This window comes from Hippichthys cyanospilos, chromosome 21, assembly GCF_059441005.1.
Source record: "Hippichthys cyanospilos isolate Australia breed blue-spotted pipefish chromosome 21, RoL_Hcya_1.0, whole genome shotgun sequence".
Classification (NCBI taxonomy): Eukaryota; Metazoa; Chordata; class Actinopteri; order Syngnathiformes; family Syngnathidae; genus Hippichthys; species Hippichthys cyanospilos.
Genome location: NC_142389.1, coordinates 5,309,320 through 5,379,482, shown reverse-complemented (window position 1 = coordinate 5,379,482; position 70,163 = coordinate 5,309,320). Strand labels below are relative to the sequence as shown.

Here is a 70,163-nt window from a genome sequence, read left to right as displayed (position 1 = left end):
TCAGGACATACGAAAAATTCTCAATACTTGGGTTTAAAATCCAACAGGAAGTCGGCCATTTTGGTTCAAAGCAGATGTGGCTTAGTCATGAAAAAGACACCGGTTTCACCGATCAACATGAAATTGGGTGAATGTGTCAATCATAACAGGACATACGAAAAAGTCTCAATACTTGGGTTTAATATTAAACAGGAAGTCGGCCATTTTGGTTCAAAGCAGACATGGCTTAGTCATGAAAGACACCGGTTTCACCGATTGACATGAAATTGGGCGGAAGAGCCAATCATAACAGTACATATGAAAAAGTCTCAAAGACTTAGGTTCAAAATTAAACAGGAAGTCGTCCATTTTGGTTGGAAGCGGCCATTTTAGGTACTGTAGACTGCTGTTATATACATATATAGAGTCAATTTGTTCCAGTTTTTTAAGGAATCCTTATCTCGAACTCATTATTTAATTGTTACTATCAACTTTGCCCCATTAAAACAGGACCCCCCCTGCCCCATAACTCCTAAAGACTTCTCGTGTTGTCCTCTCTATTTAGCGTCCACTCTGACCTTCATTCCTCTTCTGGTGGCATTGCTTAGCGTTTAATAAGGTCAGCTCACAGCAGCGGAATCATTAAGCGTCACCTCCCTCCGTCTTCAAGCCTTTCGCCCCAACTGCTCATGGTTTTCTCTTATTTTTTTTCCCATTTTAGTCCCACCTCTTCGTCTCTCTCTCTCTCTCTCTCTCTCGCTCGCTCCTCCGGCATCTGCTTCTTGGCTGCCTGGCTGGCTTTCCTGCAGCTTCCTCCTCCTCATTTGAGCCCCGCTGTCTGTCTGCTGCCACTTCTTCCTCCTCCTCCTCCTCCTCCTCCTCGACCAGGATGTGGCGCTCGGCGGCTCTGCTCCTCTCGGGAATCTCGGCGCTCATCCACGGTAAGGTTTTAATGATATTTCGGATACGAGCCGGAGGGAAAAGTGCATGATGCCGCGGCTCACCTGTTTGCTTTATCTACTCTTGGCCAGAGTGGGAAAGGACGCATGGAGGCATGTCATTTTCTTGTGTGACTCATGAGCAAACTGAGAAGAGGGGAAAGGGGGGGGGGGGGGGGGGGGGGGGGGCACACGGATCAATGGAATCACACGTACCGATCGACACGCTTTCATCGTGCTGCATTCCTCGTGTTTGTGCGTGTGGACGACGTGTTGCTGCGGACGGGAAACTTGACAGCTTCATGCTTGTGTGATTGTTGTCAAGCCAAAGTAGCACTCAACATCAGCATATATATATATATATGTATATATATATATATATATATATATATATATATATATATATATATATATATTAGGATTTAAGTTCACTGTGAAACTAAAAAACAGGTTGCGTATTTAAATATAGCACAATCTTTTGATCTTCAAAGAGATTAAACAAAGAGAACACATTGAAAGAGTCTAGGGAGCTGAAATTTCACCCAGATGGTGATAAAAAGGTCAAAGTTCAACATGACGTGATTTCTTAGTGATGAGACTACCAGGGTGTGCCATCCTTTTGGTAAAATGCTGCAAGAATGATGTGGAAGAAAGTGTCCCAAAAATTGTCAAAATATTGCACAAGGGGTAAATAAAAATTCATGATTTTTAAAGAGCCTCTTTTCTCCAATGTGACTTTCAGGAAGCTCACGCTTGCAAATTTTGTTGCGTTTAAATATTTTCACATCAGGTAGTTGTGAAAGCCCCCCCCACTTTATGCTTATTTTTGCATTGGCAGATTGGGGGTGAGCCTTTTATTTGCAAGTGAAAGCAAGTTCATGGTTTTTCATGAATCAAATATTTTAACCATTATGCAGTATTCATTTTTCTAGGGTGGGGGGGGTTCCTTTACATCATTCTCACAGTATTTTAGCCAAGGCAAGGCACACTCCTGGAATTGTGATAACTAAGTTGGTTGTGCCATTTCAAACTAACAATACCACAATCTGGGTGAAATTTCAGCTCCCTGGTGTCTACTTTCAATTGTTTCCCCTAAGATGTAAAAATATTTTACTGTAAAGATCAAAGGATTGGATAAAATAGCGCACAAGGTTTAATGCTAACACCCAACGCAAATAGCCATAGACGAGAGTGCAACTAGCATTGCTAGTCGCGGTTAAGCTAGCATTTCAGTACTTCTGGTGCAGCAACATATGTAGACAGACGATATAGCAACATTCAAGCATGTATTTTTTATCTTCTGTGGATTACTGAGTCACTGAGAAATTCTTCCTTGGTCTTCATGCATATTTTTTATGCGCAGACTTGAACTATTATCCTAAGTTAAAAGCAACAAACAAAATGTAATCATTTTCTGGTGGAGGTTAGAGCGACCGTCTGGCGTTTTTATTCATTTTAATGGTGGGAAATGATTTGAGTGTGTCACAAATTCTGCAGTCTATTATTGAATTTACACAGTTTCTTATTTTGACCTTTTATCTGCTACCATAGCAACAAAAAAGAGCAGAGATGCAAGAAGCAAAATAAAGTTGATAAATACGCACTGACTCAAATAAAGCTCGATATTTCCTTGACTAGATACTATATGAGACAATAGAGCCTAATTCTACTATGATTATAATTATTTTGAGTTAATGTCACAACAACTGCTGCTGATTGGTCACAGGAATAGCAAAACCATTTATCACTTCATTTATTTAATGGATTCCAACCTTGAACCTTGCGAGTTGTGACATTGATGTAATAACCACTAGGGCACCGCGCGACCTCCCATAAAAAAAAAAAGAAAAAAAAATGTCAGCTATTTGAAAGTAAAGCTCATTTGAGAGTAAGTTCATTACAGGTTCATTTGCGTCAATAAGCCTGATGAAGTTTCCTGGCGCCGCTAATTAGACTGTTTACCGAGCTAGCGTGCTCCCCGCGAGTCTCGCGTCCTCGCTAACGCAAAGTCGGAGTTTTATCGAGCGCCGTCAGCCCGGCGGGAGGATGTGACAACAGGTGACAAACGAGCACAGAAATAAATCCCTAGACTTCCTTTTTTTATAATTTGTATTGGAAATATGTTTGTACCATATGAGTTTAAATTTCCTACACAGGTTGTTTTTTAGCGTACTGTTTTCTCCGTGCCATAAGGCCCAAATAAAAGTCTAAAAATGGACTATGCGTCCTACAAGCCAATGTGCCTTGAGTGTGCACCCAATCCCCACATCCGTAAAAATCTTACTGGGCGACTGATAATCCGTACAGAGAAAACATTATGTATTAATTACACAAACTGTTGTTTTTGACCCAAATTTGGATGCTAGATTTTGGTCTAAAAATTTCAGCTATCATATTGTATCATCAAATTTGGAAGCTAGACTTTAGTCTAAAAAATTTCAGCTGTATCATACCATATCATATCATATCAAAAAATCTGTAAAAATACGTCTTTGGGATTGAATGAGTTAATACGATGCACCCTATGTATGGGTTGAGTTTGAAAATAGATCCCATAAATCGAGGGTGCGCCGAATAATACCGTGCGTCATATGATGCGGAAAATACGGTAATGGGTTTTTTCCGCCAGTGTGTTCAGCGGGTCCTCATCAGAGGAACCTGCTGAAGAGCCTGCTGAAGGACTACAACCGCATGGAGCGTCCGGTGGGCAACGACTCGCACCCGCTCACCGTCACCTTCTCGCTGAGTTTGATTCAGATCATGGACGTGGTGAGTGTGGCCTCCCCGGTGGAAGAATTTTACAAAGGATATGCTAAAATTTTGATTATGGCTGGCAGGATGAGAAGAACCAGGTGCTGACCTCCAACATGTGGCTGCGGATGGTAAGGACGCCCCCAGAGGTTTGTGGCGCTAATCAACCTGAGCACTCGACTCACCGACGCAACATTAGAGACGCGGTTTTGCTCCGGGAAGATGACATTTTTTGTACAATTATTGCATCTCATTTATTGCTCGCTAATGTTGTGACTAGCGGGTGTACTATGCATGTATTGGCCTACAGTATTCTTCTTATTAAAGGGATTTTTTTTTAACAATAATATGTGCTATGCAGCCCCAATAGACTGATAGAGATATGGAAGAAAAGGACCAAAAATGGTCAAAAAACAGCAAAAGCGTAAAAATAAATAAATAAATAAATACAAAATATCACCCACAGTCGGAAAGATATGACGTGGCGTGCATGTGTGTGTGTGTCAAGAGTTGGTTCGACCACTACCTCCAGTGGAACCAGAGCGAACACCCCGGGGTGAAAAACCTTCGTTTCACCACCGACCAAATCTGGACGCCAGATATTCTGCTGTACAACAGGTAAGCATGTAAGACTCGTGCGATAGGAGCACTAGCGCGTTCTAAGCGGCCTGTGACGCTTCCTCAGTGCAGACGACGACTTTGACTCCACGTTTAAGACCAACGTTCTGGTCAACTCCAGCGGCTACGCCGAATATTTACCTCCAGGTGAGTCAACTCGCTCCAAATATGGACTGCTACGAATAAAGTAATAGTGATTTTTCATCAATAAAAAAATATGAAAGAAACCAAAACATCAGCCGCACCAACAAAAAATGAAGAGAAAACTGATTTTTGGAATATATGCAGCAGGTTGTAACAGATATTTACGTAAAAACATGGTACATGCTTAAAATTTTTGTTTTTATTTAATACTTTTTTCCCCCAAAACTGTCTGGTTGCACCAGTGTTAGAATACTGCACCAACACAACAGTAACACGCCTGTTTGTGTTTGCTATTGGAGAGTGCCTCCTGCTGGCGAGTAAAATATCAGTTCAATCTCAAAGTAAATACTTCGATAACGTCTTCTCCTTCTCCCTTTGTTTACCACGAGATTGCTCTCTGGTGGCTGGTAAAAAAAACTGCAGAGAAGCCACACTGGACTCAAAACGTGAGAAAAAAAGTAGCGGATTATGCTCCAAAATTGACAGTGTATCATTAACAAATGGAAAAAAAAAACTTTCAACATACATCCCCTTTGCATGAGGCCGTCTGCGTTGACATATTGCCAGCGCCGCGTCGACTTCCTGTTGAAGCCCCGAGTGCATTACGGCAGGCTGGCGTTCCCGACTGAAACTTGTGCATTGCGGGTGAACGCCATGTTTATTAATAGCACGCTGCAACGTGTAAATAACTCACAGCAGAGATTAGGATCAGGGACAATTAGGGTCAATGGGGGGGGGGGGGGGGGGGTGCTTTCATTTTGCAGCCAGCATCAACCGAATAAATGTGAAATTTATAGCAAAGGGCAACATTCACCTTATTGGATTATGCAAAACAAATCTGGGTGAAGACGTTTTTTGAGAAGAAAAATAGAAAAGAATATTTTGTATTTACATAGTAAGTTTGATTTTCAATTCAATGATAATAGTCTTGATTTAACAAAATGTTTCTGCTGAATGTTTTGAATTTATTTCATGTGTTTAATTCCATTTTCACAGTGAATATTTCATAATGACTCGTGTTTTCACGTATTTAGATGTGAAGTACGTTTTCATGTTTAATTGTGTTTGATTAAATTCTTATGAAAATATTTTATAATTACACGTGAAGCTCGAGTTTCATAACATTTATAAATGTAATCATTTTACAAACAAACTATTTCAAACAAACACAATTTGTGTCTTTTATTAGATAATTACAAGACTATTTGATATTCACAAATCAAGCACATTTTCATGCTTAATGATTATTTATTTATGTTTGATTCATTTGTTGTATTTCATAATTTAACGTGAAGTTTGAATTTCATAAGTTTTAAAGTCATAATTTCACAAAAAGCTAAGTTTTTTGCATCATTATAAACAAACAATTTTAATTTTTTTTTAAAGAGATTACAAGACTATACATATTTACACGTAAAGTACATTTTCATGACATAATTACAAAAATCAGTATTTTAAAAATGAAACCTTAAATATTTATTTTACGAGACATAATGCTAGTTAATTATTAGGATATGGCATCATTTTATCATATCAAAGAATATCATTAAACTATTAAATGTAATAACATTTGAATTAGATTTCTACAAGTATATGAAATAAATAAGATACTTTAAGACACATTTTGTGGATTATATATATATATATATATATATATATATATATATATATATGTACATGAAAAAAATCGTATTTTTATAACAGAAAATCTGAAGTGTTTTTTTTTTTTTTTGGAACTAGTTGTCATGATGACTGCATGTGAAAATATGCAAATGTGTCGACATTTGCGAGCGCGGGCCTCCAAATGCCACGCCGGTGAAAGAGACGCTCTTTAAAATGACGGACTTTTATTTTTTGGGACGGTGTGGTGGGAGGGAGCGAGAGTCTTGTTTGCGAGTGTCGCCTCAAGGTTACAAGATGGATATCAGCGAGAGGCACGCTGCCAACAAGGAAGAAAAGGCGCTGGCGCACACAATATGATTCCCTCGCTGGACGTAACATTAAGAACAGCGTCAAACTACTTCTGCAAAGACGTTTTGGAACCTAGCCGATGTCGTTCAATGAAACTCACCTATTCGCTTACTTCCTTCTTCTTAACATCATACTTTAGTTCTTAAAAATATCACAATTTGCAACATTTTTCTCCTAATATTATAAGTTTCGGTCCATCTTAACACATTCATCACCAGCTCAATAAAAAAAGGATCTTTGACGTCTATAGCCGTCAATGGGAGTCAATGAGTTAAAGTTATGATTTTTTTTTTTTTTATTGCTCATGCCAACTTTTCTTCTATTACAACTTTAGTCTCTTTCAATTTATTTTCCAGTAAATATTAGGACTTTTTTCTTATGTTTCAGTGCAAATTTCTTCAGGAAAATTTAAATAAAAATCTAAATATTATCATGAAAAAAAAATAGTGGTAGAACTAATGATAAATAATAAATTAAATTTGACATTTACAATAAATAGCAGTATCGGTATCTGGTATCCGATCGATTCCTCTGGGAAATCATCCTCAGCTTATTTTCAAGTAAATATTAGGACTTTTGTGGCATGTTACCAGTGCAAATTTCTTCAGAAATATCAAAATAAAAATCTAAATATTAAAAAAACAAAAACAAAAACAAGGTGGTAGAACTAATAATAAATGATCATGTACGTCTTTGGAAAAATTGGACATTTACAATAAATATCAGCAGTATTGGTATCTGGTATCCGACGATTTCTCTGGGAAATCATCCTCAGCTTATTTTCCAGTAAATATTAAGACTTTTTTGTTATGTCACCAGTGCAAATTTCTTCAGAAATATTTAAGTATCTAAATGTTTTCATTAAAAAAAAACAGGGGGGTAGAACTAATAATAAATAATAAATGATCACATACGTGTTTGGAAAAATTTGACAATGACAATAAATATCAGCAGTATCGGTACCTGGTATCCGACGATTCCTCTGGGAAACCATCATCAACTTATTTTCCAGTAAATATTAGGAGTTTTGTGTTATGTCACCAGTGCAAATTTCTTCAGAAAAATTCAAACAAAAATCTAAACATTATCATTAAAAAACGAAAAGAAAAAACAAGGTGGTAGAACTAATAATGAGTAATAAATAAACACGTCCGTCTTTTGACGCACATTTCCGATGCACATTTCCAACAAATATCAGCGATATCGGTACCTGGTATCCGCCGATCCCTCCGCAGGCATCTTCATGAGCACGTGCAACGTGGACGTGCGCTGGTTCCCTTTCGACATCCAGAAGTGCGTGCTGAAGTTCGGCTCGTGGACGTACGACGGCTGGCTGCTGGACCTCCAGATGAACGAGGCCGACGTCTCGGGCTACATGCCCAACGGCGAGTGGGACCTCATAGGTCAGCCTTCGGCCCGTCGCTTCTCGGGCACGGTCGGCGGCGGCTAAAGCCGCGGCTTGTGACGATCTAGGGGTGCCCGGCGCCCGCAACGAAGTTTTCTACGATTGCTGCAAGGAGCCGTACCCGGACGTGACCTTCATGGTGACCATCCGGCGAAGGACGCTCTACTACGCGCTCAACCTGCTCATCCCGTGCATGCTGCTGTCCTCCATGACGCTCCTCATCTTCGTGCTGCCCGCAGACTCCGGGGAGAAGATCTCGCTAGGTCAGCAAAATATCGTTGAAATGAGAAAAAATATAAATCATGAAAAAAACATTGGGAAAAATACATTAAACGAGAGTTAGGAATTCCTTTTAAAAAAGTAAAGCTTGAAGTAAGTTTTTTCCCCAAATTTTTCAATATTAGAACTTTCGGAACCACTACTACTACACCTACAAATAATAACAATAAAAATGGTATTAATAATAAAATAACTACAGCATTTATGAGATACAAAAATGTAATTTAGCCGTTGCTTTGCATTTCCCAAAAAATACAGTGAAATTAAACTAAAAATGAAGATTTTTTTTTTTTACAAGTTCAATACTTGTACTATCACTATTATTACTACTACAATAATAATAATAATAAAATTATTGTAGCATTTAAAATATACAAAAAAGAAATTCTACAATTATTTGCATTTCCCAAAAAATGAAAAGAGATAAAGTAATGAAAAAAATGGAATAAAAAATAGTATTAGATTTAAAATTTTGATTTTTTTTTAAACAGGTTTCATACGAGTACTATTACTACTATTATTATAAATATAAAAATATAATCAAATAAAATTATTATAGCATTTGTAATAAAATAAAATGCAATGCATACATTGCTTTGCAGTTCCAAGAAAATGAAGATTAAAGTAATGAAAAATTACATTGAAACCAAACTAAAAATTTTGAGGTTTAATACTAATATTATCACGACTAATACTATTACTACAAATATGATGATAATAATCAGAAGAAGAAGAACTATTACAATATACAAAAATGTAATTTAGACATATCAATACCAGCTAATTTTACAAACACTTGAGGAATTTTGAAAAAATAAAACAAAACAAAAAACAATGGGATTGAATGTCTGGACTCAAAACAAAACAAAACAAAACATAAAAATATGTCCTTGGGATTGAATGAGTTCATTACTTAATTGGTTAGCTCCAGCCTTTTTTTTTTTTTTTACAACACCTGAAAGAAAAAAAAATAGTAAAATAAATACAGTAAATAAGTAGCTGCAATTGAACGAATGCTTGAAAAACGTAAAAATTTATCTGTAACTTCATAACAGTTATTCTCATGATTTTTGCCATTAACAAAATAGTAAACATTTGAACATTTAACAAAAATTCTTGCGAGATGATGTAGCTCCCGGCAACCGCAAACGCGCGCGCGCGCACACACGCACACAAAATGCAGATAACTTATAAAGTCAGCACGATACTTTTTTAGGGAAAAAAAAAATCTTTTTGATGTGCGGCATAAAAATCTCCAAGTGGGACACTCCCGCCCCCTCTTTGCTGCAAATATGCGGGAAATATGATCCTAAAATGCTCCTGTTGGAGACTCAAATGAAAGAAGGGGGTGATGAAAGCCAGGGGAGGGCGGCTGAGCGCAGATTACAGGATGAAGAAGAGCAAAGCGAGCGCAAAAAAAGGGAAAGTGAGAAAGAAGGTGGAGGAGGAAGAAAACCAAGAAAAATCGCCGCGCTCTTACAGACCGAAAAAATATTTACATGGAGCACTTGGGTGTTTCTTTCAAGTACGCTAAGTAAATTATCAGGTTTTTTTTTCCCAGAGTACAACTACTTCCAACAAATCCTCGTGATCAGTGAGGATGTGATGAGAAAAAAAGTCTACACACCCTTGTTACTTTCCTTTTTTTATTTTAATTCCTCAGTATAATTTGGCTTAATGTTCTTGACCAAATAGTGACGGGTAATATCTCCTCAGACCCCGCCTACTCATTTGTGTCCACATTTGTGTCCATTTTGTCTCAGCAAGACAGCAAAATGAATCGATTACCACTCAATCACATGAAACATGATTAGAAAGGCACGGATGTCCTCTATTGAGCACACTAGGACTTAGTTGGGTAGCTCTAATGAGTCAAAACATATAGACCACAAACACACACGCACATATATACATACATACATATACATATATATGTGCGTATGTTGAATATATATGTGTTGTGTATATGTAATATACGGGTCAATTTGACCCATATTTTAGGGTCATTTTGACCCGGGTTTTGTTTATGTATCAAAACAGTTGCAAAAATGATAAAAAGCGATTAAAAAGTGATTAAAATAAAACAACTAAAAATCGCATACAAATGCCCTTGTGAATGGATGTTATTTGACATAAGCAAAATCTTAAAAACCATATTCCGCAAATTGGGACAGTTTGACCCACAACATAACAGGAAGGATAACGAAAGAAAGTTTTGTTTTTTTTCGACAGTGACTGCACTGATTTGAATAATGCTGACGCCGTTTTACATGCTACCTCATGCGTGCGCCATTAACATGCACCGCCAATTAAGCGATTGATGTAATTAAGGCTAGTGAATTGATTGGCCCCGCCCTGTCCTCCATGAACACGCTCCGGACACGAGGTCACCCTTCCCTTTCGACTGGGGCACCTCGAACGCCGGGATATTTCTGCCAGAGAGGCATTTTTGGTAATTGTTTGTGTTTGGAGTTGTGAATTACGACAGCGCTGTTGTTGGATGCAGATGCCGTTTGGAGCCGTGTAAAATAAATGGCTGGCGAGCATTACACTATGTCAAAAAGCAATTTAGTGGATGAGCCCTGGCGGCCGTTCATCAAAAAAAAAAAATTGGCTGGATGCTCGCCCAGCCGGGAACTCATGTTGACTTTCTGCATGAGATGGATTTATTAGTTAATTTTGATTCGTTTTATTAAAGGCATCACCGTTTTGCTGTCGCTGACTGTCTTCATGCTGCTGGTGGCGGAAATCATGCCGGCTACGTCCGACTCCGTGCCGCTTATAGGTATGAATTTAGTTTCATTTTTCTTTTATTCCAGAAACGAAAAGTCCCAGAATGGGGGCAATTTTAAACCCAACATAAAATACGTCATAAAAGAAATAGAAATAGCAAGAAAAACAAAGGTAATCGAAAAAGTTACGGTCATGAATGAAAATCTGCGCTAGATTTAAGTCGCGCTACCCGAGCTGCGATGTTACTTTTGAGGCATATATCTTTTTCTAAATAGCCGCTAGTCAGCTAACAACATCGCTAACTAGCAGCTAGCGCTCACGTCTGGCGTTCCCCCATAAACATGCGCTGGATTTCGACCTTTCTTTGAATTTATTAAAAGCCATTTAGCCAACGGCGGCATAGCTTAGCGCTTAGCGGCTAACGTTAGCATGTGAGCCGCCCTGTCGGGGTTGCTTCTTCTACTGAAGTACATGTGTCGCTGAAAACCAAAGAAAAACATAAAACGTGCGCAGTTAACCGCCGGACTGCAGATTCAGCACTTAATTTAGATTTATTTTCTTTTTTACATTCCCGCTCATCGCTCTGCTTTTACGGCTCCTGTTAGCTCCCCGTTTGCCGCCTTCCGCGCGTCCTGCTTGTCAGCTGATTACCGAGGAATTGAACGTGTTAAACTGCCGGCCCCGAGTGTCATATATCCATATTTTATAGCGCCGTTGGCACTGTTTTACATTTAATCAGACTTTTACGGGGACTGAAACACGACGACATTGCGTGAATGCGAGGCTTCATTAAAGAACTTTTACAACCTGGGAAGAAGCATGGAGTGCATATAAAAGTACTACAAAGACATCACGCCGGCCACTAAATATGGAGGCGTCGATTTCGGGGAGCTATTTGTTTATTTTTTTTTTTTAGGTGACTTCAGGGGATCTTTTGGGTCTCTCTACTTTCCATTTAAGGAGCAAAGTACAACGGAGAGTTCCCTGTACCTTAGATGGAAATGAAGCTACGTTTGAGGAAGTAGCTTTAGGTTCTGGGTTTAATTATTTTTGATCATTCCAATTAACTAGGAAAATTGTGCAAAGTATACCTAAAATTATATCTTTTCAAGAAAAAAAGGCTTTTAAATCAACTTTTAGCGGTTTACTTTTGACGGGATTTATACAGGTTACAGCTTATTATGAATCAGAAAAAAATATCTTCAAGTGCATCAAAGTGCTTGAAATAAAAAAATATCACTCGTTATTGAAACTAGAACGATTTTTGGCCAACTGAACCAAAAAAATTAATAAAATTAAAAGTAAATTGATCGGTAACATGAATACAAATTTCTTTAACATTTTAAACAGAAGAAAATTAATCTTAATCATTAATGTGATTTAGAAAAAAAATGACAGTAATTTAAAAGTTTCTGACCCCTTTATTAATTTAATTTAAAAAAGTCTTCTTGTGGCCAAAATGGCAAATTTGATCAACCATTAGCATCGTAAAAGAGAGCACACCATTTTAAACACTTTAGATGAATGGTTCTTATCCTTTTTTCTGTGATTTACTTATTATTATTATTATTATTATTATTATTATTATATTAGCCACATACCCCCTTGCTAGATAGCCTCACTAATGAAAATGTACATTTGTATAACACCTAACAAAATAAAGCTCGTACAACTTTTTGCCAAGGAGTCGTTACAACACAATTTAAGAATACGTTTCTTCACGATCCAATTTGCTTTTCATTTGAAAAATGTACATTTTCTGCCCGGTCATCGCGTTAAAAAGCTTTTGGACCAAGTTACAATAAACAAAATGGAGTCTGCATGTTGTTTCATGTTCCACTTGATTTGCCCTTAATTTGAAAAGAAAACATGACTGTTCCTTTCACTAACTAACCAGCCAACATGTGTAAACGCATCCAACGATACTTTTATTCTTGCATTCTTTATACTTGCATTCCCTTCCTTTCCCAGGTCAGTATTTTGCCAGCATCATGATCATCGTGGGCATGTCGGTCATCGCCACCGTGGTGGTGCTCCAGTACCACCACCACGATCCAAATGGAGGGAACATGCCCAAATGGGTGAGACTCACACACTCTCACCCTGTCTTGAGCCATATTTAGCTTCTACCTTTTTTTTTCCTCCTTCCCTGCTGACTTTCAGTGCAGCGACTGAGTCATCTTATGCGCTGTCAGTTTGCCTGCTTTTACGCTTGAATTTTAGAACTGCAATACACATTTTAGTTAGCGCTTGACTTTGTTATCATCTGATTGCAAAATGGCCCCATATATATATATATATATATATATATATATATATATATATATATATATGGGGGGAATTTGGCCGTTTTTGGTTCAAAATGTTACTATTGTAAAAAATAGGATCTGTTACCTGAGCTGTGTGAATCAGTGTAGCAACGTTGCCCTTGCGGAGGATTCCAGCCTTGCGTCGTCTTGGTGTTGTTGCTGAGGAAACTCTAGCACGCAGTAGTAGTCGGAATGGTGTCAATTTTTCAGCAGATGAAATAAATAAATCACATATTCCTGACTTACCCGCGCTTTCCGAAGTAAGCGGCGTCTCGGCTTCCGCTGAAGCCCACCGCAGGTGGCCATAAAACATCAGATGTAGGGTTTTCAAATTTGCAGATTCAAAAGAGCGCTTGTCATTTTATCCTGTGGTCTTGCGAAATTCAATTCAAAACAAAAGTTTAATACCCTCCAGGTGGACATTCCTTTGAAGTTTTATGACTATTAACATTTCTAGTTTTTAATGTTTTAACAAGAGCTGAAAGTGTCCACAGACATTCATTTCATTTCTTTTATGTTTACGATGGTCATAAATCAGCCTAGCTTTTGTTCCTATTAAAAATGATGCACCTTCTAAGTCTTGTTTTATGAGCGTAATTATTTCATCTATCTTTGATCTTTGACAGCTCTACTGCCTTTTTGGGGGGCGGAGACGCTATAAATCAAGAATAAAAAATGATTCTCTTCTGCATAATCCCCCAGAATGTACATTTGCTGCTTTCATGATGCATTCTTAAAAGTTAATCGTTTCCAAAGGCGTATTTAGGCGTCTTTTCAGAGTCCAGGCAGGTACTCATATATATTTTATCACGTGTTAAGGTAAAAGAGATTCTGAAAACGGTATTGAACGAGCACATTAATAAATGAAATAAAACTAGCAAAAAAGTATTACTAGTTGATCTTTTTAGATATCGGTAGCCGTACATCAAACGGGGTCATACATTCTTTTTTTTGTCGAATCATCCAACTCAAGTATGAGCATTTGATTTCAAGCTTTATGACCGTCATAAATCACCCAAGCTTTTTGTTTTAAAAAACTTCTAAGAATTGTTTTAGTAAAATAATTAATCAGTCTACTTTTGATCCTTGACAGTTTTATTGCCTTTTAGGATGATGGGATGCCATAAATCACAATCAAGAGTAATAAGTATGAATTCACTTGAGCATAATCCTCTAATTAGAATCACGCTGCTTCCAGAGTGCATTTCCATTAATTAATAAGTTAACTGACTTTGCAGTGACGGGGTCATAGATTCATTATTTTGGGGATTTCACGCCGACAGTCACCGATCAACTATTTGATCTTACGTTGATGGACGGTCATAAATCATTCCACTTCAAGTGGAATCGTTTACCTCAAAGACCGATTCATTCCTTTGTAGAATTGTGAATAATAGAAAGTAAAATTGATGATGCCGTGGTTAGATATTATAGGGCCTGGTTGCACCACATAAGGTTCATAAATCGAAAATGTTTTGACATCTACCTTTCGCATTCCGATGAGCGGTCCCGCTGTGTCCAGGTGAAGCTGGTCCTCCTCCAATGGGTGGCGTGGTTCCTGCGGATGAAGCGTCCCGGCGAGGCGGAGAAACCCCGGAGGCCCCCGTGCGCTCCCCACCTACGCCGCTGCTCCTCGGGCTCCCACAGCGGCAGCATCCCCAACCACGGCGACCCGGCCCTGCACTCGTTGCACCCGCAGAACCTGGCCCCTCTCCACCAGCCTCACCTCCACGTCCAGTCCGGCTCCACCAACAACGGGAATCTGCTTTACTTCCAGGGGATGGAGGAGCCCGCGTTGATCTCCGAGGCCACCCAGAGGTGCAGCAATAACCCCGCGGGGCCCCTCAGCCCGCCCCACATTTGCGGACCCCCGCAGCCTCCCGCGCCCAACTCGGACGGCGTCGGCTGCCCCAGCACCGTGTCCAGCGCTGTTGGCTTTGGGCTCGGCGCGGCGTGCCAGGCCCCGGGTCACGGGGACCCGCTGCTCCAGGCCATCCTGGAGGAGGTGCGCTACATGGCGGACCGCTTCCGCGAGCAGGACGAAGCCGAGTGCGTGGCCGACCAGTGGAAGTTTGCGGGCGCCGTCATCGACCGCCTGTGCCTGGTGGCGTTCAGCGTCTTCAACATCATCTGCACCATCTCCATCCTCATGTCGGCGCCCAACTTTGCCGACGCGGTTTCCAAGGACTTTGTCTGAAAAGCCGCCAGCGGGAACAAAGCGGACGAAGGGGAGTTAAGGTATCAAACGGGCTCAGATCCAGCGGGACGCCGCATTCTTTTGCGGACTGAAGACTGGAAGACAGAGGAAAATATGTGGATTTCTTTGCGCTACGCCGACTGAACTCAACGATGAAAACAGACAAGGGTTTGAAAGTTTCTGGAGGTAGATCAGAGCTGTGACAGAGCCCGTGTGAAATGAAATAGCGTGAAGCCCAAATGTCAAGATTAACATTCAAATCAGCAAGCCCGGCTGTGTAAAGGGCAAAGACGAGTAAACCGCGGCAGTTAAGGATCCCGTGCGCTTTTTTCCGTTTTTTATCCTTTGGTCCAATTTTGGAAACGAATGGCTCAGACACAGGATGCGGGGACGAAAACAGACTTGGCCAGGCTGTCCTGCTACGGCTCTGATGCATCTATTTCGAAAGACAAGAAAGAATCCCCATTATAAAAGTCAGCATTTTTTTTTATCCCTTTGAATGAGGGAGCGAAAGAGACCCAGTTTGAAATGACTGTGTTCTGTCGAAAAGGCATTTTGCGGCTTTTTTAATGGATCTTCGTGGAAGCATCTTCATTCTCATCTGTGATCGGACTGATTTGTACTTTTTTTTCCCCCACTTTGCTGGGCTCTGTGTGAAAGGTGCAAGTGGACAAATTCCAAATCTGCATACGCAGTCGTATTGCGTGGAAACTTTGTGTGAGAGGCTTAAAGGTCAGGAAGCAACGGTTTCAAAATTAATATTTTGATACACAGGTGTAGTTTCGCCATCCGCCGCTAGGTCAACTGGAATTATAATTTGGGTAAAGAATTGATTTAAGAAACAAACAAACAGAACACATTTAAATTTAGCAAAACAGCTAGTCCGAAAAGATAATAACTAGACAGCAAACACCACCATAGAGATAGATTTCCCAAAATCGAGTTTTTGATTCGGTAATCTGAGTGTTTACAATTTAGCTAAGGTTGAGGCATAGCAGGTGTAGCGAATCTATCCACCGCTAGGGCTACCGGAAGTGAAGTTATAATAGCTATGAGGCAGGCTACACAATACATGTAGATGCTGCACAATTTCACCAAAATTGGTTATCAATTCATTCATTTTTGAACAGAGTAAAAATTCTGCTCAGAAACACTCAACATACCTAATAGCATCCAGAAGTAATGTTGTAATAATTAAAAAGCAGGCGACGCCACAGAAATGTCACACAATTTCCCGTGCGCCACACTGAATACTCAAGAACAGCGAGTAATCTTTTTTTAATTTATGGCGGTAAGCTTTTGAGACAGAAATCTGGAAGCTTCACAAAAAGAGGGTGCTAGCAATCCCTATTCACCTCCCGAAATACATGAAGACGTGAGAGCGGGCGATTCAAACCACAAAGGACAGATTCAAAATTGTATTTAGCGATTAAACATCTGTATACCTATCTGATCACTTTTGAAATGACGATATTCTTTGTAAAGCCTTTCCAGAGGTGTTAAAAAACCCCAAAACGTTTCAATCTTTGCACCCTGACCTTTACCGCTCAAGAGCGTTAAGCCTGGCAGACCGCATATATTCCAATTTGCTGGGTCGTGTGTAAAAAGTAAAGGCAGGTAAACTTTAGTCCTTTATGGCTCTGACGCGACTATTTTACAAGATCTCGGTGCGAAAGAAGATCCGGTGTTGAGGAAGGACTCCCCGGAGTACAAAGACAAGGACGTGCGTTTTTTGAAAGAATAGCGGCGCAGCAAACCGTCGGAGAACGCGGCGCTCATCCATTATTCAAACCTCGACGTCTAATGGCCGTCAAATTAAAAAGTCCTCCCGTCGTCTTTAAGCGCGACTAATCAGCTTTGAAAAGACGACCTGAGCACTTTACATTTCCAAGGGCCTTATTATCCCCGCAGCTAACACGCCTCCCTAAAATGAATTAAAGCTGCGGTGGAAGCGGCGCAGATCACAGATCAGCTGTAAAGACTCCAGAATCAATAGAGACCGGCGACATCGTTTCAATGGGAGCAAACTTTGTCATTCAGTAAGTACGGGGCCACAAAAAAGGATGAGGCCGCTGTTATTTGGTCGCCCTTGTCCATGTAGAGAAAGCAGAGCAAAATCAATAGGAAAGATTTCCTGCCCTATGGCACATTTGCTAATTTGTGTCTAATGGAGATCTCCAGTCAGACAAGAGGCGAAGACGCAATAGAAGCTCCACCAACGCAACATAATGAGATCCTATCGTACAGAGTTGTAACAAACCAAAAATGCTGGCTTAATCACAACAAAAATGCCAAATATTGATTTCGAATCTATTTTTTTTTTTTTGTGGGGTATTCATTTGAGCAGAGTGAAAACCACGTCACCCAATTGTCTGGCTATTCGTTATATAAAAAAAACAAATCACGAAATTAATGTTTTGTCGAAAAATACGATTGTTTTTATATACAGTATATATTTTTAAATAACTTTTGGGCTGAAGTAAATAACCCAAAAAGGTGGCTTTTTTTTTTTTTTTTAAGGTACACTCTAAAAAAATACCCAATATTAGATCAGACTTACTCAGTTTTTTGCGTATTTTTTCTTAAGGTATTTAACTCAGTGTTGGGTCAAATGAATAATCCTAAAATGAGTTAATTTCAGTACAAAACAATTGACTTTTTTGCTACCTTTTCGAGATTCAAATTTTAAAGGGATAGTGTATAAAATTTAGGGCATTTTTCCCATTACGGACAGCAGGAGGTGCTGCATTTCCCATTGTCCGTAGCTATAACAAACATGGCCGCCTACGGAGAAGTGCCACCCCCCATGTAATCTCATTTAATGATAACTAGACTTATGATTATATTAAAAACATACTGTTGGTCATCCAGAACACATTCATTTGCAAGTCTTTGAAATTTACAATCATTTATTCTTCCTTTTTAATGAAAAATTGCATAATCTTAAACACTGTCCCTTTAAGAATTAATTGAAAAAGTTGGGTGGATCTTATTTTGACCAAACTTGTGTTGTTTTTACTGAGTGCAGATTTGTAGTCCCATTAAAAAAAAAAAAAAAATGTACCTTCCATGAACCAAAAAGTGCAGCTACCAAAAACAAAACAAATGCTAGCTAAAAAAGAAACAAACACATGCAAGGTGACACTGTGAATTCTTTACTTTTCTTCAAAGAATTTATGATCTCGCCTGCACTTTTCGTCGTCAAAAAATGAAAAATGAAACTTTCTGCCACCCCAGGAAAAAAAAAAATCCTCTATCCTCTGTGTACTTATCAGAAACTAGCTTGCTAGCTAACAAAAAAAAGTTTTTTTTTATGTGTTTCATGTGTTTCGTGTTCCATCGATGGATTGTGGAAACCATGATTTTTCCCAGTGATTTTGTACTTTTAAATATGGGGCCAATTGATGTCATATTCAAAAAAAAAAAAAAAGCCAGCAATTCCTCAGCATGTCTTCAACGGCATTTTACCTGTGGTTCCTTTTTAGTGTTCCAAAAACCAGCAACTTCCAGTGTTTTTACCCTCATGGAAATAAATGATGACTGTACCTTTGTTTCTGGTTGCCAAAAAAAAAAAAAGGGGGAGAATGAGGAGAGGAAAATGCTGACGTGGCCTTGATTGATCTGAGGTAGGATAGGATGAGCCGGCAGGTAATAAGGGGTCATTCCTTAGATTTATTACAGGAGAAAACTGTAGGTCAAATTATTCCATCAATACAGGAGGCACAGAAACGAGAATTTCACGCCGTTGCATGGCCTTCAGTGTGTGCTACTATGTCAGCGTGTCACATATTGCAGTTATAAAGGGTGTGTGTGTGTGTGTGTGTGTGTGTGTGGGGGGGGGGGGCTGCTGCATCAGCAATTTCGATACATGTGTAAAAATCAGGCACTTTTAGGTCCAGGAGCGGCAGAAAAGCCCTAGCGCCCATTGAGTTTGTATTAAAAAATGGCGGCGTCCGATCAATAAATCCGCGGTATTGATTTGTGGATTTAATTCAATCGCAGATTGAATCAAATGGGACGCGGCATGAGCCAGATTCACCTAATATTACCGCGAGTCAATTGCGTGTGCATTGCATCCTGCGTGGCCGAGCCAATCAATGAGTTTTAATTAGCACGGGCTCACCGGGGCTGGTCGATGGGAGCTGACAAGGAGCGGCGGAGGAGGAGGAGGAGGAGGAGGAGGAGGAGGCAGACGTCTGCGAGGAGAGATGAGCCCATCCAGACGCTTGATGGATGCTAGCTGGCTCCGCCCGGTCATGCCTGCCTACAGTGATGTGTTGTTAGGCTTGATTAAACTTCATACGTTCATTTCGGTTCTCCCGTTATATCGTTTTTCCAGTTTAATAGTTGCTTATCTCGAGTCGAAAGCGGAGCAACCGATTGGCTTTTTTCAGGGACCATACCAATTATCGTTAGGCAAGGAGGCCGATAAGTGATATTTAAAGCAGATGTTCATTTCAAGGAATATTTACTGGGTTAGGGGATTTTTTTTAAGAAATACAAACCCCAAAATGCAGATATGTTTTGGAGAACACTTTTCTCGCAACATCCCTTCAACCTGCTTCCCTACAAACCATTAACTTAATTTTACTCAATCTCTGTCAAGAGTGATCAATCGGTGTTGTTTTTTTTTTTTTTTTAAGTGAAAATACAGGCGATGATGTCACAAATTCAAAGCAAGCTAGGATCAAGGCTGGGTTCAAGGCAAGAGTTCAAGACTCTAAGTTACCTAACTTTACCACTGCCATATATGGCTTTCACTACTGATTGGTTCTGACTCTTGCATGGCTAACCAATCAGATGCTGGTATGGGCAAGACAGTGCTGGAGCGAGGCTCCATTTCTGACAGTCAGAAAAGTAAATGATCAGAGGCATGATGACCGAGTTTATCAGCCGCAAAATCAATAAAAATGGTTCATATTTACCAATATGGTGAATAATCGCCCCAATAATCTGCAGATAAAACCAAAGGCTTCTGAGAACGAACGATGAATCCGGCAGCCAATGTGACCTGCTAAAAAGTTCAAATCCTGTGAGACAGTATAGGTAAGCATTCAATAGTGATGAAATACTGAAAGTCACATGACCAACAGGTAAGCCACGATTGGTCATTACCCGAACTTTGAACAAATGGCAAAATATGTAAATAAAAATAGGTAACATTTGATCACGGCATGTGTAAAAACACCCAATCATCAGCACATTCCCCAATATATAACTTTATTGAAAATGTTAACCATTTTTTTCTCTACAATTATCCATCTTGACACTCCTTTAATCAAATACGCCAAGCATTTGTTGACTTTTTTTATTTTTCAAGATAAAAACAAACTCTTATATAGTCTACGCCTTATGAACTGAGGTCCTTTGTCGTCAACGTGTGCTTCTAAGAGCATCATTCATAACAACAATCGTCAATAAATAAAAAGCTCGGTCAAATGTGAGTGCTTTACAATTTTCTCTGCCGCCTCCAAAAGCACTATTTACAGGTTGACTGCACACAAACAAACAAAGATGACAAATGGGCGCTTACGATGGCGGATGACGTCACTCTGAATAAACGCTTTTCTTTTTCTTTCAGTCATGGCCTGATTGCAGCGTGCGCGCATTGAAAAACTGCTGAGTTTGCGCGGGGGGAATTAAAACAAACAACGGTGAAATGGATATGAGTCATAGCACAAACAAAGCCTCAACTCGAAATAACGTCTCTGGGGCTGATGAAGGGAAAGCATTTTGTACATGATTTATGATATTTGATATGGCAAGTCAAGTTCCGAACTAGGTACGCGTGATGCCACTTTTTTTTCTTTTGCGTAGTGACCGATAACAAGTACCGATACCACAAGTAGTTCTGATACGCAACCCCAGAGCCCGAAAGAAACCATGATCATTTTAACAAAATTTTCTTTGCAATTTCATTAAATTACAGCATGTTTGATAGATTTTTCCTTTTCAATAAATTAGTAGTGATTTTCTATTCCTCCTATTTGTAATTTCTGGTTTACGATCACAAAACTGCTTCTATCATAATAAAAAACAAAACTGTAACCCAATAAGCCGGAACAACTAAGTTGTCATTTTTAATACTGTGCATCGGCGAATTTGTTTACAACTTGCGCTAAACCTCCTCGCGATTTCATCAAAGGGCATCGTTTGGTGCTGCTGTTTTGGTTAGCAAAAGCCCAGCAGTTCATTTTAGTTCATGTCGACGTATTCCTTCACCTATTTCGATCTGGAAAAAAACTTTAGATTTGAACCTAAAAACAGTGAGACTGTTGCGCTAACCACTAGTACACCATGCTGCCACATAAAATGTTTTCCTGTTGGTAACATGAATTTTAGGCTGTGGCTTGGCATCGGTTTCCTAGAACAGCCTTTTTTTTTTCTTTTTACAAGAAATACAATATATTTGCACGCTCTTTGTAGCCATTATCAAATGTGCGCTTTAAAAAGAGGTTTTGCTTTGAAAAGAGGTTTTGCTACAACAGGTGCTGCTGTTTTGGTTAGCAAAAGTCAAAACGAGTCCAGAATTTTAGTTTATGTACATGTGCTATCAATCCATCTAGTTTCATTTTAGGTCGTGGTTTGGCCTCCGTTTCTTAGAATACCTTTTGTTTTAAAATAAAAAATGCATTTTTATTTTTATTTGAAAGAAATACAGTATATTTATCCGCTCTTGGCAGCCACGATCGAACGTGCTCTTTAACATTCCGGTCGTCTCCCCGCGCTTCCAAGCAACCGAACACGGTGACATTCACTGATGGCGGGGAATGACAGCGTGCGCGCGCACGTGCGTGCGCACACCAATACAAAGCCAAGGGCTCGACTCCAATACGCGGAGCGGAATTAGCCGATTTACCGTTACTGGGGGAGGCAAAAAAAAAAAAAAAGAACAACGATTGTGTGGAGCCGGTGATGGTGCTACCGTGGCAACCACATTGCAGCGTAATGATGGCAGAGCGACCTGAAAGAGGAAGAGGAGGAGAGTGCAGACAAGCGAGCAAGCTCTGCCTCACTCTCGGGAAAAAAAAAAAAAAGGGTTCATCCATCTTCTAAATGATCGTATTTGCGCTTGCGCTCAAACAAATGCCTCCCATTTGCCTTTCTGGAAATAAACCAAGATGATAATCTTATCTGATAGCAGCGTGGCTAACAGAGAAACTCAAGTGTACAAATAACCAGATTTCCTCAACTCACTTTGAAAAAATGCTTCATGTTCGACCTTTACAAGTGAAGATGGCCTCTGTGAAGCTGACACTCACAAGACAACCCAAACCCAGCACCATTCAGTAAACCAACGGAAAGTCGAAAGGTCATTTTCCCAAATACAGGGACACCGTAGCAGTAAATAATCGGGCAAAACATGTCAATAAAAGTCTGCTTAGTCACAGGCTGCAAAACCGCCGACAAAAAAAATCAACAGGTCACAAAACCTTCACTTACTCAATCCCAAATACATCTTTTTACGTTATTTTTTTGTCTAGATGTTCAACCCCAGTTATTTAAATGCATAATTTGTTTTCAATAGTGTTTGGCTCAAGGAGAGTCTAAAAATGGCACTAAACGAATAGACAACACTCACCAGAGTTATTAATTACTTTAGTAATTTATGTAATCCTAATTTAGTACTTAATTCCCTAATATTGTGGCAGTTCATTCCCTTAAGTAATTGGCTATTAAAATATTAACCACCTGAAGCAGTCAATTATTGTCGCACTTTATTACCTAAAGTAATCGATCGAGTACTTATTTCATCAAGTACCTGCCAATTTTAGAGCCTCGTTTGGCCAAAACACTTGGATAAAATTGATAGAAATATAAAGAAGTAAATGGGACTGAATGTCCGGTCTCGAAAAAAAAATGTCTTTGGGATTGAACGATTTAATTTATCTTCATCTGTGCAAATCGGGTGAAAATCGCCATCCAGCCCTTTTTGGGTGGAATAACCACAACTATTCCGGTTCAATAATTAAAAAAACGGTTAATACTGCGGCGTATGATTGAGACAGCTGGCTGCAGTGCTCAGTCACTTAGACACAGACATACACACCTCCTGACACATGGTTAATGGAGCCATCTGCAGGGGGGGGGGGGGGGGGGGGGGGGGGCACTTAGCTGGGTGAACTACACAGCCCACAGCATCACATTCAAACAGGACTTAACACTGGGCCTCTGTTGCCCCCTATTGCCCATTTGGAAAACTGCAGGCCATGACATGGAACGCCATACACTGATTTCTGTTGCCCCAATTGAAATGTTATGGAAAGCTTTTCCTCAAAATCCTTGATATCCATCTTAAGGTCCATGTACTAGGATATACTCTTTGTCCGCGATAGTAACAGTGCACTCCGACTAACTTGAGTAACTTTTCGATTAAACAAAAAAAAAGTGCAAAGCCATTTGTCTCTGATTAATCTCTAGAATTACATCTCTAGATATATTTTATTCAGCAACGCCTGAAGGCAGATGACGTAACATCATCTGTTTAATTTCTGGCTCCTCTGCTGGAACACTTAGTCACTGACAAAGCACACCCATATAAAAGCTAACGTATAGTACATCATATTGCAAAAGAGTCGCAACATCAGAATTTAGCATAAAGTTGCTTCGTATTCCAATTTATTTACTCTTAATTCGAAAAAGCAGTGTTCTTGTTAGGGCATAAAAACATTTCAATTAGATTCGCTGCCTCATGCAGAAACTCTTTTCAAATCTCATGGGCCCCAACTTGCAAACCAAAGTACTAGAATACCAAGTGTTGTTCTGTAAGTGCAGCAATGTCATTAAAAAAAAAAAAAAAAGTTACCCTGCTTAATGTACTGGTACTCTTTGCCCCCTAGAGGAAAACTATCAGTCAGCACCAGGTGAAAAACTCTTAAAAGTCACTAGGGATGTTCGATACTTGTTCGATATTTGTTTTTTTTTCAGACTGATAACTAGTCATGTTTTTGAATAGTCATCAATACCACTAGTACTTTTGATAAACACAATACTGATACTGATATTGTATTTTCCTTCAAATTTCATGAAATTAATGACAATTTCCTATTCTTCTAATATCTATTTTCCGCTTCGTGATGAAGAACTGTTCCAAAAAAGCAGCCGATACTAGTACCAGCATACATTCGAATAGGGCCGTGTAGCAGCCTGATACTAAATACTACTAGTACTTTTTTTTAACCCACTACTGTGAGACGTTAGTGCCCACTCGTAGGGCATTTTGGTGCTATTAGTAGATTCTGGAATCTACTAGTTTTTACATATCGATTGGATGCAGTGCAGCAAAGTAGTTTATGAGTAAGTTTAAGTGCCTATTGGTGGTACTAGTCAAAAAAAAAAATCACTATGTCGTCGTTCTACGAGAGCGTTAAAATTGTCAGGCTGAAGCGGGCTAGTACACGAATTGGAAGGTGGATGATCAAGGATAAATAAATGCTCAAAAGGCTTTCCATACAATTCATGTTCGATCAATAACGCAATAATTATAGCTTATATTAATCTATATTTGATCAGGAAAAAAAGACTTGTTAAACATACACACAATTAGAACAGTTACATTTTGTGTTACCTGTGTTTTTGGACAAAATGACAAAAACCAGAACAAAAAAAAAAAAAAAAGACTTCACTAATAGAAAACTTCTTTGTTCGTGTCCAGCATCAAACTTTGCATCCTTCAGGTAGCGTTTTTTTTGTTTTTTTTCCTTCTCACCCGGTCTGATTCCCTTCCTTTCCGTCTCAGCCGTGCGGGCTCGCTCGAAGCCGAGCGAATTCTCCCACGGCTCGCGTAACCGTTTTGGGTACGCGCTTTTGTGTGCGGCGCGGCGAACCAACGTGTCGGCGCCTCCTACGGGAGGGGGAGTGTCTCACAGACGCACAGTATGAAGATCCGGTAATGAAATGAAAGCCGACTTCCCCGCATCGCTCGTCTAGGTACGAATCCCTGGCTGCACGTGTATCCCTATTCCCCCCTTTGCAAAAAAAAAAAGTCGATCGTATTCCCATTCCCCCATTTGCAAAGAAAAAAAAAAGTCTATCCCGGTTTGACCTTTTTCAAGGGGGGTGTGCGGCCCGCCTCTCCCCGTCCCTTTAGTCCTGGTGTGGTCGATGGGCGCGCTCTCGGGGTGAGTGTGACGATGCGAGTGGAACAGTTCGGTGTGGGATGGATTTGCGGTTTGGCTTTTGTTTAGGATGTGGCGATTTCGCCCCCTAGGTGGCGCCATCCCTTCTGCTGCGTCTCCAGAGGCGGCAGAAACTCTGCAACACAGAGCCACGGAGAAAGAACATGATATCGTTGCCATAGTCGCGCCAGGACGTCCTCGTGTGTCCCCGGGAGCGTTTGATACGTTTTGCCGCGTGTTTATAAAAGCAGATTAAATCTCAGAGGATTCGTGATAAGGAGACCCAAAACATCCAACCCACAAAATGCATTTAAAAGTCGCCAAAATAAATCCCTTCCAAACAGAATTTTCTATCATTAATGTGACCTTTACGACCTATCTGAATTCTGAACGTGCAAATAGTGACTGCTGTTTTGATCATAAATTTTTGTTTATTGTTGTGAGTGGAAAAGCTATTTGACACATTTTCACACTTCTGCTAGATAGCAAAAAAATATCAGCTAAGTTTTTAAAAAAGCAATTTGTATTCAACTACGTTTTTAAAACAACTATTTGAATTTAATCAGAGGCCCCTTAAATGGTGGCGGGTGCATGCTGACTCCCATTCAACATAAATTTGTGATTACATGCTTTCGATTGGCTGATTCGCAACAAAGCAACGTTCCCGTTTTACAAGGGTTACTTTTAAGTCTGCTCCTAATTTTTTGTTTTCAGGTTACGGAAAAGGTTTTGAAATTAATATATTAGTCTTATTTTTTCCAAAAAACATGGCGACCAAACAGAAGTTTGTAGACTTTCAATTTTCAATGCATAAAGTACTTTCTGTAGAAAACGCGCGAGTAAATAAAAACAGTAGCAGCTAAATTCAAATGTCAGCGGCTGCAATAAATTAAAGCCCGTGTACCTTTACCAAGTCTTATACAGTAATCATCAACTGTGCTCCTTTTGTTTTGTTGACCCCCCCCGAACACATACACACCTCGTGGTTTCCATACGGTACTGTCTCATGAGCCAAGATAAACGGTGCTGCCTTTGCTCGGAGGCAAGATGGGGCTCGCCGACAGCTGATCCCTTGTCAACGCAAGTGAATGAAACTCACAGCTATAGTTATTTAAGTTCATCACTCGTTGTTTGCAAATGGTGCAAACGTCTCCCTATGCTTGTCCTTACAGGCTTTGTCAAACAGCAATTTGGACATATATTAAATCCCGAGAGAAATTCCTTCCTTTGTGGTTCTCCTGGAAAATGTTGTTGGGTGTTTAGCATGCCTACCATTGTTGCTGCAGTTTTTGTTGTCTTTATCAGAAGCCTCTTCCTCAACCTGGGAGCAAAGAAATCTAAAATTAATTCAGGACCCGCGCACAAAAATACTTTTTTTTGTCTGTTTGCAAAGATAAGGCTAATAAGGAGCCATATTTAGACATTTGAACTCGGGAGTCAGAATAGGAGAGGAAAGGAGTGGTCCCTACCTGCTTCCTCCACTTGAGCTCACAAAAGACTCGCTCGAAGCACTCGTGCATGTAGTTGAACTGCCGGGCGGAACAAAAACAAACGGGTCGTCTGTCAATTTGTTTCTTTTGCGATTCGTTAAAGGGCATGAGAGGCTCTCCGCTCACATAAGGAGTGAAGATCTTCACCCAGCGAGGCTTCTTCTCCCCTCGAGCGTACTCGAAGCAGAAGGCCATGCCCTCCTCGTCCGTGTCCCAGCGCTGCATCTCGCCCCATTCGAACGCTATCACCTGATTCTGAAAGGAGACAAAAAGTGCTTTGCAAGTCACATTACCGGAAGGGGCGGAGCTACATGGTGGCCATGGCCACACTTTGTCACTCTCTGGCTACTCTTGAGGAAAATATCAATGTCATCGTGTTAATTCTAATACAACAGATAAAAAATGAACTCATTGATGTCAGAGGATTTTTCTTTTTTTTTTTGTATGTAGGGCGCTCACCTCCAGCGTGCCGTCCTCGGTGCAGGCATGCAGCTTGAAGTGATGGATGCTGATGGCCGTGATGACGTGGCCCTTCCTCCGAGAGTCGCAGGAGCAATGGGGGAAAACCACTTCGTTGTAGCCCTCGCACGAGCGCAGCTGGCTCAGGTACTGACAGAAGACACGCAAAAATTACACAAAATGACAACTCGTTTATCAGTTAGCAAATATTTTCAGGGGAAATGTTTTTATGGTCTACTTCTTAATCCTCACATTCGTTACTTTGGTACTGCGACTCGGTAGAGGAAGGCAATGCGAAACGCGCTTACAAAAAGTGGCTTTGCATCAAGGACGAAATATTTCCATGACGATACCATTTAAAAGTGCGTCACACGCCGCTCTTCAATAAATGCAAGGTAACAATGCAGGTGGTTCTCAAATGGCGATGCGTGAAGGCACTTCAGGGGGTACGTGAGATTTGACCGTGTCGTGACAGGAACAGTGAATTTTTCTTTTCAAATTAAGAGCAAATTAGGTGGCACGTGAATCACTGCTAAATTGTGTTACAGCGACTCCTTTGCAATACTTTGTCACCTATATTTAGTTCTGTTTATATATATGCACATTGCTAACGTCTTGCAAAGAATATTTGCAAGACTAAGTGTGGAAAACAAAACAAAAAAAACTACATACTTGCTACTGACGAGGAAACCAAATTACCTAGCATGTCTAATAGCTCGCGTCCAAGAACCACGTCACAAAATATTACAAATTTGTGGCGAGCTTATGCCTTAAAACCAAAAAAAAAAAAAAACCTGCTCTGACACTAGACACAGTTTCATGTCTTTTCCCAACACACTGGAGGTTTCAAATGCTTTTTCTGTTCATCTTTGTGAACTTCCAGTAATGGCTCCAGTATGTATAGTAGCAGCATCCCCGAGTCCCCTTCCCGGACAAAGACGGTTCTGTGGTACTGACCGTGGCCATCTTGCGCTGCTCTGCCAGCTTCTGCAGCTGGTAGGATTTGTCCTCTGTTTTTATGAATCCCTTCTTCACATCATCCAGTGCCTAGACGGCAACGGTGCAAAGAGAGAAGAGATCGGTTCAGGCATGTAGCTGCTATTCGTTTTTTGGTTTTTTTATTAATTAATTTTAATATATCTTTGGCTGGTTGAAGAAAAAAAAAAAACCTGAAATAAAATCTTAAAACGTGGACGTAATCGTGACCTGGTGAAAGCAGTAGTGCAGTGCCAGCGGGTTGTCTCGAAGCAGCTCCTCCTCTTGGAAGCTGAAGAGCCACTTGCGGAGCGCCAGGCAAGTGCCCGGCACGGCCGAGGTGTAGTTCTGCACGTAAAGCTTGTGCGGGAACTCGTTGGGTGCCAGCTTTCGCACTGGAACATATAGGCAAAAATACATTCATGAATAATGTCAAATCCTAGAGTAAAACACAGTATACAGTATAAACAGTCTTGATATGTACTAAGATGAGTATTTGTAAGATCAGGTCCCTCTTGATGAGGCTTTTATTGGCCGCCAGCAAGCATGAGCCATGAAAAACTAAAAACAATTCATAGCTCTTACCAAATGTGTGATTGATGACCTCAAACAGGGCAAAGTAGCTGGCCATAATACTGTCCATCCCGACCTTCACCACCAACGCCTGCAGGAAGAATATTTGTCATCACAATTGTGCCTTCTAGACAGGGCATTTTGATTAACATCTACATTTGTGTAATATGAAGTGAGCATCAACCCCCATTCGATTGTATCTATCTCAGGTGGAGGCCATTTTGCTCTCGCTATCAACCGAAAATGTGATCAAAATTGCCACGGGCGATTGTGACCATCAATCACTGCTCAGCTTGCGTCACATGATCAAAGTAAAAACAAACAAACAGGTGAGCTGTGCTGTGATTGACTGTTACCTGAGGCCTAAGTATTTATTTAACTAATTTTTCACAATATTAATCAGAATTTTGTATTGGATTTGTGGGGCCACAACTATTATTGTAAAAAAAAAAAAAATACAATAATGATGGGTTGACTATCCTTTAAGTTGAGGGAAAAAAATGGTTGACCTGGTAAACTTGATCCGTGGTGCTGTTCTTGCGAACCCTGACGGAGATGGTGGTCTTGTCAGGCAGCGCCACGCGCAGCTCTACGTCCGTTACGCCGTTGTAGTTCTGCGTGGTGAGAGGAAAGCGCCACTCAATATTTACATTTACAAGAGTGGTGCAATACCTGTGACATTATATTTGCAAATTGAGCAAACTGGTCATTGATTTTTTTGTATATTTATATTTATATATGTATATTTTTAGATTTTATTATTATTATCATAGAATTTTAAACACACAAAGAAATAAAATGTGGACCTTGAGTAAAAAAGTTTACCTGCTAGTGTTGTCTTGCATAGTGAATTAAGAAGACGTGCCAGCTCAAAACCAACAAGAGACAAGGCCAATGAGAGCCGCTAATCCTAATGTTAATATGGGATTTTATGTGCAGTTATTACCGAAAACTCCGTAATTTTGCTTTTATCTATATACAGTGTGTGTGTGTGTGTGTGTATATATATATATTAGTATACCTCATCTGATTCTGAGAGAAACTCCTGCATGATATCGCTCTCGCCGATCACCCGTACAGAACAAACTAGAAATACAAAGAAAATAAACCAGGTGAGGAAATAATCAAATGATCATCTTAAGAGTGTCAAAAGTAGGAGGGCGCACCTCGCTCCAAGTATTCCTCCAGCCCGCGTCGGCGAGCGTCCAGCTGCTGCTCCGATAGCGAGAAGGGCCACTTGCCGGGCAGCTTGGGGAAAGTGAAGTTGGAGAACTCGCGTTTGAGGTTCTGGTTGAGGATGGCGAACTCCCGGTAGCGCTTGGAGCAGAGTTGCCGGCCCGACATGTACACGTTGTAAACCTGACAAGACAAATCAGTTCAATCCAATTCCTTATTGGAGGAAACTGGAACTACAATGTGGCCCACTGACACCCCTCATCTAGGTTCTCCTGTCTCTCAGATCAGACCCACAATCTTCTTGAACACCATACCGAAGATTATTTCTTAAACATATTTTTAATCAGGAAGTTTAATTGCGGGTATAATATCAGTAAATTTGAGGACAAACCATGTATGAGATTTTTAAACAAGTCCTGAGACAAAACCACACTACGAACAGCCCCCACATGAGAATATGAAGCGAAAAAGCAAAATAAGCGGTGCACTCACCACAAATCTCTCGGAGTGCTGCTCCACGTGCTTGTAGGTGGGGATGGAGATGGGCACGGCCTGCTTGTCGCCGTAGTCGTAGTTGGGCTGCACGTCCTCGCCTCCCTCCAGGCCGTCGGCTTCCTGCGGCGGCACCGAAAGCACGGCCAGAACCAGCTCCTTCTCGCCGGCGCGGATCAGGTCCACCACCTGCTTGTGGGTGGCGCCCTCCACGCTCACGCCGTTGCTGGAAACATATGACACCGTATTTTTGCGTATGAATAACAAAATTCCAGATGAATGAATCTTATTTCAGTCAATCGCTCCCCGATGAGAAATGTACACTCGTCATCGGGTAACAACGGAATACCTAAGCCGCCTTTCTTGTTTAGTTGTGTCGTCACACACCTGCTGGCTTGGCTTGGCGGAGGCCAGATGGCAGCAGCATCGGGTGTCTCGGGTAATCTTCTCATGAGCAACAACGGGGCGGCCCAGCACTGTGTGACGTGCTAATTGGCTATTTTTTTTTTTTCAACAACGTGATTCTTGCTTTGCAGAATTAAAAAAAAAAAGTCAGTTTTAAGTGTTGCTGGTTTAAAAGTAAAATTGGAGGGAAAAACTAGGTCCATTCATACGTTTGAATTTATTAGCTGCAGCTTAATTTTTTTTTTTTTTTTTTGCTATTTTTTATACACGCCAAAATTTGGATGAAAGTTCCTTTGACTTATTGCCGTATTTAGGATAATATTTTCATTTTTAGAGGAAAAGTGTGACATTTTGTAAAAAGCAAAATCAGGTTTATAAAAAAAAAGTAAATATATTTTCAGGGGAGTAAAGTTGGAATATTCCAAGAAAAAAAAAATTATGTCAGAAAATTTGGTAATATTGCGAAAAACAAGGGAGACCCTAGTGAGGATAAACAACTGTAAAAAAATGGATGGATGAGTGGAAGCAGAGGAGAAAAACAACATTTAAACCTTTTTAAAAATAATTTTCTCAACTGAAAACTGAATATTTGAACAAATTTGCTGAGATGCAGAAATAGTTGTTGTTGTAGCTGTCCAATTTCATAGGAAAGGTGTTGTCTACTCCCACATCCACATAAAAAAATTTAACTTTTATTTTTAAAACAAGTGGAAAAATTGTTAAATGTTGTTAGAAACAGTCAGACTCATAAGAAGAGGATAAAAAGATTTTCAAGGGAACTAACTTGAGAAATTTAAAAATAAAATCACAAATTTGTCAGTAAATTAAATACTTGTATTTTGAAAAATGACTATCTTTGGATAATTCATGTTTAAATTTTCAAGAAAAAAATATTATGAAGGGTGGAAAAAAATACAACCTTTTCTTATTGTTATTTTATTAGGAAAAATATTTACTGCCGGAATTTTTTTGTTGCCATATTTCAGATATTAGAACATTAGTTAATATTGCATAGAAAACCCACAATTTTATCAATTTTCCACAAAAGTAAGTTATAATTTTAGCGTGAAAAATATGGTAATTTGGAATTTTCCGAGAAAAATCAGAATTCAGAATGCATTAACGTGGTATTAAAGTTGTATTTCATGAGGGGAAGAAAAGTTTTTTTCTAGCACAAACATGTCTGCTTTTAATAATTGTTTTAATGTCACTTTATTGACTAAACATGCAGCGGGTCAGACTGACACCTGCAGCAGCTTTTGCGTTGATAAGGAAGCTCGGAAAGAACGTGGTTATCGTGACTTCCTATCGTCTATGAATGAAAAACGTGCGGTTTTTAACGAGACCAGCACACAGACGACTCAATCAAAGTAAACGTCAAAGGAACTTGACCTTGCACGACATGTAACAAAGGAAAAAGAAACGTGTTGACTTAAAATCAGTGCTTCTGCTACACAGAAAATGTAGTTTTTCAAAACGCATTAAAATAAATCCTATATTGTTGAATCATTGCCAAGTACTGCTCATAAACAAAAGACAAACACAAATAAAAACGCGAACCCACAAAAGGAGCTGCTTCTGCAAAAATGTCACATATTCCTCAAAATATGACAAAAATGGAATCAGATATTGCAAAAAGCTGAATTATTTGAGCAGTGCACAATTCCTCATTTTCACATGACGTCAAGTGGTCGAGGACCAAAACAAATTTTTTAGCGTGCCATATTTTTGTTGGCTAGGCAAATACAGATGCTCGTTTCAGTTCCTTTTGTGTAATTTTAGCCTATCAAATCCCCAAAGTCCTATTTGAACGTCTTGTGACTTTGAGTCTTTAAGAGGACATTTTATGGAGGGTAAGAAAAGAAAACTTTTTAATTGCTTGTATTATAAATAGGGTCTCTGGAGTGCCCACCCATAGAGCTTGCAAAAAAAATGCCTTTGTGAGCTGACATTATGCAAACAGAAAACACTCTCGTGATATGTGAAATGAAGACGATAGATTTGGATTTTAAAAAATCAAGTTCTGCTGTCTTTCAAAAAAAAAAAAAAAAAAATGGGGGGGGGCAATACCTGGCGTGTGTGTTTGGGGGGTACGCATAATACGCATATAATAGCAAATCATGAGTGTTAATAACGAGCATGAATGTTTACACTCGTCAAAATGTCACTAAAAGAAAAAAAAGGATGTCAACAAACATCAACGTTTAACGACGCTGTCAGTCTGTGTTATTCACACACACGATGCGATGACGAATTGGACGACCAACACTGCGGTCCATTGTCCACACGAACTACGGCAATTGAAACGGTTAATATGTCTGGAAAACGTCAGAAAGGTTGTCGTTCAAACGTCGAACGTACGTCCAAAACAAGCGGTCCGGACGAGGAAGGTTTTGGGGCGACGAGACGTTAGCTACCTGGGCTAGCTGCTTGGCTCAAGCTAATCAACATGCAAAGCTCGTAGTGCAACTTATATAAGCCGCTAGACGTCCAAAATGGCCCAAAAATACACTTTAATGATTTAAAACGTTCGTTCGCGGCGTAGGTAATGACAAATTGAGCGACTTGTGGATTATAAACGCGTTCAATGAGAAAGAAGCAACAGTTTGATCACAAAGCTAGCGGCGGTGGCTAGCGGGAGACGAAGCCGACTTACACCTCCAGGATCCGGTCACCTTTGGCGATGCCCGCCCGGTCCGCAGCCCCGCCGGGCAGCACGGCGCTAACGTGCTGGAGAGGGGCGTACAGTTCCCCGTTGATGCTCCGCAGCTGTCCGCCTTCGCTGACCTGCCCGCGGACGTTGAAACCGTAGCCCGACTCGGACTTGACTATCCGCACCATCCGCGGACCCGACGTCGCGGTGGCCGGGCTGAGGCCCGCGGTGCCCGCCGCCGGTGCGGTCGCCGCCAGCGGGCCGTTGTGGTGGGATGCCGAAGGGAGAACCGGCCGCGTTTCCTCGCTCCCTACATCCGCCATCTTATCCGCAAGGAGCCTGCTGACTGGCTGGTGTCCTGCGGTCGCTTTGGTGCGGGGCTGGCTTGTCTGCGGGGCTAATTCAAAACGACGCACTCCGGTTCGCTCCCTGCTGCGGCGTTACTACCTCCGAGCTCGCACACTAGCGAGCGGCGGCTGTTGACGACCCGCCCATCTGGAACGTCACGAGACGCGGCTACGCAACTCGGGGGCGTCGCCGCTCTTTTCATACCTCAACTATGCAACTTCACAAAGAAAGTGACGCCTACATTTTACGCATTTGCCCATTTATGATGAATCAAAATACGATCCCGATACCCTCCAAAAAGAAGAAACACATGAAATCAAAACAATCTTTTCCAATTCATGTCAATATTTGTACATTTCTCCCCTTTGTTTTGAAATGAAATTCCACAAAACAGTGAATTATGTGTTTATAATTCTCACGCCTCTTTGTGTTCTTCTTCTTCGAAGTGCAAACTGATCGAATCCAACAGCGCCCCCGGTGGTGTCAGCCATATAGTGAACCCCCATTGCTGCGTGACGCTATTCATCGATCGCATTGATCAATTTGACAAAAAAAGAATCAAATGATTGTTTCGATATATGCCCACAAATCACACAAAAGCATAGGTTGATTATTTTAGTGGTTTATTGTATGACATGAAGTATGGATGATTTTATTGGCGTCTTTCAAAAATGCACGCTTCATTTTTTGCATGCGCCCCCTTTCACTAGGCTCTCTTGCAACACCATAGCGAGAGAAGCCACGAGGCTAACAAACTCCACAAAGTCCACGCTGTTGTCTTTGTTGGCGTCCAGATCCTTGAAGATGCGGTCGATGGCTGCCGGATCCTTAGCTTTCTACTCAACACACACACATCCAGAACAAATTTAATGTTTCGCTTCATGTTTGTCGGCGTGCTGAAAATATACTCACCCCCAGTTCGATGCCGAATTCCTGGCTGAGCATCTCCTTTACCTCTCCTTTACTCATGGAGTTGGGGTCGCCCTCTTTGCCGGCATATTTCTGGAAGGCGTCGATGAGTAAACAGATGGCGCCCTGAACTTGACTCATGATGACTGCTACATACACATGTACAGACGGCAAAGAAAGTTCAAAGGAAAAATTAACTTTTCCGCAAAGTGAATTACATTTTTTTACTATCACACCTCGTGAATGGCGTTGCGATAAATGCGATGTCATTTTTTAAAAATTGATCCTTAAAACGTTAGCTTTGACTTTTTAAAAACAAAATGGTTTGAATGCTTAAAGGGAGACTATGTAAGATTTAGCAACATCTAGTGGTGAACTAAGAGAATGCAATCATTCTGAAGCGTGCCCATTACGGTGTCTCAGAGAAACCACAATTCATGAGTATACTATCACTATACTATGCACAGCAGAAGAATGGCGGCAAAACTTGTCATGTCATGTCGACATGTTGTATCCCGTAGGCGTGGCGCGCCCTATGTAATATAATTACCAATTACTAGACCTAGGTATGTTGATGTGACAGAACATGTGTTTTTGCATATTAATAAGATGATGATTGTATTTTTTTAAGGGTAATTGTGGTTTCAACACTGGAGAGCACAAAATATTACATATTGTACCTTTAATTTTGGGTGCTGTAAATTTTCTTGGGGGGAAGGTGTTTAGGCTTGTATTTATATGAGTAATTAGAATATATTTTTAGGGAGTGTTATGTTGCAAAACGCTAGCAAAATTTGTGTCACAATTGAAAGATATAATTTATATGCAAACCATTCATTTATCATTTTTTTTTAGTTTTGTGTACATTCTAAAATTCAGGCAGTGATTTTTTAAAAATACTTGAATATTGTATTTATTGTCACTGCTTAAATTTGAAACTTTTTCTGAACTTGTTTTTTTTTTTTCTTAACCTCTTGTCCTCACAAAGGTTACGGGCTTGCTGGTGCCTATCCCAGCTGTCTGGGCAGCAGGCGGAGTACATCCTGAACTGGTTGCCAACCAATCACAGGACACACAGAGACAAACAACCATTCACACTGAAAAACAGACCTAAGACCAATATGGAGTGTCCAATATACCTGCAATCTGTAGGAAAAAAAATACAGGCACGGGGAGAACATGCAAACCTTAAACAGGAAGGGCAAAGCCGGAATTGGATCAACAACCTTCGCATGAGAGGAAGCTGTAATAACCAATATTCCATCAGGGAGAAGTTAGTTTTTCAAAATTTGATTGAAAGCTCAATTTGGGGCACATTTTTTTCCTCTTACCGTTTTATTTACTTTCTGACATGATGGCGCCATTTAAAAACACGTTTATCATTGAGTAAATGCTAACTTTTATTTATTTATTTTCACTTTGTGCTTGTATTCATTCTCTTAAAAAATCCACAGCTCAGTTACTTCCATTACATTTTCTAGCTCACGCCAGATTCGAAGTGCAGTTTTCTCTTTTCGAATGCTTTGGCGCCCTCTAGCAGGCGAAGTGCCGCCAGTGTACGTTTACTGGAACTGCCCACTGGGACCACGCGAGGTCTTGTGGTGGTAAAAGACTGGCTGGCACGCCACCAAAGAGCTTTGTTTATTATACCCTCAAGTTGAGGGAGTGGTTTGCAGGGGGAAAGACTATCAAACAACAAGCCTTTTGTCCGAGACATAACAACATGAAATCATGTTATCTGTAGGGAACACTTTGTTTTCAAAGATTAAAAGCTGTTTTTCACCCCCCCTCCACTAAAACCCTGGCGAGCGAAGCATCGTCAAGGTGACGCCGTTGTGCCCCCAGGTACGGGGACTCGATTACAAAGTGTCAACAGATACTTGCTTAATCTCAGTTTAATTTGTTCAGAATTGACTATGTAACATGAATCAGAGAAGCAAACACTGGGTTAAAAAAAAAAAAAAAACTCAAAGTGCACTGCTGCGTTCAAGCTCCCTCGTCCTGGGTGTGGCCGTCAATGCAAACTGCTATCGGATGTCCGTTATGTAAAATGGCAAAGCTCTCCAAATCATGTGCAAAGGTCAGCTAATTTCATTGTTTAAGATCGACGGCAAAAAAAACAACTTTTCTGCGCGTGGAACTTTCCACTCACCTGAGTTGTTGTTAGTGTCGACGTGGAGATGAGTGAGAGCGCAGGGATGAAGTGATGAGGAAGCGGATACAGGGACTGCTTTATACTTCCACCACACCCACTACCATCCCTCCCTCCCGGCGCTCCTTTTCATCCCTCGCTCCCCCTTCCCTCCGATCCTTTTGCAACTCGAACTCCACTTCCTCTTCGAAACATTTTCTTACATAACGTTAGGAAGAAAAGCCAATAAAGCATTTTTTCCATTACATTTGACTTTTTTTCCCCACCCCGCCACCAACTAACTTTGTCCACATTCTGAAAAGTTTATTAAATTGGCATGTTTGAGTCATTGCGTGCATTGTTTGGCCTTGCATTTTTTGTGGCGGAGGAGTGTGACTCACAGTCACCAGCCACAGAATTCAATCCACAAACATGCACACACAGAAATCGGTGCTGTGGCAACAAGCTTTGCTAAGTGACAAAAAAGACTCTCTCACTTCCAAGATCGGATCATATTTCATCATGTTCTAAAATTTGCATCTAATCTAACTGTAAAAGAAAACAGGAATTAGAATAGGATTTTGACAAATCTTGGCCCTGGTTTATATAAAAAACTGAGGGCTGAAAAGATCATTTTAAACCAGTTTTTTTTCTATTTCAAACTACTTATTAGAATTGTCAGTTGACTTTATATATACAATAAAACAATGGTGCCCTTTTGCAACTTTGTTTGGATTTGAAAATCAAACACGCATTTATTTTTATTTTGAAATTTAGGAGAGATTTTGGAGAAATTTACTTAATATTTTACGGCATGGTGATGAATGCCACAAACACAGAAACGAGGCAAACAAACAAAACAATTGCAAATAAAAATGCAAAAACAATAAAAAAAATGCAGCAAAAAAGATGCAATCACAAGAAACAAAATAGAAGCTAGCACACAATAAAATAAGTGCAAAACACACACACACACAGAATCAAATGGCAGCATACAAAAATGTAAACACATTTAAAAAAATGCAGAGGAAAAAGAAGCAACCCAAAAAACAACAGACGCAAAGTTAAAACGAACAAAAAAAAAACATCACTACCCCAATGTGGTGTCACACTGAGTAAGAGCGAAAAAAGAAGGAGCAAAAGAGAAAGAAAGGGAGAATTCCGCGAGAGACAAAACAGAAAAGGAGAAAGAGGGAAGAAAAACTAAAGAGAAAAAGTGTGAGAAAAAAGAGAATAAAGGAAAAAGAGCGAAAGAGAAAGACATGAAAAGAGAAAAGGAAATCTGGACAGCAAGAAAGAAAGAAAAACAAGGAGAAAGGAAGAACAAGAAAGTGAGACAAAAAGACAACATGAGAAAAAGAAGAGATGAAATAGAGAACAGAGAAAAAGAGAAAAGAAGGAAAGATGGAAAATTGAAAGAAAACATGAAAAGAGAAATGCAGAGAAAGCAAGAGAATGGAGAGAAGAGAAAGAAAGAGAAACAACAGAAGAAAAAGAACAAGAAAAAAACTAGACAAGAAAAAGCAAAAGCATATAAAATAGAGAGAAAGAAAGACAAAAAGAATGAGAGCGAAACAATGAGAAAGGGAGAAAGACAAAGAACGAGAGAAAAAGGACAAAGAGAAGAAGAGGATTTAAAAAAGTGAGAGGAAGAGAGAAACAAGAAAAGCAGAAGAAGAAGAAGCGAGAAAAAGGAGATCAAATAGAAAGAACGACAGAAAGGGAGGAACAATGACCAAGGGAGAACGACAAAGAGTGAAGAGGAGAGCGAAAGAAAGAGAGCGAGAGAGAAAACATCAATGCCCTGAGAGAATTTCAGTTGCGTGTGTATGTACGTGAAGTAATCGTGAATTTAGTACAGTACGTCCCTGGCACCCTCTAACTGGGACATTTAACAGCGTTGTTGTTTCTTTTCTGCCATCTAGTGGTCTAATGCAAAAACTACACAAAATCGATTTGATATCCCCTAGCGGTCAAAATAGAACCCTGCATCTCAAAGCAAAATCAACCTTTCGACACACGTATGGTAACCTAGCAACGTGCCGCGCGTATGTTTACACTGTAACCATAACAACCGGAAAGAGGGCGTGTGGGCCGTTTATGAGCTAATCGTCACGTCCTTTACTTTTTCTTTTTTTTTTTTTAAGCAGAAAATGGAACATTCCTGCGGCGCCTATCATTGAGTCAAACATTTCAAAAGTGGATTCAAACAACAATCCCCGGGGACTAGATTTGATTGGTAAATTTGGCTCCTCCTCCCCGTGGCGTTACGCAACATTCAGCTTCTGTGAGACACAAAGAAAGATTTAGTGGAAAAACACTGATGTGCCCATCCGCCTTGTGACTCATGAGCGGTCTTTCCTCACAGCAAGCGGCCAGCACTAGAAGCACTCAAAGCATCCTATAACGGTCAAGGCGTGTCTGTGGAACGTTCCGGCATTCCACAGCGTAGTGATAAATTGTTATCAACTAAAAGGGAGCGCCTTGTGTACTTTGACTCCGATGCTATATGAACTACAGTTTGCGTTAGTCCGTCACACCTAACCGCAAGACAAATGATCATTCTTGTGTTATATGACATAATATTCGCAGCACAGTATCGACGCATTAGTATCGCAGCTCACTCTACAGCAGTATACTGTGAAATAGAAATTGTGATATCCTTGGAGATGATATATAATAAATATTTCAATGTTTGACATTTTTTAGATCACGTTTACGCAAGTGTCACGTGTCGATATCAACAAGTATTATCTCACAAACCCATAAGAGCGTCAATATGCTAATATCAAATAACAGTATTAGGTGCTGATGCAAATATTTCACTTTCGAGAAGATAAAAGCAGCCTAGGATTCTGCCCGATACCAAAATTGATCCGATTTGATATCAGCAGGCTTCACAAACATCAAACATTTTGGATGTAGGTCATTATATTGATTTAATGGCCTGATATGAGCTCTATAGGCAATATCGTAATCTTTTTGATTTGATATACACATATGCCACAAATTCTATTGACATATTGTATCAATTGCCAAAATACAGCATTGATAATAATAATGCTGTATCAGTGTATCTCCCAATACAATATTAACGATAAAACAAATCTTTAATCACTGTGTGTTGACACCAAATATCAGCATTGATCGTCCAACTTCCAATTTTGATAATACTGTATGGTATCGATGTACTGTGATCACAATACTATATCAATACATCAGTCTGAAACGTTGACAACTTAATACAATAATGGCAAAGTGTTGACACCAAATATCGATATTAGGGGTGTTCCGATGGACTGATTTCACTTTGCGATAAGATTCCATCATTTCATTCTAGAGTATTGTTCGATACCAAAATCGATCCTCTATCATATCAGCCGGCAGGACTAATATTGGAGGTTATTGCTTTTTCGTTTATATGTTGAGAACCTGCAGGAGCTCGGTTCTTGCTATCATCTCAAATGTGATGATGATATCATATTACGATACACGGTCTCACGCATACAATGAAACAACACAACTCGTAAGTAGGACCGTGAATTGAAATCTTCCAAGACCTTTTAATGAAGACACGAGACAAAGAAAAATAAAATTACAATGAAATGCTTTGTGGAATGTTGCTCCCTTCTGGAAACTTCCTTCACTTTCTGCCCTGATTCTTCATGCGCAACTGATAACACTGCTCACACGCAATGGACAGTCCCACCACCAGGGACACAAACTCTTCAAAGTCCACCTGGCCGTCCTTGTTGGTGTCCAGGTCCTTCATGATCTTGTCCACTGCAGCCGGATCCTTCTGGGACTGAAAATGCAAATAAGAAACACGGATAAATGACAATAACGTCTTTGCTCATTTTGATTAGCCCGTCTATGGAATTTTGCAAAATTGTATAATTTGGTCAAACTTTGAAAACTGTAAAAATACGGTACCCTTAAAAAGTTAGACAGCTCGTTCTCCATCAACTCGCGGAGCTCTCGTCGGCTGAGGGTGCCGTTCCTGCCGTCCCTTGAGGCGTAGCGGTGGAACACCAAGATGAGGGACTCCATGGCCGTCTCCAGTTCTGAAGGCATCTTTGCTCGCTAGGTTTGGACTTGTACTGAGGGGACACATTTCATAGTCAATCACTGTGAAGTACACACATTTAGCAGTGTTTTTACACCATATGACAAAAATAAACTTCTGTAATATTTATGCATTAAATTCTTTTTTTTAGCGCCATCCAATTACTTTGGGGAAATTTTGGATATCTGGGGAATTTTTTTTACATACATGCAGTATTTTTAGCCCCTTGATACCTGAAAGTTATATATATTAACTACATATTTAAATGTAAAAAATACGATTACTTTATTGCACAAATTCCTGACTGCTCATTCCACCCATGACCACACCTGTCTGAAGTATTGTGACATCATGGTCACTCCTTAGAAAAATTTCTGGTTACGCCCATGATTGTAGCATGCATTTTTTTTCTCTCACCAATACACTTAATTTGTATTATTTTAGCATGTTAGTAAATGTTAAAAAAAACAAATTAATAGTAATTACACGTGTTTGCATCGCTTGTTTTATTCCACAAATTTTGCAAAAATATGCTCAGTCATTATGGCAAGATGACCGGTAAATGTATTGATTCATAAAAAACAACAATAATAACATTGTTCCAAAATTATATCAAACTAATACTGGACGTGTTTTTAAAAATAAATTTGGACCTAAATGTCAATCCTCAGAGAGACATTTGAAGCTTTTCTTGTCCTGGCTAATGCCGCAGAGGAGCAATAACTTGTATCAGCTATTTCTTCATGCTTAGTTTATTTTTAACTGGGACAAAGCTGGCATTTTAATATTCAGTGTACAGACATTGTAGCGGTAATTTTCCATGTTGTAATGCAATGAAGAAATGTGGGCCGTGTCCCAGTGAAGGGTTAAGGCAAAAAAAAAAAAAAGCCTGCGAACAGATGACTAAACAGTCTGCAATTCACAGTAGTCCGACGTGGGGGAAAAAAAAAACAACTATTTTTGTCGTCTGAGATTCAACATTGGAGCAATTTTTACATGAAGTCATGTCCTTGCTCGGTCACATTCATGTAACAAGCCTGGGCTTGCTACATACAAAAAACCTGACACATTTTTTTAAAGCTTCTAACGCTACATACAACAAATTATGAAACCAAAGTACGACCACCAAACTTTAATTAAAACATCACAGTATAATACAGCTCTTAATAACTCCAAAAAGAGGCTTTATACAATATTTTTAGCTGCTGGCTGAACGATGAAAGGTTAAAGATCAATATGCAAGTTCAAAAGATAAATTTCCTACCTTGCAAAGAAGCTTTGGCGTCAGCACAAGGCGAGTATGCAGCACGCAGAAGTTGGCACAAAGTACAGCTGTGGTTTTTATAGGGAGGCTCCGCCCTGCTGCGCTGCGTTTGCGTCAAAAGTGAGCGAACCCACGAGCAGAAGTGCACCGCGGCCGGTTGGTTTTGGGGCGTAAATAAACTTTACACTGCAGGTCAGAGGGAGTGGTAGTTGGATGTTGATGACTCGGGCTGGACTCGTCAGACGAAACCGGAGTGATTCAGCGATGTGCATACAGATGAGTGGCTGGGTAATCGATTTACCAAGTCAGCAAATCCTTGGAAAGATCTTGAAATGTTGACTAAATACACAACGCAAAAAAAGGAAGCATTTTTTATGTCGGGTGAATTTGTGAAATCAAAACAAAACAGCCTTCGTAGCATTTGCTTTGTGGAGAAATAAACCAGTCATTTCCTGAAGGTGGAAATGGCGGAGTTTGTCGCCATCTAGTGGCCAATAGAGGCCACAAGAACAATTCTGACCGAAATATGATTTACAAAAAAAAATAAACGAGGAATTATTCTAATAATGTTAATAATAAATAAATCAGGAACGGATTTGCAAAATACGAAATATTCAAAATGTACCATTTCAGGCGATTGGTTCCTGCGTGGAGTGGGCGTGGCTTACCGTGGAAGACGCTCTACGTCTAGCCTGAAACCACTGCGTTATATTGTAGGCGAAATATGTAGTATATTTGGGGAAAAAACAACAACCCAGAACCATAACGTGACTCGGAAGGCAGAAAACTCTCATTTATCTTGTGCGCGTGTGTACAATGGCAGCTCACCGGCAGCTTAATTTGCGCACATTGACAACAAACTGCTAAAACATGGACGTGATGGATTTGAAGGCAGCCACGACGACCATGGACGCTCTGGTCCGCTGCAGCGTGAGTATATATTTACCTTAACATTAAACATCTTTTGAATGTGTAGATTAGATCGCTATTTTTAGCCTTTGCCCGCCATTTTGATGTCTATTTCTGAGCAATAGGCCTGTCTACATTTGGCGAGGGGAAAAAAAAACTGAATCGAAAAGCAACAGTCGACTGTAGCGCGAACAAACATGTTGAGGTTATGACTAGTGTATGATTTTTATCATTAGTGAAAATACAGATTTTATATATGATGATGCGCAAAAACAAACACGCGATGAAAATACATTTAAAAAGCAAACTGGTTGCAGCCAGTGCGGGTCGAGAATGTAGACCGTCTCCATGGGATGTTCGTTGCTATGGAGACGGCAGAGCTGGATGTTGCGTCAACCGCACAGTGAAGCTTCTCATCCCAATTGCACAAGCGGTTCCACACAAGTCATCATATATTTCCGCGTTCATATTAGTAAACATATTCATATAAATAAGGAATTGCTCGCCCCTCCCCCTTCATCCACCATCCTCCTTACTCCCCCCCTCCCCTCCGTGAAGCCGTTGCGTCAAACGTGCATGCGTGCCTGTAAACTGTCATGGCGCCAAGGTTCCCGCAGGTGAAGGTAAGGACTCGCTAAAAAAGCGGCAGCAGTTTACGTTTATGAAGCTACTTGATGACAGGACTGACGGAATTATAGCCGGAGAGGAAAAGAAAAAAAAAAAAAGCAAAAAGCGGAGATGACTTTGGAGCCAGAAGTGCAAGGAGAAAGGATGCTGATGCAAGGGTGCTTTTATTACTAGTAGCCGCCTGTCGGTTTATACTATATATGCGTATACTTCCAGTTGCTACAGTTGGATGTCCAAGTGTTTTATTGGTCGAAATGTGCCGACTGCGCAGCCTAGAGTGCTGCCATGAGCGTTCCCGCATGTCAGGTTTGTGAGTTAAACCCGTGATGTCATTCGCTGTCATCCACGCGGTGAGCTTCTGTGTGAAACCAGGCCTCCTCTGACCGCCTCGTTTGTCCTTGACCGTCACCTAGCTAAAGCAGTTCTACTCGACCTTTTTCAATTTTGTACAACCTGCTTTTTCAGCTTCGCACTCCCTGTATTGAAATATTTTACTGAGCAACTCCAAAAATTAAAGCTCGTGTAACTTCATCTGTGTTATTACGTCGCTAATAACGATCCAGTCAAAACTTCAAAAAGAAGCATGGGGAATTTTGCAAATGAGTCGTTATAAGAATTCAGCTTCATGTTGCTTCATGTTTCAATTAATTTGCTCTCAAATTGAAAAAAAAGTATACAATACAAACACTGCACTTTGATACTATCAGAAACTCTTTTAACCCTTGTGCACACACTTTGCAAACTCTACTCGTTGTATTTTTCCCCTAATTTTGTAAATGCTTTTAAAGGGGTAATAATTAACGTTATTTATGACTATTTGTTTCCGTCAACCACTCAAATATTTCACTGGCATCAGTTTTATCCATAAATATGTAGGTTACATTTTTTTACACCCACAAAAAAAATTGATAAACGGTATGTTCCGTCTTTATAGTCTGTGATGTGACGGTGACACTTTAAGACACAGCCATTAACTGTTCTCTACCGCCACCTTCTGTCTTGAGGGGAAACACAAGCCAACAAAGAATTTTCTGTTTGTTAATATAGTTTGACTGGCGCTCAACAGAATGTTGCCAAAATCGCAGGAAAATCAAAGTCATACATCCGATTAAAATGCCTCTCAAAAAAATCGTAATTATAATGGTTTTCTATGGTCCAAAATTTGGACGATAATTACTTTTGTACACAAAATCTCGCACAACCAGGCGCAATCACATAGAAAAAGTCAGAATCGTTGCATTTAAATCATCTGCTGGAAATTTCAGCTCCCTATTTTTCCCCCCAGTGATTCTTTTATATTATAAAAAAAACAAAACAAAGGAATTTGTAACATAATGCCACAAGGGTTAAAAATATCACACATTTGAGAACTACTGACTTAAGGTACAAATTTTTACGTCTAGATGTACATTATTCAAAGAAAGTCAATCCACGAGTTTATCGTATCTTCCGCCATTGAGCGAAAGCGTTTAATTGTTTTGTCTGTCATGCCGCTAGCATAACAAAAAAAGATCATGTATGCTAATTGCAGGTCGGTACCAGTTAATGAGATTAAGACATGCTTCTGTAATGACCGTTAGCTATGCCTGCACCCTTGAAAACGGAATTTGTAAAAACTGTACGCTGCGTAGAACGAAAAAACAATTAAAAAGTCAGGAAGCCCTAAGAATTTTCACCATGATAAAAACCCTGGAACAAATTGGTGACATCCATATAGTGTGGGCGAGAGACTATAAAAAGCTTGATGCTCCTAATGGAAGGCTCGTTTTTAATATCAATAATTCATATGTGACCTTGATGCACGTCGCTCTGGCCTTTCTGCTTTTCCCCCAGTTGAAAAACAGGAAGCTGTAGTCGGACCGCAAAATATTTCATGGTGTCAATCACAATTTCGTTAACGGAGTTTACAGAGACTTTTTTTTTGGTCGTGTAAATTGAAATCATTCTAAATGAAGAATTCTGGTCACCTGCTCACATGTAAGCTAATCAATTACATACTTTTTAAAGCTGGAGTTACTAGCGTTTGCCTAAAAAAAATTCACCTGAAATCCCAATTCAGATGGTTTTTGTGACGTCACAGCAACGGAAATACCTGAAGACGTGAAAGCGGACGATTCAGAATTTGCATTTTGTAATCAAACTTGTATAGCTGCTATCTAATGGCTTCGTAATGACACTAACGCTTTGTAAAGGGCTTCTCGTGGTCACAAGAAAGACTTTGCACCCCCCCTGACCTTTAGGACCGTGCGAGATCCTTGTTTCAAGGGTGGATTTCAATGACAAGCGCTTTGCTTCCTTCAGTCCAACATGAAGAGCCTGGAACAAGAGCTGCACTGCCCAGTGTGCAAGGACATCGTCAAGCAGCCCGTGGTGCTGCCGTGCCTCCACAGCGTATGCCTCATGTGCGCCTGCGAGGTCCTGGTGGCCAGCGGGTACCCGCCTCCGGAGCTCCCCGCCGAGCCCAACTCCCCGGCGTCCACGCCCAACATGCGCTCACCCCGACAGCCGCGCAGGCCCACGCCCAAATCCGAACAGCGGCCCATCGACCGGGTGCTCCGAACAGGCGAGGACTCGTTTTGGTTTTTCATTTGAGGTTCTGGTCCGGGCGTGACCGAGTCCGGTTCTCGAGAGATCCAATCCGGTTTTTGATATGTCCCTTCGACCGACACCACAAACTATACGTCTTCTATCTCCTTGCGGTTTTCCAGGTCCGCACCCGCCTTCGCCATCCATGCCACGCTCGCCAGGGTACCCGGGGCGGCGGCGTAAAGAGGTCCCGGCCCTGTCCATGATGTTCCCCTGCGTGCCCTGCGGCCGCGATGTTGAACTTGGCGAAAAAGGTCTCACCGATTGCTTGCGCAACCTCACTTTGGAGCGCATCGTGGAGAGGTTGGTCCACCACGCAAAATAATAACGTCACCTTTAACGATAGCGTTGACGCACTTTTTGCTGCAATTCACTGGACGTTGCGCTGCTCCGGATGCAGATTTTGACGTGATGTTTTTGTGTAATCGTACTAAACAGCTGGACTAAATAAATCGTCTGATTATGGCTTTTCAAGGATCGGTGAAAAAGATGGTCCGTTTGATCGATTTTTCTTAATTAACTGTAAGTATACGCTGATTATCGGATTTGCAGATTATCGGCTTCGATATTTGGCAAAATCGGTCTATTTTAAAAAATGATTGGCAATAAATCCAGTAAAAACCGTGTTGATTTCAGTTCACTTGAAAGAGATTTTGCTACGCTTGCAAACACTTAGCAGCTTTTGTTTTTGATTTTAAAAAATGTAAGTTACAATTTTTGTTATTTGGGAATTTTGGAGAAATTTTTGGAAAATTAGAGGGAACTAAATGTTTTCAATGAATTGAATTAATTAATTACTTTTAAGACATGCTTATGATCTTGAGAACTCCTTGAGTGTTTGATCAGAATATTACAACAAACGTGAATGATTCAAATGATATTAAAAAAATAGCAGACGCTAAATATATGCTTAAAAACATTTCAACAAGGCTTAGAGTTGCAATAAGAATTTTTTTCCATTCAAACTTTTTCCGTTTTACAGAAAAGCAGTCTTGCCTCCAAATATGGGTTATCGTCCTCTTTGACATTTAATAATTAGTATCGCAACTGTAAATAAGATATCAGTCAATCTCTAATGTTAAAAACATTCAACAAGAATTAACGTCCTTATAAATTCGATATCAATTATGAAAATATATTTCTCCAATGTGCTATAGATGTTTAAATTCGTCGTCAGAGGAATGATTGTCTTTTTTTCAAGCGAAAATCCAGACTGGTCGGGCGCCAAAACGACCCAAATGGAAGCCGCCGTTCATTTTGTCTGCGGCCCCCTCCCGCCCCGCCAGGTACCGTCACACGGTGAGCCTCGGCAGCGTGGCCATCATGTGCCAGTTCTGCAAGCCCCCCCAAGCTCTGGAGGCCACCAAGGGCTGCGGCGACTGCAGGGCCAACTTCTGCAACGAGTGCTTCAAGCTCTACCACCCGTGGGGGACGCCGCGGGCTCAGCACGAGCACATCCTGCCGACGCTCAACTTTCGACCAAAGGCAAGATGGCGCACGCTCTTACTACCCCAGATGTTTCGCATCGCCGGCTTCTGAACGCGTCTCCTCTGTCAGGTTTTAACTTGCACGGAGCACGACCAGGAGAAATTGCAGTTCTACTGCCGGTCCTGTCAACGGCTCCTTTGTCCGCTCTGCAAATTGCGCCGCTTGCACGCGGGACACAAGATCCTGCCCGTGGCCCAAGCTTACCAAGCTCTCAAGGTTACGCCGTTTACCTTCTCGAAATGATCAAGCCGAAATCAACGCAAAGCCCCGCCTTTGTCTTATTTCTTCATTGTGCTATTTTTTTTTTCTTCCGGGGGGGAATAGGAGAAGATTACAAAGGAGATGAACTACATTCTGTCCAATCAGGACACGGTGCTGTCTCAGATTACACAGCTGGAGAGCGCCATCACTCAGACTGAGGTGATTAAACCCTGGGGGAAATTTGATGCGTGATATCAAAGGAAAAGCAGACAAAAATATTGCATGGATTGTCAGTCAACAAGGATAATAGGTTTTAAATTGTCAGATGAATCCTTCTAAATGCTTGCAAATGGGAGTTTGAGAGGTAGAAATTTGAGGTGTCAAATTTAGCCCATGTCGGGCTCATTTACTGCCATTCAAAACTGGAAATATTGTCAAATTTGGACATATTGTTTCATCATGCATTACCCCCGATTTTTGCATTAATCATTTCAATGGCAACTCACGAATGGGGCGCAATACAATTTCTTTGTGTTGACATGCCGAAACCACCGGGTGGCGCTAGCGGCCAATTTATGATATTTGTAAGCCTTTCAATGACTGGCTTAGCCTGGACTCCCATAATGCAAAAGTCATCAAAAGTCATAATACTCTAATTAAGACATAATATTCTTATTTCAATGTCATATATACATAAATATGCCCCTGGACATTTTGAGTTGGGTTGAAAGTAAATATGGGGATGATGTTATTGTCATGTAAAGTATAAAAGCAAAAAATAAAAAGAATTTTAATTATTTTTTCTGTTTCAGGCACTTTGATGCACTTGTTTTTTTTCTGTTTTAGACTAAGCTGTAACCCGTATAAACGCTGTAAAAAAAAAAAAAAGTTGATCTATATTGCTTTTTTTTCTTCTGCTAATGTTAAAACATATCCAGGTTTAGGTTTACTTATACCATTTTTATAGATAATATTCTTATTTATAGTCAGCACATCGAGTGGGGGGGGGGGGGGGGGGGGGCACAACAATGTGATTTTAGTTGTGAAATGACAAAATATGATCAATCCCGCAGGTGAACAGCGTGTCTGCACGCGAGCAGCTGGCCCAGAGCATCAGGGACCTGACGGCGGCGTTGGCCGAGCGCCACGCCTCGCTCACCCAGGCGCTGGAGGCGGCCCGCCACAAGCGAGGCGAGGCGCTGGCCGCTCAAGTGGCGGAGAGGCGGAGCTTGATGGAGCACGCCGGCCTCGTCGCGTTCACTCAGGAGCTGCTGAAGGAGACAGACCAGCCCTGTTTCGTGCAGGCCGCTCGCCAGACGCATAACAGGTGCGCCGTTAAAGTGCTTGGAAAGGAAACAATATGGCTATTGTTCTCTGGGCGCTCTTGCCTTTGGTTTGGTTTTGATTTGGACTTGGGCCACAACAAAGAAATATAATGAGCGAGGAATCTTTGCCAGGGTAAATGAAGTGCTCCATTTTTCGGTTGAAAGAGTTTTTTTTAAGGGTCATTTATTTTTTTTAAATGGCATAAAATTTAATGGACATGTCCATGAGAAATATTCACGCAAAAAGTCTCAGAGGCCACAGGAAGTATGCTATTCAGGGTCTTTGATGTTTGGAAAATTCCATTTGAGCACTGTAGTGCTAAATGTGACCATTGGATGGCAGTGTTTCCACACATATAACACAGCTGTTACCTACATGGAAGTGTAACTGAAGAATGAAAGTCAATCTTTCAATGGCAGCACCCAGTATTCACAATATTTTCTTGGCCTTGAAAGGTGAGTGAAAATGCTAACTATACTGGCCCTCGAGTGATTTATAATAATAATTTTATAATAATAATGCTTGGCACTGAAAGAATTAATCATAAAACATTAACATTACCATTAATCGTAAAACTGATTTTTCATTTACTGAAAAAATTATAGCTGACAATACAAAATCATCTCGCGGGCCGGATTAAACCAGTTTGCGGGCCAGAAATGGCCCGTGGTCCACATGTTTGACACCGATGGAAAAGACCCACCAAAAAGTCTCAAGGATCAATTCCCCAAAGTCTGCCATTTTAAATGGAAGTGGCCATTTTAAAGTCAGGGATATTAGTCAGGAATAGACTCACCAAAAACTCAAGAAACAAGCCCAGAAGACAGACAGGAAGTCTACCAATTAGGTTTGAAGCAGGTATACTACTGATTTGGAATATTTTCAGGGCCCTTCGGAGACGCATTCAGTCACGTGATTATGATGGCTAATTAGAATAAGTCATGCTACAGAAAAGGGTGAATCAAATTCATGGAACATTGTTGTCATTGCGCGTTCCTGTTCCAGATTCAGCAAGGCGATTGAGAACCTCCAGCATTTTGCTCTGGCAGCTGATCCGTCCTTCAGACATTTCCAGCTGGATGTCTCCAAAGAACTCAAACTGCTTACGGAACTGAATTTCATCCGAGGTGCGAAAAAGACGTGATAATTTAAATGAAGAAACGGATTTATAATAACCCCCCCTACTCCGTTGGTTGCTATAGCTCCTTTGGCCCCGGTCCTGGACACCCAGCACTCGCTGGCCTACGATCAGCTCTACCTGAGCTGGCGCCTGCCCCCGGACTCGGCGTCCGCCTGGCACTACTCGGTGGAGTACCGCCGCAGGGGGGTGGTGCCAGGGGGCGCTTCCCGGGGCGGCAACAGGGTCGGGCTGGCCGCCGCCCGCTGGGGTTGGCAGCGGCTGGACGAGGTGAGCGCAACGAGCGCCGTCATCGACAGGCTGGAGATGGACAGCGTCTACGTGCTTCGGGTGAGGGGCTGCAACAAGGCGGGCTACGGAGAGTACAGCGAGGAGGTGTACCTGCACACCCCTCCGGCGCCAGGTGAGGGCGACAAATCGCAGAATGCGGCTCGGTCTTTATATCTCAGCTTGTTTTGATTGGAAAATCTGGAAATGATGCGCCGTTGAGTACCACTACGGTCCTATGGGTGGCAGTAATGTGCATTAGATGACATTTTAGTGTTGAATCGGAGATATTAAACTCATTCGATTCCAAAGACGTATTTTTACGTTTTTCAAGAGACATTCAATCCTATGTACTTAAAAAAATGAAATAAAAAATTGGGAACAAATATTAAGTGTTTGGCTCGATGGCCTACAAATGGCTGGTATTGTATGAATTAAGTACAAAATTCATTATTATTTTAGTACCTACCGTAATCCCTCAGATATAAAATGCGCCTGTGTATTTTGGGGTCAAATTCTGGTATTTTCTAATGTTACCATGTAAAAGACGCACCAACACTTTGGCAACAATATAAAGACTAAAGCATGTCTTCTTATTTTTTTGCATTCATATCCGCAAATGATATATTTGTCAAGTGTGTTTCAGATTTCCCACACTGTGAGCGGTCAGCGAACACCTCGGCTACCTCAAGTCTGTTTAAATGGCTCCTTGAATGGTGTGGAATTAAAAAAGAAATATTAATTTTTAAGTTACCATTTACACACCCATAATTTCGGCCTTCGTTTGGGGAAAATAAGTGTGTCCTATATTTGAGAAATTGCGGTAATTACCTAAAGGAATCAACAACTTCATGCATTAAGCTCCACTCGTTTTTTTTTAACTGAGAAAAAAAAAAAACTGTAAAACTACGTCTTTGGCATTGAATGAGTCCATTTTTTTTCCATATTTTGGTTGACAACATTTGGTGGAATATTTTGCGGTCGTTTACTCTCATGCCTTGCTCGTCCCGGTGAACAATTTGTAATTCATTCTCTCTCTTTTCTCTGCCTACCAGCATTTTCCTTTCCCATCCACTGGTCACTTCCTGTACTTCCTCATCTCTCTCTCTCACGTGTTATTCCCATTTCACAGCTTGTCATCCTCTTCAGCGCTCCTCCCATGCTGCCAACCCACCTACACGCCACCTGCGGAACGTAAGATTTCATATCCCCGCGTCATATGACGTTGCGATCTCTTTGTGGTCATTCCACGCTTCTACCACTTTTTCCATCTTTTGCACCCTAAGGAGATCCGCCTTTCCAGTTTGCAGATTGTTAAGACGAGAGGCCTTAACAATCAGATGGGGATTCGATCTGTGGCTTTTCTAAATCGGGTCCGCTTGAGTACCGTTTTTGCCCTTCCTGCTTTTGCATATGAGCCCTCTTGTCGGTTGTATTTCCTCTTGGAAAAAGTGCAAATGTATTTTTGTCACTTGATACAGCCAGTATTCTTCTCCCTGAGTGGTCAGTGTAATGATGGACAACCTACCAGTGCATCTACAGTGGTAGCTTAAGTTTGAGTCAAGGATACTTGGTTTTGATTGAGGCGCCGATGATCAAAACAAAATGGCCGACTTCCTGTTTGATTGGAGACCGTGGGTCCTTGAGACTTTTTTGTATGCTCCATCGTGATAGACGCGTCCACCAAATTTCACGCTGTTAGGCGAAACTTGTCATTTTCGTGGGTTAGCCTCCAAATGATCGTCAGACTTTGATGTTCAAATGGATGCTTCGAAACAAAATGGCTGACTTCTTGTTCAATTTAGAGCATCGGTCCTTGAGATGTTTTTGTACCTCAGGTCATGATCCACACATCCGCCAGGTTTCGTGCTAATCGGCGAAACTTGTGTAATTTTCACGGGTTAGCTTCCAAATCGTAGTCAGACATAATGACTGCTTCAAAAATAAATATCCTTCTTCGTGTTAAGTTTTGGACATGGGTTCTTGAGACTTTTTCCTATGCCAAGTCATACTTGACATGTCCACCGAGTTTCGTGGCGATCTATCAAAAATTGTGTCACGGAAACTCCAATCTATCAAGCCAATAGCAAAAGAACAAAAACAGGAAGTTAGAAACCTACCACAGTTAACTTGAAACTTTTAGCTACCACTGTATTAAGAATATCCCTAAGCTCAATCTTCCTTTGATACCACTCCCAATTTTTCCCGTGGTTCCTTGAGCTACGCCCCGCTGCTTTCCCAGCTCCTGACTTCCTGTCCCCGTCCCTCTTCCAGTGCTGAACTTCTACCTGGACTCTCGCTGGGGTCTTCACGCTGACCGGCTGGTGGTCAGCAAAGAGCAAAGGGCGGCCCGCAGCGTTCCCGGCCTCTCCCTCCTGCAGGCCGCCGACCACGCGCTCACTTCCTGTCACCTGACGTCCGACCTCCTGGTGGGAGATGTCGCCATCACGCAAGGGAGACACTACTGGGCGTGCTCAGTGGAGCCCGGTTCATACCTTGTCAAGGTACAAAAAAAACCCCCAACAACTATGTATTATATATCTGTATATTATATAGATCAAAATGTGCCTCTTTTTAATTTTGGTGATTTTAGAGGAAAAAAATATGAAAAACATTTACGGTAATTTTTGAATTATCTGGAGTCTAACATAAAAGCATTGAAAATAATGTTAACATTTATACTGTAGTATGTGAATTTAAAAAGACTTCAGAATATTACTGGAGATATTTTTCATGTATTGTGATTTTCTAAAAAATAATTTATTGAAGAAGAATACCATTTTTAATTAAATTGATTGACAAAAATGTAATTTTAACTTAACTACAAAAAAATTGTATCTAAATGAACATGTAAATACAAATTGTAATCTAAAAAATTATATCTAATTAATTATATCTAAAAATTGTGTAACTTGTTTCGTATTGATTTTTAATTTAAAAAAAATCCTCATATTAATAACAGCTTTAATTTTTAAATTTACAATTAATATAATTTGGAAATAATTTTATAAATTTGGGGTACATTTTCAGAAACTGTAACCTCCCTAAAGTTTTGTTTAAAACTGTTTGAGTTCTTTCCAATTTGATATTTTAACTTTTATTTGCGAAGAAAAACCAAATTGGATAAAAAGTAAATCGATTACGTAAATAATTACATGTTAAATAAATTCAATAAAATTAAATAGTTACTGTAAATATTCAAAATTTAATTACAAATAAAGCATGAATAAAAAAAAAATATAAAATACAAATGTATAAAAAAAATGTAAAAAAAATAACACTTAGAGTGCCATTGACATGAAAGGACGTCAGTGAAAACCCAGCCAATGGGTACCATTGACTTCAATGGAATTCATTTTATTTTATTGTATTTTGTTCCTACGGCAATAGGTAGAGGAAATAATTTGGAAAAACACTAAATGTCGTCTGTCAGAACGCTTGAAATCGTCTGGCAGGTTCTCGCTTTCAAAAATGGCCGCCAATAAAAGATCCGAACGGATTAAGCTAATCATATTTTTTTTTGATCTGGCTCAGGTTGGCGTCGGACTGGAATCCAAATTGCAGGAGTGGTTCCATCTCCCAGAAGACATGGCCAGTCCGCGGTGAGTGCCGGCCAAAGCTCCGGAACGATCGTAATGACGTTGGGCGGCGGTGACCCCAACGGCCCCCCCGCGCAGGTACGACCCGGACAGCGGCCACGACAGCGGGGCGGAGGACGGCGTGGACTCGGCCCCGCCCTTCTGCTTCCTCACCATGGGCATGGGGAAGCTCTACCTGCCCGCGCACAACTACCACCACCACCACCACAACGGGCAACGCTCCGACCCCAACGGCAACGGCCCGTCCCCGCCCGCGGGCCTGACCTACCCGCTGCCCCCCCGGCTGGGCGTGTGCCTCGACTTCGAGAAGGGGCGCGTGGCCTTCTACGACGCCCACTCCCTGCGCCCCCTGTGGGAGGGTCACGTGGACTGCTCGGGCCCGGTGTGCCCGGCCTTCTGCTTCATCGGAGGCGGGGCCCTGCAGCTCCAGGAGCTGGTGGCCAACCGGGGGGCCGACCAGACGCCCGTCAGGAGGGTGACCATCCAACCGCGAGCGGGCTCCAATTTAAATAACAACTGATTACCGTTTAGAATGTGAAGTATTTTGCCTTTGGGGCATTTCTACTGCGAGGAATATGCAATGTTATTCATTTTCTTACCTTTTTATTTGCGAGAATCGGCGCTTTCCTCCTTTTGGCTAGTTTTACGCAGTGCTTAACAAATGTATTAGACCACCGCGCAATATCAGAATGAGATCTTAAATTAACTCATTCAATGCCGGGGACGTATTTTCACGCTTTTTTCCCCAGATGCTTAACTATTGATTCAATACTCAATCTGGAAATTAGTGTCCTTAATGTACTTAAGTATCGATCTGATACTTAAGTATCTGGGATTAAAAGTCCAAACTCTTAAAAAAAAAAAACATGAAAATACGTCGCTGGCATTCAATGACTTGAGCGTCACGATTTGTCGATGATAAATATGCCTCAGTAGTTCATATCTTTTTAAAAATTCAAACCCCAAAGCCAGTTCCTCTAAGGACAATGAAATTTGGTAGACAGGCCCACCAAAAAGTCTCATTAAGAAATGCCTAGAAATGAAATCAAAGGTCGCCATTTCGATTTGATAGGAATCACAATGACAAAATAAAACAAGAAATGCTAATAATTCATTCATTTAATTTGTAAAATTCAGCCTCCAAAGCCAATTTCTTTTAGGAACATTTAGTCATCAGGCCTACCAAAAGGAGACCCTCCAAAATTCTCAAGAAGCCATGATCAAAAAGTCACAGGAAGGCCATCTTGAATTAAATTGGCCATTTTAGAATTTGCCTACCACAGAAGAAGAAATTAGATTTTTTTTTCTTTAAGTCAGACCCCCAAAGCCAGTTTCTCTTACAGGAACAGGAAATTTGGGAGGGAGGCATACCAATAGCAGACCCACAAAAAAGTCTCAAGAAGCCATGCTTGAGTAGTCATACGCAGTCCGCCATCTTGGTTTGAAGCGGCCATATTAGGATTTGACTGCTCAATTTTGTTTTTCAAAAACAGGTCTAATAGATCTCTTACTCACTGTACATATGACGCTTGCGTATTTATTTGTAAAGCCCATGTTGCGGCAGCTCCATTTTACGCCCTCGAGTGTGGAATTTGCGTGCTTGACATATGTAAATGTAGACTTATGGCGTTTATAACGGCGCTCAGATGCCAAGTTATTGTGTTAATGTGGTCAATTAGCGGTAGGAAGGAACGAAGAGGCGATAGACTGTCATTAGAAGCTGCGATTACACCTCTGGCACACTGCTAATCACAAGTTTCGACGCTTGTTTTTGTGCATTCTGTAATTCAAAACACAACCAGCCATGTGTCTTTGTGTGTGTGTGTGTGTGTGTGTATTTGCAGCTGTCTGCACATGAAAGTGTGTGAAGGAGTGTGCCTGTTGACAAAATATCCCCACACTCGGCCATCAGTGAAAAGTTATTTCTATTTTTTTTTTTTTTTTATCTCGCTTGATGGTAATACTAGCAAGCATCCTTTAAACACAAGAAGTAAACACAATGAAAAAAGTACCTATTTTGTTGTGATCATTTATGGTAGTTTGAATTTTTTTAAATATACGGTGATGCCTTGAAATACAACTCCTCGAAACAATAAAAAAATGTGATATGTTTTAAAAAGCAACAGCATGAGCGAAGGAAAAAAAATAATTAGAATGTGAAAGTTGATATATGATAATACACGACATGACCAGCGGGGGCAGGATGATAAACTCATGCCAACACAAAGAAGAGTTTCACACCTAGTTTAAATGACAGGGGAAAGCTGCAGTATTATTGCTCTTTGCAGAGGATGAAGATTATTTTATTGATTTTGTATGCCATAAAAACAAACAAAACAAAAAACATCCACCCCCGCAACTTATCTGAATGTTTTTATAACATTATATTAGACCGAGTTATCAAATGTTATACAGCGCTAACATTGCAGCTCTGCTTACTTTTGGCATGCCGAAGTGGACGTGCTGAAATCACCGGTAAATGAACTGAAAATGGTTATGAGTGACTACTGTGACATTACAGCAGAGGCAGAATGCACAATATCTTGCAACTATTAATTAGAACAAGTTAGATATTTAATTTCACACAAGATGAGTCGGCACGCGGTACAAGAACTCAGCTGTTTACACAGAAACATGAAAAAAGAAGAAAAAAGTTCGTATTGTGCCCGCTTTAAGGGTGCGTTATAAGATTTTGCCACTAGAGGGCAGCAAAGCCACAACGCTCTCACGGCTTTCATCCACACTGCAACGATCAAATCCGAACAGATGGACCCAATTTGTTGAACAAACAACGCTTAAATAAATTGTTACAGATTTGGCAATGTGCTGCTCAAAAATTAGAAATCGGAATGCTCGGACATATCGCCCACGTCCATTTTTTATTTCATATAGAATATTTCTATTCGCTTGTCTTCACGCTCATCCTTTGTAACCACCAAGACAAATCTAAGCAGGAAATTTGATTTGGCAGACTGATTTTGATCGTCCTTTGAAATAAAAAAAAAAAAACATAAGCAGAGTATGTTGATTGAAGTTGACCACACAAAAAAATACTATGAAATGTAGAACCCTGTGTGGGCAAGACGCCATCTGTTGGCATACCGTTATTGAAAACAATGAAGTTTTGTATAAACCCCTTGTCCGCGTTCCAAAATAATAAAAATAATAACACTTGTGGAATCTCACTCGGTGCCAAGCCAAACATGCGCCGCGCGGGCTGAGGACCATCTGCTTTTGATGGAGGTATTACATGTGTAGGTGTTCAGCATTCCTTATGTAAATGTAATGTAAATCCCTGGTGAGGGTTTACTGTTTATGGGCTTCAATATGGAGGAAAAAAAAAAATCACATATGTGTTTAATTAGGGGGAACTCAAAAGAGGGATGGGGGGATTGACAGAAGGTTGATATTTTTCAGCTGATTAAAGAATCCACTGAATGTTTGAGAGAGGAATTGAAAATGTTAAAACGTTTATCTTTTTATTATCTCTTTTAATTTCATTGCTTTCTTTAACGTTTTTGTAAATTATTTTAGTCAAACTGTTTCCATGGCTCACTATTTATTATCATTATTTTTAGATTATTATTTGTAGTTTTTTCCCTTTAGTAAAATAAGATTTCTGTGAGGCTCATATTCAGATCTTAGATCTTATCTTTTATCGTCTTCTTTTTTGACTAATATTTTCGATATTTGTAGTTTCCAAATATCCCTGTCAAATAATTTCTTTATTTTTCTCTAATATTGACAGTGATGTGGTATAATTATAATCCTCGAAGCAAATGATGTTTCAACACAAATGGTGGAGCAAAACATGTAGACATATACCAATACTTAAAGGCGTGAATAATTTGACAGAAAATACTGTCCAGTCACTCATAATGTCCCTTTGAAGAGTGATTTGAGAATTCAATGTTACTCTTTTTCCAGAACCATACTATTAAGATTAGTACTAAAGCATTTTCCTGAGTGTATAATTTTTTTAATTTAATAGCACTCTTCTATTCTTCCAATTTTAAAATTGTGATCGTAAAACTGCTCCAACATCAGTCGCTACAAGTATTGGTTGTACCTGATACATTGAAATGAGGCCAAATCTTAGCCTGATATCGATACTATTTAGCGGTTAGGCTATCAAAGCCTGTTAAAAAATAATAAAATATTTTACGTACTATTATTGACTAATTTTAGGCCAAGAAAAACAGTCAATTTAATTTTAACAATAGTAGTTATTAGTCTATTAAATTGATATTCCCCTAAAGCGCCATGTTTGCGTTATACTGCCCCCAAGTGGCCATGACATTACAATGTCATGCTACATTAAGTACAACATCCTAGAGTACTATTTTCTAATTAAAAAAAAAAAAAAACAGTGGAAAGAGTTTACCGGGAATTCCAAAACAAACAAGCAAAATATCAAAAATAGAGTGAGCCCACTCCGGTTCTCAGTAGCTCAAATTTCCTTTGCAGCCCTAAACACATCAAACCCGAGCGCTCCCACAAAGTTGAAAGCGCACAACTGTCCAGAAAAGCTCTTCAAATACGAAGACGAATGAAGATTTACGGGAGGAATTAAGGGATGCGGTCCAAGGGCCCGAGTGACGAATGGCCCACTTCAACATTTCATCTCCGTAAATCACCCGAGAGACGCGCGAGAAACGTCCTGTCGAGAACCCGCGCGACGGGACCGCGCCTCCTTTCTTCCCGGCAAATCTGCAACAGATTGCCTTTAGTCTGACTGGAGGTATGCAGCCACAACAATGCAAGCGGGGGTCCGAGTAATCCCCCTCCCGATTTTTAGCGCGGCCGTTCTCTTTAAGACCTCGGCGGAATTACGCACGCGTAATCGCCGGGATCATCATTTAGCGGACTTCAGAAGGTGAAGGGGTGGGCCGAGGGGGGGTCGCCAGGCAGCGCGGCCATCTGGAGAACACATACGCTCGGAATTCGCCGACCTCTGTAACGACGCGGCGTCGAAGTGTGTGTTGATTTATTTGCGCAACCTGTTACTCAGCGCAAATTTCCCATCGCGAAAGATTTGGGGTCCATCCCGATTATTAGCGATAGAGATCGACTGAGGACGAATACCGGATATCGGTAGTCAAGGAGACCGATAACTGATATTTAAAGCCGACGTTCATTTCGAGAAATCGAGGAATATTTATTGCAGCGAAAGGGATTTTTTTTGATAATACGAATCCCAAAACTTTATTTAAATAGCTTGAGTTCCCTCACACAGAAAACTTCTGTGGCTTACGCACACACGTACGCGCACACAGGGTGCGCTTTATAATCCGGTGCGCCTTATATATGGAAAAAAAGTTTTTAAAATATGTCATTAATTGAGGGTGCGCCTTATAATCTGGTGCGCCTTATAGTGCGGAAAATACGGTACTCCTACCTCAGAATAATCAATCGGTGTCGAGATAATGTTTTCCTTTGAAGTTAAATTGTGCGAATTAGCAGCTAGCGGAGTGCTAGCTTGCTTATGTCCCCACTGTTTACTAGCATAGGTTAGCCTAGAAGGCTAATGGGGATTCAAGACAAGGCAATGCAACATTTATATCGCACATTTTGAGACACAAGTTGATTCTATGTGCTTTTCGTGGTTAAAAGTTCGGTAAAGCATCCTATTTTAGCATCTCTGAATTGATGTAGGTAATAGTTGTGTTTTAAGTGTGGAAACACTGCCATCCAATGGTCACAGTTAGCACTACAGTGCTCAATTGGCTTATATTAGCTCAGCATTCGTCAAGGGCGTCAGCTCTACTTCATTAAAAAACGTATTTGACCAGAAATTGAACCCTAACTCTAACCCAGAACCTTAATCCTAACCCAACCCATTTATTATCAATATTATTTTAAAAGACGAGAATGCTCGTCCACGGCACTGAACGAGTGAAAGAGGAAAACCGGTTTTAATCGAGCCATGACCCCAAAAAAACATATGCAAATTCTTCATCTCGACTTGTAACTACTTGCCGCCGTGAACTTTTCATTCGACGGAAGCCGATGAATTATTCACCGTCTGGCGTGTTCAAATCAAATTGGACAGGTGATAGTCAAAACCTGCTCCACATTTAACCGCTCATTCACCGAGGGAATCCAATCGCGCTATTAAATTCAATAACGCCTCCTTGTGACATTATTCTTCCGGACGCTGAAACACTTTGCAGCCGCCGCCAGAGACGAATTGCATTAATAAAACATCAACTTCCTGGTTTGATCCCATCGCCGGCGAGAAACGGCGTACGCTGGGAAAACAGCTCATATTGAATACAATCGTCGCGATATTTCATTTGTTTTGTTCGAATCCAATATAACGAGATTTATTTTCAAGATAATCGGGCAAAGAAATTTGACACAATCGGCGAAATCCCCGCAAAAAAAATGCCGCAGTCCAACAGGACGAACTGTATTTCACGCTACGCTAAGCTAAACAAAAAAAAATGCGCGCCCCGTCGTGTTTCTCGTGGCGTCTTTTCAGTTAGCGGAATGTAAAAATATTAGTTTAACGCGCGGGAATGTTGAGATGCTTATCCGCCGAATTCCTTTTGGCTGGAAGGAAGCGGAAAGTCTTTTGGAGGTTTTAGCTTCACGGGTGTTACTTTCAAGCTAGGATAACATGACATCTGGAGGATTATTGTTTCCATAAGAACGCAGGAGCTTAATGATGCTTTGCGACCAACGACGTGAGCAGGTGACAGAGCGAGCAAAGTGCGTTTTCCATTAATACCGCGCAGGAAACCTGCTGAGTGGGACGCTTAAGTTAAAATTCCAGGTGCGGTGAAAAAAAAAAAAAAAAAAAAGTGCCCTGTCGGATGGGAATGTCAGCAGGGGATGTGTAAAGCACACACTTCCTGAACGGCTCTGTCCGGACCAGCTGTGCATACATCACAGGTGTCGTGATCAGAACGCAAACCCGGAGTGAGTAATCTGGATGTCGTGGCTAATTCCCGTCGGGCCGCTGCGATGTAGCAACTCGGGATTCCGTTTCGGGCTCAGCAAATATAGGAATGAATGAAAAGAACACACTGTGTAGTCTAGAATGATTTCTTTCTTTATCATACTTATCATAACCCTACTTTATCATATCCCTAACCCCAAAAAAACTGCCTGTGATCTTGTCAATGTGATTTTTTTATTAAAATTGTAAATTTGTATGTGTTTTATTGTGGGAATTAAGTTTAAATGGGGAGTCCAAAACCCGAAAATTTTCTTTGGGTGCCCGTTAGTCTTATATTGCATTTTGATAAAAACTATGTTTGTGGAATATTGAAGAAAAGGATGAAAAAAAAGAATAAAAAAAACGGTGTGGGTTTGTTTTTCAAGTTATTTCTTATGAAACTTGCTTTTTGAAGTTGAAATACGGGATAAATAGGGGATAAAACTGAATAATATGCAGGTATTTTTATTTTTTGCGTTTTCCCTCAAAATGGTGGTTTCTCAGTGTCCAAACATTTGGCGAAATAAAAATCAACCAGTTTTAATGCATCTCATGGGGTGGCAATTTTGGCACTCCTACAAGACACGTGATTGGCTCCCAGCGCGACTATTGATCAATGAGGGCATGAATTGAGGCGGGAGTAGATTACAACTCCTGCCCTCATTGGTCAATGGTCACGCCGGGAGCCAATCACGTGTCTTGTAGGAGTGTCCGTCTCCCTCATGAAACTCACAAGGGCTTTTAGGAACGAAGGGAGGGCAGGAAAGAGCAGCGCTGCACCGAAGCGTAGTGAATCTCTTACTTAGATTTCTTTCGTAAAAAATTGGAATTTCAAGTGTAAACTGATCGTTATCATGTTTGGTCAGCGACAGGCTTTACTCTAATTAGACTTCTGGGCACGAATAATATAACCGTGGCTCTCCGTGAGAGTACAGCCAAAGGGATCGGAAGGGATAACAGTACAGTTACTGCATGAAGTGTAATAATTTAAGATTTCTGTAAATATCTGCCCTGCAGTAATATTTGTCTTAATCATGTACTTTTCACATTTAAAAAAAAAAATCGGGTATGCACATACACACGCATGAAAATTCCGTCGGGTGTGGTGTGACGCTACTTGGTGGTTTTTCACTTATGACGGGTTGGTTCCAATCCCTATTAACCGGGAAAAACGAGGGATTACTGTATTGTAAAATAATTTTTAGGAGTGACTCCCGCTTTAATTTAACACTTTGAGTGCCAATGACGAGTAAGGACGTAAACGGAATCCCTAATGAGGAGTGCCGATGACGACAGCTATTTTTTTAAGGGATTTGGATGGAACAGTATAAAAAAAATAACGTTGAAAAAACTTAATTTAACCGGGTCAATCCATAATTTCTTCGCTCGTCCCTGTCACCTGCCAGATGCTGAGCAAGTGAAGGGGTGAAAGGTCGGCAGGTGCCTGGAGGCGGGCGGCAGGGTGGTCCTGTTTCAGTGGGGGTCAAGTAGAGTTAAGAGACTTTTTTGGGGGGCGGCAAATCTATCCCGCAAGAGCAGACAGAGCAGCGGTCTAATCAACTTGATTTATTACGGCCAACGGCAGACTGTCTGCCAAGTCCCAATCAGCTTTTGAGGGGTTTACCCGGCGCCGGGCGCAAAGCCGTAATCCTTGAATCCTTGACCTTTTTGCAATTTCGGCATGAAGTGCCGCGATGCACTCCGAGTGATCAACGGCGGATCGGTCCGCCACTCCATCGCACTCAACGCTTAAGGTGGACATGCTTATGTTTTAAAAGGAGAATTTGCAGGTTTTCTTTCCAAAGTTTCATCCCTGATGTTTTCATTTTTGTCCTCTTTTTTGGTCCTTGCATAATTACGACTAGAGCTGAAGGAAAAATTGAGGAATTAATGAATTAAATTCTGGAACCGACTGATCGAATGAATCGTCGTTTATACATAAATTCATAGTTTTCAAGTGGAGTGTCTAAAATGGCTGGCAAGTTAAGTAATTAAGAATTAAGTAGTTAATGAATTAAGTGCTAAAGTATTTAATTACTTTGGTGCTTAAGTGCTAGAGTGATCAATAATATTAGGTACTAAAAGTGCTAGAGTTTTAGGTGTAAAAACAATAAAAACATTAATTACTTCAGATACTAAAATAAAAGTCCTACCTTTAAACTAAAGTAACAAAAGTAATTGATAAGTTCAAAGTACAAAGCAATTAATTAGTATAATGAATTTGATGTTAAAGTAAAATGATTGCACTGGTATTTAAGAACTAAAGTAATGAATTATTTTAGATACTAAAAGTACTAGTATTTCAACTAAAAGTACTGAAATAATTGAATTGGTCAGCATCTTAAGAACTAAAGTACTCACTTACCTTAAGTACCTGTGTCCCCAATAAAGCACCAAAAGTAACTGATTAATTTCATGTATTAAGTAAATGATTACTTTCAGCACTTAAGTTCTAAAGTAATCAATTTATTTAGGTTCTAAAGTGGCTTCTTTTAGGTACTAAAGTACCAAAGGTAATTGATAAACTTTAATGTATTAAACAAACGATTACTTTAGGCACTAAAGTACTAAAGTAATCGATTAATTTAGGTAGTAGAGTGCCTTCCTTTAGGTACTAAACTATCAAAAATAATTCATTACATTAACATATTCAGTAATCGATTACTTTCAGAACCTAGGTACTAAAGTAATCAATTACTTTAGGTAAAGTAATCAATTACTTTAGGTACTAAAGTGCCTTCCGTTTGGATACTAAGTCCTAAAAGTAAGTGATTACTTTAATGCATTAATAATTGATTATTTTAGTCAGTTGAGTTCAAAAGTAATCAATTAATAGAGGTACTAAAGTGCCTTTTATTAGGAACTAAAATGCCAAAAGTAATTAATTACTTTACTGTATTAAGTAATTGATTGCTTTAGGAACTCAAGTACTAAAATTATTTAAGGTAATAAAAGTAATAAAGAACCTCATTTTAGGTACTACAGCAAAAGTAATGAATAACTTTTATGAATAAAGTATTTGATTACTTTAAAACTGAATTTCCTACCTTTAGTACATAACTCATTTAATATTAGCCATTTTTAAGCCTTTTAGTTAAACACTTTAAAAAAAAATGGAATAACTGGGATTGAGTGACTGGATTTTCTGAAGACGTAAAAATACGTCTTTGGGATTGAACGACTCGGATTTGATTTCTGATACCTGCAGAAACTGCTAGAAATGCCTCCACGTAAACCACCGGCGTAGAATTTTAATGAGAACTCACGGACTCCAAAACCTTCCTAGTCCCATCCGACCGGGACATAAACTGGGTCATCCACAGGTAAATTGCTGCTACTCGAGTATCGATCCGAACTTTTGGAAGAGATCATCAAGTCTTCGTTTCAATCCTCCCAAAGCCGCTTATGCTCGCAGTGTCAACAACGCAATCGATGCGCGAGTGGATTCCATTTTGGAAGCCGCGATGCCCATCCCTGGAAACGACACCGGGGCGGGTTCGATCCGGTCTAGACGAGTTGTTGCCGCTCCGACCCGCTTGAATACGTAATCAATAGCGCGCACCATCGCGCGAGGTCTCCGGGGGAACTTTCTTAACCGATCCGCTCCACCGTCAATAACGCTAACGCGAGAGGGCAACCGGGACAGATAAGAAGGGACGTCGGAGGACAAACGGGTGGGAGGGGGACGTGGTCCAGCTTGTCCTTTGTCAGCAGCTTTTACGTCGTCGGCGCTGCCGTGCGTGTAAGATAATGCGGGACGGCATCTTGGAAAGGTCAACAAACAAAGCGGGGGGCGGGGGGGGGGGGGGGGGGGTGATGGGATTCTTCAGGACAGCAGCGAGGACGGGGTGGGGGTGGGGGTGGGGGGCGGGTGGGGGGGGCATTCCTGCATGGGGAGAAGCCGAAACAGTTGTTACTGTTGCCGAAAGATGGTGCTCACACTTGACCTCTCGCTGACCTCTGCGCCTCCCCCCCGGCTAAAAGCTTGATGAAAGGTTTCGAAATGAGAGGCGTGTTCTCACACAAATCTCGTAAGTGAACTTCATCAGCGTGAGGAGGGAACTCGAAAAAGAGATCGTAACATAATGGTTCTATTTCTTTTTTCACCCGCAATCAACCAGCGCAAAGCGTTTTTGGGTGAGGAATTAAAAAAAAAAAAACATAATCTGTTCTAAAAATGGCCACTGGCTAGAATGCATATTTGTATAAAACTTAAAAAAAATCAGGAATCAGTAAAACAAAAGCTAGCAATTAGTTGCTTCATCTTCCATATAATTTGCTCTTAATTTGAAAAGAAGTACAGTTCCTGCCACAGCATCACAAAGGAATAAAGGGGCCTCTATTTTTACACAGTTAACTAAAGGTACAAATCCTATTATTCAATCAATCAAATAAGATTTCATTTTGCATTCAAGTGTAATGCAAAACTTTTTTTTCAATTACTATTCAGGAGGCAGACCAAAAGTAACCATAATATTTATTGCCGATGTTAAAAAAAAGATACAATTTTAGGTATACTAATACTGTACTGATTTATGGTTGGCGTGTGTGTGTGTGTGTGTGTGTGGGGGGGGGGGTTGCCATATATAACGCTTGACAAAAAATTAAGTACCTGTGATTGTTTACATTGTAAAATAACGTAAAAATACGTCTTTGGGATTGAATGAGGTGTCTTCACGTACCCTCGTTTGAGAACCGAGCCGGACTAAGGCCTTCCTTGAAAATACGGCTCCAAAACCTTGCTGCTCGTGTACTAACCAGAACTATAAGAGCATATTTTCACGTTGGCGATTTAAACAAGCGCCGGCGCTGAAAATTCCGGAAATTTCACGGGGGGGTGGAGCCGGGGGTTCAGCCTGAAGCCCCTCCTAAATGAAGGATGAACGCTACATTTTCCTTAACTTTTGAGATCTATTTTCCATCCCCGGTTTCCTCTACGTTCGTCCCGTAAAATTCTCCGCGTTGTCCCGGCCCCTCGGGCGGGGTTGAAGGTGTCGCTCGGGTGACTGAGATCAAATCGGCATAAGGAACAGCTGGATTTCACGCGCCATTAAAAGGTCGCCGCTTGTTCGAGCCGCACCTGCAAACGCTCACCCCCTCTCCGCTTTCGCCCACATGTCCTCCATCTTTTTCCCCCGGATGTCTTTCAGTGGAGTTTCTCCACAAAGCCCGCGGGCCGCTCGCCGTCTGCCAAAGCTCTCGTTTTCTCTTTCGCTCTCAGCCGGAACACGGGAACGGCCAAACGAGCTGGCAGCGCGCTGGGAAAAGAAGCCAGCGTTTCTCCGCCCGAAGTGGGACACACACGCGCACAAAAACACACGCGCGGGCTTCGCATTGCAGCTCAGAACAGGCGGCGTATATGATGCATGCATGCGTGGCTGAAAAGGCGTATGGGGAGATCCAACTCCACCTGGAGTCAAATCATATATGGGGTTCTGTAGATAAAATGCTTAGCATATGGGAAAGGGAAACCTGGCGATATTTTATGATTTATGGTCAAATAAAATGTGGAAAAATATGGAAAGATTTTAGGGAGCTGCTAGCCTTCTCACTATAGGACTAAAAACGGCTCAGGAGTCCAACTTTGATTTGAAAAAGTCTACTTTACCTCATTCAATGCCAGAGACGTATTTTCACGTTTTTTTTTTTTTTTTTAAGAATTCAGACATTCAATCTCAGATAGTTAAGTATCAATTTAATACTTGGAAATTAATATCCTTAATGTGCATAACTACAGATTTAGAAGTTAAGTATCTGGAATTGAATGTCCGGACTCGTAAAAAAAAAGTGAAAATACGTCCCTGGCACTGAATGAGTTAACAAGGGTAGTTGAATATAAATATTATCTGAATAAATGTTTGAAAACAAACACCACGAATGATTACATGGATGTTTATTGTATATAAAAAATCATTATACCTAAACTGCTCTTATGGACGGTAGAGGAACTTAAAAAAAAAGAACAACAATTCCTAACCACTTAATTTTTTAAAATTATAACATAAAGAGAATGTAAATATTTACTGATGTTTTTTGTTTTTCAAAGTATCTTTTGCTGTTTTTCAGGGTTTTTTTGTAAATTGTTTTTAAATTAAAAGAAAACGCTTCCTCGGAAAAACTGAAACTAAAAAAATACTAAAAAAAAAAGTTTCAAGTTCCAATATTTTTGAACTTTTTTGTCATACTAATTTTTTTTTTTTAAAAGTACAATCCCAAAGTAACATTTAGAATTTATTAGAATTATTGATGTAATCATTTCAAAGCAATGCCTCAAACACTGGTTATAATGTTGGAATTAATTTACCCATCTAATCAAATGATCATTTTATAAACTAAAATTAAAAAAAAGAAAAGAAAAGAAAAGAAAATCCCAGCTGTTTTTAACGTGAGGCGTGATAGCACTATTACAACACATATGAATTCATTTGTCTTCACTGTTTAGATCCTATATTAATTTTAAATAAATCAGCACAGCGCACAATCCATCTGAAATCCTCATCTCATGTATGGTCACTTAAACTTTTTTTTTCCATAATCTTTTCATTTTCAATAGACACAAATACAAGCAGACCAAAACAAACAGCTGAGCCTCTCAGTCAAGCAAGCGCAGGGACGGTAACTTAACACGATTAACGCCGGTGCAGACAAACTGTAAACATTGACACCCTTACAACAACCTTCCACCCTCTCTCAAGACTGGAGGGGAGGGGGGGGGGGCAACCATTAACCCCATGAACACACAAGCAAAATCTGATTTGGACTGGCCCCTCTAATGGAACTGTTAGTCTAGGGGGGAATCCACATTAGCCTTTGCTAATGACTTTTAACAAGAGCCTAATAATAAACCCATTTGCCAAATTACTTTTTTTTTTTTTTTTAGCATTGTTGAAAGCATTTGGAATGAACATTCTCTCTCTCTCTGTTCTGTTTATACTCAATCTAATTATAGTCTAATCATTACCATATTAGACAGCAAGTTAGATTGGATAGAGAGAGGGAGACTAAAAATAAAATAGAAACCATTATAATGATATTGTTGAGTATTTTTATAGTTATCCAGCGTATCAATCACTGCTATAAGTTTCTATTTTTAAATTGTGTCACTTGTGTGTGTTTTAGGCTTAGAAAACCTGCTTCTGATGTGACTTTTACAAGGGAGGCTGCTTAACTACAATACCCAGAACACATCACTTCGGTGATGTGACGTCATCTACATGCGCTAAACTGCGTTGGCGTGGCTAAAAGCAATAGGTACGTATATTTCGGAATTAGGTCGTGATTTTTCTTAAATCTACGAGATAATTACGCACAACCTCGACACCAAATGATACTTCATTTTTATTGAATCATAACCCGATGGATAAGATATTAAATAGTCTCCGTTTAGCAGTTAAAACAGCCAATTTGAACGATATGCTAAAGCTAGGCTAACCGTCCAGTCTTATTCTTACTTTTTGTGATGTCCCTCAGGTCCATTATTCATCATGACCAAATTCATGGAATGGCTGTTCGGGATCTCGGTGATGCTGGTAGTCTGGGTGCTCGTCGCCTTCGACCCGCTGGACCTGAACATCCCTCACACGTACCGGGAGGTAGCCTTGCCCATGCCGCTGTACCTGCTGGTGTCATTCGGCTGCTTCTCACTGGCCACGGTGGGCTTCCGGGTGGCCACCTTTAACGACTGCCAGGAAGCGGCGCAGGAGCTCCAGGAACAGATCAAGGAAGCCAGGGAGGACTTGAGGAGGAGAGGATTGAAGATGTAGATGGACAACCGAGTTTATTTAGGGTTTCCCTGGAATAAAACAATTTGCTAGGACGTGGATATTTTCAGACTGGACCACACAGAGACGTGTAAATAAATTTACAACAGTATATTTTGTCATTATTGGAGATGTTTTATATTTATTATGTATAATGATTAACCTGGGGCTGTTTTGAAGTGATTCAATTGCGGGTTGACACTGGGCATCATTAGTCATGTTTTTTTTTTTTTTTTTTTATACATGGCCCTTATGAATGTAAACAATACATTACTGTCAAATGTTATATTTATGGCATCACACCCACAAAATATGACAGGAGAGGCCTGATAGACAAACTTGATTTTTTTAAACAAATTAAAAAATGTGTAAAGTAGCTTGCTGGACCTTTTGCTTTTATGGTGTCCAACTTCACAGCATACATTTACAATTATTAAATTTGTATACATGTTGGTATTTTCTCCAATACAGTACTTTGATCTTTACATCAAAGGCCTTTCACGTCAAGCAGAAAACAAAGCGGACACTAGGGAGCTGAAATTTCAACATGGCTCAGCCACTTGTCACATTATGTCAATCCTTGGCTAAAATGCAGTGAGAATTATGTGGAAGAAAATGACCACAAAAAAAAGATCAAAATACTGCACAAGGGTTAAGACATTGTCATTAACTGGTCTCCATCGCCACCTACTGTCTTGAGGTGAAACACAAGTCCACAAAGAATTTTCTGTTTGCTGACATTGTTTGACCACCGCTCAACGGAATGTCGCAAAAATTGCAGGAAAATCAATGAAATAAATCCTATTGAAACACTTCTCAAAAATTGTAATTGCAGTGGGCCCCTGATTTACGAGATCAATCTGTTTTGCGGTTGGGATCGTACCGCAAATTCTCCAAATTCGTGTTAAACCCCAGGTAGAAACATAAAAATGGTAT

General features: G+C 40.5%; 7 protein-coding genes across 9 annotated transcripts in view; 3 read left to right on the top strand and 4 right to left on the bottom strand.

The window, feature by feature from the left end:
• LOC148406272 (small conductance calcium-activated potassium channel protein 2-like) overlaps positions 1-15,172 on the bottom strand; it is a 27,352-nt gene extending 12,180 nt beyond the window's left edge. Inside the window, exons 1-5 of the mRNA XM_088404417.1 lie at positions 14,614-15,172; positions 13,374-13,409; positions 13,213-13,297; positions 7,985-8,065; positions 7,612-7,911 (exon numbers count right to left, since the gene is read on the bottom strand). The gene's annotated coding sequence lies outside the window, so the exon portion shown is untranslated. The remainder of the gene's footprint in view (positions 1-7,611; positions 7,912-7,984; positions 8,066-13,212; positions 13,298-13,373; positions 13,410-14,613) is intronic.
• On the top strand, positions 819-18,869 carry chrna11 (cholinergic receptor, nicotinic, alpha 11). The gene is made up of 10 exons (XM_088404419.1): positions 819-920; positions 3,547-3,686; positions 3,755-3,799; positions 4,177-4,286; positions 4,354-4,433; positions 7,637-7,804; positions 7,875-8,069; positions 10,784-10,870; positions 12,790-12,899; positions 14,650-18,869. Exons 1-10 carry the CDS (start codon positions 869-871, stop codon positions 15,322-15,324), a joined length of 1,662 nt encoding a protein of 553 aa, XP_088260545.1. The 5' UTR covers positions 819-868; the 3' UTR covers positions 15,325-18,869.
• A 5,937-nt stretch (positions 18,870-24,806) lies between these two features.
• Positions 24,807-34,613, bottom strand: snx27a (sorting nexin 27a). The gene is made up of 13 exons (XM_088405447.1): positions 33,669-34,613; positions 30,608-30,833; positions 30,106-30,298; positions 29,961-30,025; positions 29,449-29,553; positions 28,952-29,030; positions 28,598-28,761; positions 28,349-28,438; positions 27,392-27,541; positions 27,059-27,187; positions 26,912-26,971; positions 26,715-26,763; positions 24,807-25,578 (listed from the first exon to the last, which is right to left on the bottom strand). Exons 1-13 carry the CDS (start codon positions 33,986-33,988, stop codon positions 25,508-25,510), a joined length of 1,701 nt encoding a protein of 566 aa, XP_088261573.1. The 5' UTR covers positions 33,989-34,613; the 3' UTR covers positions 24,807-25,507.
• Positions 34,614-34,619: 6 nt separating this feature from the next.
• On the bottom strand, positions 34,620-37,224 carry LOC148406269 (ictacalcin-like). 2 transcript variants are annotated; one of them, XM_088405450.1, is made up of 3 exons: positions 37,075-37,224; positions 34,926-35,071; positions 34,620-34,849 (listed from the first exon to the last, which is right to left on the bottom strand). In XM_088405450.1, exons 2-3 carry the CDS (start codon positions 35,061-35,063, stop codon positions 34,694-34,696), a joined length of 294 nt encoding a protein of 97 aa, XP_088261576.1. In that variant the 5' UTR covers positions 35,064-35,071; positions 37,075-37,224; the 3' UTR covers positions 34,620-34,693. The 2 variants fall into 2 exon arrangements, with proteins under 2 accessions (XP_088261576.1, XP_088261577.1); XM_088405451.1 differs by having other exon boundaries at positions 34,926-35,068; positions 37,075-37,214.
• A 3,360-nt stretch (positions 37,225-40,584) lies between these two features.
• Positions 40,585-42,668, bottom strand: s100a10a (S100 calcium binding protein A10a). Its single transcript, XM_088405449.1, has 3 exons — positions 42,384-42,668; positions 40,987-41,153; positions 40,585-40,858 (listed from the first exon to the last, which is right to left on the bottom strand). The coding sequence occupies exons 2-3, from the start codon at positions 41,125-41,127 to the stop codon at positions 40,697-40,699; spliced, it is 303 nt and encodes a 100-aa protein (XP_088261575.1). The 5' UTR covers positions 41,128-41,153; positions 42,384-42,668; the 3' UTR covers positions 40,585-40,696.
• Positions 42,669-43,044: 376 nt separating this feature from the next.
• On the top strand, positions 43,045-56,535 carry trim46b (tripartite motif containing 46b). 2 transcript variants are annotated; one of them, XM_088405445.1, is made up of 12 exons: positions 43,045-43,313; positions 46,221-46,482; positions 46,628-46,808; positions 47,792-47,990; positions 48,063-48,209; positions 48,318-48,413; positions 49,268-49,521; positions 50,526-50,647; positions 50,723-51,061; positions 53,200-53,429; positions 54,460-54,527; positions 54,603-56,535. In XM_088405445.1, the coding sequence occupies exons 1-12, from the start codon at positions 43,254-43,256 to the stop codon at positions 55,042-55,044; spliced, it is 2,400 nt and encodes a 799-aa protein (XP_088261571.1). In that variant the 5' UTR covers positions 43,045-43,253; the 3' UTR covers positions 55,045-56,535. The 2 variants fall into 2 exon arrangements, with proteins under 2 accessions (XP_088261571.1, XP_088261572.1); XM_088405446.1 differs by lacking the exon at positions 43,045-43,313 and adding an exon at positions 43,784-43,915.
• A 12,131-nt stretch (positions 56,536-68,666) lies between these two features.
• Positions 68,667-69,603, top strand: dpm3 (dolichyl-phosphate mannosyltransferase subunit 3, regulatory). Its single transcript, XM_088405452.1, has 2 exons — positions 68,667-68,718; positions 68,938-69,603. Exon 2 carries the CDS (start codon positions 68,952-68,954, stop codon positions 69,228-69,230), a length of 279 nt encoding a protein of 92 aa, XP_088261578.1. The 5' UTR covers positions 68,667-68,718; positions 68,938-68,951; the 3' UTR covers positions 69,231-69,603.
• The last annotated feature ends 560 nt before the right edge of the window (positions 69,604-70,163 follow it).

Coding starts and splice junctions, on each gene's coding strand:
- chrna11 (XM_088404419.1), top strand. CDS start 869: ATGTGGCGCTCGGCGGCTCTGCTCCTCTCGGGAATCTCGGCGCTCATC. Junction 3,687..3,754: donor TGATTCAGATCATGGACGTG/GTGAGTGTGGCC, acceptor TATGGCTGGCAG/GATGAGAAGAACCAGGTGCT. Junction 4,287..4,353: donor GATATTCTGCTGTACAACAG/GTAAGCATGTAA, acceptor ACGCTTCCTCAG/TGCAGACGACGACTTTGACT.
- snx27a (XM_088405447.1), bottom strand. CDS start 33,988: ATGGCGGATGTAGGGAGCGAGGAAACGCGGCCGGTTCTCCCTTCGGCA. Junction 30,834..33,668: donor GGTGACCGGATCCTGGAGGT/GTAAGTCGGCTT, acceptor ATATGTTTCCAG/CAACGGCGTGAGCGTGGAGG. Junction 30,026..30,105: donor GGAGGAATACTTGGAGCGAG/GTGCGCCCTCCT, acceptor TTGTATTTCTAG/TTTGTTCTGTACGGGTGATC.
- LOC148406269 (XM_088405450.1), bottom strand. CDS start 35,063: ATGAGTCAAGTTCAGGGCGCCATCTGTTTACTCATCGACGCCTTCCAG. Junction 34,850..34,925: donor AATTCGGCATCGAACTGGGG/GTGAGTATATTT, acceptor TGTGTTGAGTAG/AAAGCTAAGGATCCGGCAGC.
- s100a10a (XM_088405449.1), bottom strand. CDS start 41,127: ATGCCTTCAGAACTGGAGACGGCCATGGAGTCCCTCATCTTGGTGTTC. Junction 40,859..40,986: donor AGCTGTCTAACTTTTTAAGG/GTACCGTATTTT, acceptor TTGCATTTTCAG/TCCCAGAAGGATCCGGCTGC.
- trim46b (XM_088405445.1), top strand. CDS start 43,254: ATGGACGTGATGGATTTGAAGGCAGCCACGACGACCATGGACGCTCTG. Junction 48,414..49,267: donor GCGCCATCACTCAGACTGAG/GTGATTAAACCC, acceptor TCAATCCCGCAG/GTGAACAGCGTGTCTGCACG. Junction 49,522..50,525: donor GCTCGCCAGACGCATAACAG/GTGCGCCGTTAA, acceptor TTCCTGTTCCAG/ATTCAGCAAGGCGATTGAGA.
- dpm3 (XM_088405452.1), top strand. CDS start 68,952: ATGACCAAATTCATGGAATGGCTGTTCGGGATCTCGGTGATGCTGGTA.